Source organism: Maylandia zebra, linkage group LG15, assembly GCF_041146795.1.
Source record: "Maylandia zebra isolate NMK-2024a linkage group LG15, Mzebra_GT3a, whole genome shotgun sequence".
Classification (NCBI taxonomy): domain Eukaryota; kingdom Metazoa; phylum Chordata; class Actinopteri; order Cichliformes; family Cichlidae; genus Maylandia; species Maylandia zebra.
The window spans coordinates 13,360,430-13,429,233 of record NC_135181.1 but is presented as its reverse complement, the minus strand read 5'-3'; the positions used below and the strand labels follow the sequence as shown (position 1 = coordinate 13,429,233).

The following is a 68,804-nucleotide window of genomic DNA, read 5'->3' as shown; positions in this document are numbered from 1 at the left end:
CATTGTTGAGGTCTAGATGAGTGTCAGAGGTGCCTCAGAAAATAGAATCACTCTTGGAGGTTTAACAGAAACTTACTTACAACAACCCCCTGACCCTTCAGATGTCTGACCGTGGCTGAACCCCTCTTTACAACAGTATATAAATGTATCAATTAACATAGCATTTGTATGTGGCTTATGTTAACGGATTGGTAGCGCACTAATTGCAAGTAAACCACAAAGAAACTATGAAAATTAAAATTAAAATTAAAAAACAAAAAATAAAAGAGGAAGAAACAAAAAAGTGGATTTGATCTGGTTTGAATAATAAGTTTATGGGAACGGGGAAATTCCTGAAGGCTGATTTTGTTTACCTTGAGCATTAGGTGGCTGAGGTTTATCAAGTAAGGTGGTGGTGATAATATCAGTTTTCAAAACCTTGGGACTTTCTGGCACCTTGTTCATTCATCTATCTGTCTAGAATTCAGTCTAGGTAAAACAGTTACGTGGATTATGTGGACGCACATTTGTCTCAGCCGTTCTGTCTCTGTCCTTATCTCTCACTGGCTTGGATTTGCACAAACAATCTGAACACAAACTCTGGATTCGTCTGCATATGCCTTCAGAGAGGCCGCTATCATCACTGCTCATAAAGGAAGAAAAAGTTTCATGAAAATGTTTCCCAAATGTGATTTATTCTCAAAATGTGGGCATAAATAGGCTCTCTGTCACTGAAGAAAAAGGAAAGTTACGAGGTAGTGGCTCACGCATGCCTTCAGTCCTTAGGGCCTTGTAGGGTTCAGGGTCTTTGACACACAGAATTCCTACACTATTTATGGCACCTCATTGGTGTAAATGGGCCAGAAATATATGGCCATTTTTAGACATAGGGCCCATTTTTCAGAGGCTAACATGTAATTAGACAATTCACGGCAAAAGGGGCAATTTCTCTCATTATTCCATGACAAATTAGGCAGATAAAAGAAATGGAGGTGATTCCACATATTGAACTTGCATTTCATGGCTATTCATTGGAAGATTCAGTAGCGGCCAAATCAGCAATCTTCTACATTCTTAAAAAGAAGTGGTCAGCTCAGCAACACCAGAAGGACTGAAATACCTCAGACGTGGATGATGACAGAATTATTTCCATGGTTAAGGAAAACTGCTTCACAACAAATCAAGACTGCTTTATAGGAGCTAAACATATCATAGTTTACGATCTAGAAGGCTTCATGAATGGAAAGAGGTCTGCAAAGAGGATAAAACAGCCGTTGATGATGTGAACGATGAATTGTGTACAGAGTTATACTCTGCTCACATTCAGCTAAATGCTGCAAAACAGAACACAACTCTTCACATTGCAAATGGATAACAATCCAAAGCATACCGCAAAAGCAGGAGTTTCTCAAGACAAAGAAATGATATATTCTTCAGTGACCAAGTGGGTCACCTGATCTCAACACAACAGAGCATGCTTTTCAGTTACTGACTACAAAACTGAATGATGAACAACTCACAAGCAAGCAACTGAAGAAGGATACAGTAAATGCCCCGATTAACTCGTATGCATGCAAACATGCGCAGTACCAAAAAGAGAAACAGAGGTACATCCAGAGCCCAACCCTGAATGAATGTTCATTTTACTCTGTGCTCGCTTGATGTGTGGGATAGAAACAGAATAAATACTAAATATATGCTTTGTTTGTATTTGTCTTCACAGACTATTTAATGTATCGGCTGGTTAATTAGGTTTTTGTAGATGAAAATGATCATACAAAAAAAATCAAGAAGGGAAAAGAACTAGATTTGAACTTTTTTCTCTCTTTTAATTTTAATTTTGACTTGTCAGTCAACTGTCAGTCAGCTCTGTAAAGGAGTTTCAGCTAAATATCTTAAAAAGAAAGAAGTATTTTTTTTTCTTTTTAGAATATTACATTCTGAAAAAGATTTGGTCTAAAAGTGAAAGGAAAAACAGCTTAACAGAGCTCCACCCAGATCCATCAGATCGGGATCAGTTTCCTTGAGACGTTCTCGTTTTCTGGTAAATGGGTGGGATTCCCGATCCCGTCCCCCCAGGGAAGTACAAGTGCATGAATAGCTAATGTTCCAATCAGGCCTCCCCCGCTTTCATATGATGCCAGAGAATTTTTTTCTCCCCCTTAGAGAAACAATGTGAAGTCTGCTGGACACTGCTCAGAAACCTGATTGTTACAAAATGTTCCCTGGAATGGGAAGCTTCAAATATTTCCCTCCTTCTTTGCCTAAAACAAAAGGCCCAGATGATGAAAATGTGTGATTTCTGCTACTTTTGTCAAATGTTGAAACTGAAAAGTAATGTGCTTTGAGATGATGCCATTGATGAAAATGAGATTTGGTTTAAAGACTATAGCTGTGCTAGTTGGAGGCATTACCATAAATAGAAATGATAAAACTGGCTCTTACTGCGTGACCTGATCAGTGAACCAGGCCAGAAAAAAATCAGAGCAAACAGTAATGATTCTCATCAAAGACTTTGCAGGGAAATTGCAGGGATTTCATGCAAGGTTGAAGGCATCAAGTTGACCTTCTCATGACTTGTGTCCATTTTGAATGGCTAATGTGTCCAGACTGTCCATCAAGTGAAGCATCTGGGCCTTTTTCATGACAAGTGAGACGTCTGACATCGATCTGCTCACCACCTCAGAGCATTCCATTGTTGGGTCTCTGCTGCACCTGATATGAGATGCCTGCCAGCACTGCACTCTCTTAACAGAGCTTTAATTGTTTTGTATTTCTTCCACATTCTCGGGCGTGCAGTTTCCCCTCAGTATACACTCATACACATGTGCTTCCACACATGCCCACACATTGCAGGAACACTCACCAGACATTATTTTCTCTTTCCAGTGAAGTAAAACATTTGGCTAGCAGTAAAAACAAATAGAAGCATGTGGGAATTTGGCTTTTTAAAGAACCCCTGGCCCTAAAGTGAAACCACAGTTCATCCCAGCAGCAAGGAGGGCAGGATGAGAGATATTTACATGAAATTAAAGCCCTAAGATGGTCTAATTTTTACAAGATTATTTGGTGATAAACAAAAGTGGGGGAGGGTTCATGGAAAGTTTAGACACCATCTAAATTCTTTCTTTTTCTCCCGCTGATATATATATTATGATATTATATAAAACAGATATAGATGTTTGAGTTACTCCTGATTAGGCAATGTGGAATATTTGTTTCTCCCACAAAGAAGGATTAAAATTTCCATTCACATTTCCCATAACAACGCCACTCTTTGATAAATGTTGTTGTATGAGCTGCCATGTTTTTCTTTCTGGATATTTTCTGCTGTCTTTGCCAGGACCTCATTTACTCTTTTTCAGGCTGGGAAACGGGTTTTAGACACTGGGGAAATCTGGTGTGCCTCTGCCTCTCACAGCTAATTAGTGTGTGAACTAATTGCGTGGCTAACTTTAGCAAACCGATAGCCTAGTTCCATCTGTCCGCTATGTATAAAGTAGGGAGGGAGATGTAGAAGAGCGTATTGGTGACATTCTAGCTCTTTTTAGAAATTTTTGACAAGAACTCTCACCTGGGAAGCCTGTAACCGGATCCAGTCTGGCGCAAATGATCTTTAGACAGAGTGGCATAAACATTTATGTTGTAATAAATAATTTTATGCTGAGAAATCATTCAGTAAAGCTTTATAAATCAGTGATATGCTGGACTGAGGAAAATCTGATGTGATCTGTCATCTCTGTTTAACTGTGGCTGAACTAAATACTGTATAATAAAATGGACCACCTATGTAATGTGGTCTGAAGCCTCAGTTTTAACATGGTGATCATCCTTATGATTCTTGGCTCCATAATTTGAGAAAAACAATAGCATTATATAATTTACCCCAAAATTAATCTGGGTACATGACTTAGACGAGACCATCCATTCATTTTCCCCCACAGAGTAGCTGTAGCCTAACCTAGATGTCATGGGGCAAGCCCGGTACACATGTCACAGAGATAAAACAGCGAGACAGACAAGCATTGAACGCCTACATCCAATTTAGAATGAACAGTTACCTAACCTGTAAATAATTTTTTAAGTGTAGGAGGAAACCAGAGAACACAGAGCAAACAGGCACAGGGAGAACATGCAAATCTCACATAGAAATGCTCTAGGCTGGATTTGAACTAACCCAGCACCTGGTTAGCATCTCCCTGACTAGTGGCAACTTTTGTTCAGACAAGACATTTATCCTGGAACAATGATATCACTTCAGGATGAAAACTTTATTGTACCACTTACAAGATTTTAACTTCATGCTTCCTGCTACATGATGACTGTTTTTTATGGAGGACCACAAGAGCCAAAAATAATGAATTGTAGAATAAATTCTCCATTTGTAAATTCATTTTTGAATTCCAATTTAATAAACTGATTTTTAAAATGCTTTTTAAAAACTTCATTTCAAAAAACATTTTTGAATTCCAATGTAATAAACTTCATTTCAAAACCCTTTTTCCAATTGCACTTTAATAAACTGCATTTCAAAATCCATTTCCCTTTCCTGTTCGCTCAGGATTAATTTTTGGATTAGCTGTTGGATCAACAACTTCATTTTAAAAATACTGTGGCTATTCAAATTAGCCACACCGTGGGATGTAAGGAGCTCTCTGATTGGTTGGACAGACACAGGCTGTCTGCCTGGATTTTTCTAGCTCATAGCTTCGCCATGCTAAGCGTGTGTACTTGTACAAAGGCCGTTCAGCCTCGGGATTTACACTCGGCTCAACACGGATATGTGAAGAATGAAGGGACCCTGCAGCAAAATGAAGAGCGCAACCTCTGACTGAGTGCCTGTTTATGCAGTCTGACCACCTGTTGAAGGTAACGTGCTAACATGGCTAACGCTAGCATCACCGCACTTAGCCCCATTATTTTAAGGTCATCTTAGCTTATGAAATTTTTACGTGGCAGCTGTACGAGCTAGCTACGTGATTTTGTAAGCTGCTGTGCTCTTCACAAATAAAGCTGGAAGCAGCTCAGACTATTAGAACCAGCACTGAGGCCTGTTACGTTTATACAGTGTTAGAGCAATGGCTGCAGCCTACAGCCTTTAAACTAGCGATTAAAATGCTGACAGTAAACTCGTCAGTCCAGATGTTACCACATTACTTTATGATACTTAGAGTTAAAACAACTGAGACAGGCGGATTAAAATAACAGCTGTCAGTTCTCTCATTCCTTATATCAAGACTGGAGATCACACTACTGATTTCAGTTCATTTAATATGTGAGTGCACAGATTCATTCTCAACTGGACATAAATGATGATCAAAGGTTGTATATATGATAAATTCATCAAATCCCAGCCTCTAACACAGTGCGCTGAATCTTAGCTTTGAATGTCCAGTATATTCTAATCAGTGCAATTTAAGCATTCACTTAACCTACAGTATCTAAACCTGTGTGGCAAATGTGTGGTAAAGACACAGATAATGAAATTTAATTATTAATACAATATACATCATGAAAAACGAAAGCCGAAATTGATTCAGTTTAGTACTTTTTTCTGTATGCTCTGTGATTTTAAAGGCCTTAAATTCAGTGATATATACTGTAAATGATTTTCTCAGAGATCTTAAAGTAGTTAAATCACTGCTGATAGTCTGGTTGTTTATATTTCCTCTTGTTTTTGTCTGTAGGGCTGTTTGATGATGATTTGGACTCCTCTGGGAGATGAGGACACACCCACATCTGTTCCATACTGCAGCCATTGATGGTGTGACAGATGCACACACTGGAAAACCAGCGCCTGGACTTCATGCAGGAGAGACGGCCTCAGAGATGGACCAATCAGAGAGCTCCTTACATCCCACAGTGTGGCAAATTTGAATAGCTGCAGTATTTTTAAAATGAAGTTGTTAATCCAACAGCTAATCCAAAGGTTAATCCCTGAGCGAACATGAATCAAAAATGGATTTTGAAATGCAATTTATTAAATTGGAATTCAAAAATGAATTTACAAATGGAGAATTTATTCTACAATTCAATATTTAAGCACAGAATTCTTTATTTCGATGCGCGTGGCTCTTGTGGTCCTCCATAGTTTTTAGCTTAGCTTCATCAGCTCCAAAAAGATATTATGTCATGGTAGGGCTGCTCAATTAATCGAATTTTAATCACGATTACGATCTGGGCTTTCAACGATCATTAAAAATGACTGAGCCGATTATTAGCCCCTCCCTCATTTATCCGCGACACCTTAAAGGCCGGTCCGTGAAAATATTGTCGGGCATAAACCAGTCCGTGGCGCAAAAAAGGTTGGAGACCGCTGATTAAGAGGACCTGAGGGAAGCTCGGAAAGCTAAGCAGAAGTTATTTGGAGAGGAGAGTGACTGCTGTTGGTTGAAAAGAGAGGTTAAAAAAAAAAAAAAACTTCAGTGGTGTTGCACACTATTTTATATTATTTTTTAAAGTCATTGTTAACCCTTTAAAGCCGTCAGAGCAGCACGCTCCGTTTTGCGTAACTATTTTTAAATCCCTGTAGAACCTGAACCGTGTAAGCTAGCGCAATAATTTGTTTTACATATGAAACCAGAGGAGTTGTACTTACATCTGATGCCATCAGCTTGTCCTCGGTCACGGTTTCCTTCCACATAAAGCTTTGCAAAAACTGCATAAAAAGCGCTTGCAGGAACAAAAACACAATATTCCAGAAACAGGCTTTGCCGATCCGATCAGCTGTTCGTAACACTTCCCACAGTGAAACAGACGTCAGCGCGAACGATCACATGTCCGCCATTCCCTGGCCGAAACCGGAAGTGACATCATTTTCGCGGAAAATGTAGTTTTTTTACTTGTAGGCCTTAAAAGCCTATACTGGTCATGTTTGACTCTTCGGAATAGTTCCTGGGATGCTTAGAACTCGAATTGCGCTGCTGGAAATAGTTTATTTTGATGCACCTGCTGTTTTCTTTGCAAATTTGCATCATAGGATTGTTTTTTCGTTTTTCCTGCAGTATATAAAAATTGCTGTATCTCCAAAATAAAACTTTGAAGACACTCAAAATAAATTTCCTGTTGTTGTAAACTATTTTTTGCAACTTTTTTGTATTTAAAGTTTTGAGGGATAAACCTCTTAAATTTCTCCAAGTAGAAATATATGTAAAAAACAAACAAAAACGATTTTCAATTTTTTTTTGTAGTTTATTGCACTTTTTTGCAATTAATGTAGTTACTATGGACTTAATGCATACATATTATTAAAATATGGGCTATAACAGTTGTATAGCAACTTGAAATGCTCCCACAAATGGCACTACAACATGTAAAAAAATAATATAAGCTCTGGCGGACTTGGTTCTATAGTAGGTCTTAAAGGGTTAAATAAATATCGTCAAATAATCGAGATCTCAATTTCAGTGAAAATAATCGTGATTATCATTTTTGCCATAATCGAGCAGCCCTATGTCATGGTTTGCTAAGAGGACTCGTGTACAGGACACACTGAAAGCAGGTTAACAATGTTTAACTAACAAAGTCAATATCAATTGAAAACAGCTGAAATAAACCAAAAAACTTTCTTTGAAGCAAAACTCAGAGAACTGTTAGTCAAAAGCAGGTAAGTAGCTGAGGTTTCTTTGATAATTTCACTGTAAGCTATATAAAGTTTCTATGAACTTGGCTTTAATATCATCGATTTCCTCGGATACAGTACTGTACAAATGCTTTGAGCCAACCTGACTTTCTTTGTATTTTTTCTCCAAAAGGCACACCTCATTGTAGGCTTTTTTGAGGTCCTTGTACTTGGCTTCTTTCATCAAAATTAGTTTTTGTTTACTAAGCCCTGTAACACCAGCATGAATTATTCAAACATAAAAAAGGCACTCAATTCCATACTTACCCTTATTCACAACAACTTGGCATAGAACTGACTGAAATTGTGTCTCTAGGGACTTTGTCTGTCTGTCTGTCTTTGCCCATCAGAGACCCATCATTTGTCATTTCTTTTCTTGTCATTTCTGCAGGGAAGGGGTGGTGCAGCAGGTTTGAGGGGCAATGCCAGTAAGGCTGGGACACGAGCTGCAGCCTCATCCAACCTCTTTTTTTTTTTTTTTTCCAGGTGCCCAGCCACCCTTCAGTTTCATCATATCATCCCAAACAATAGCTGTAAAGTTGGATGTAGGATGAAGACAGCAGAGAGAGCAAAAGAAACAGGTAAGAGCGGACAGGTAGTCCGAGTTAGAGCAGGGCGATATGACCAAAAATATTTATCACAATATACATTTGAAGATTTGCGATAATGAGCTTCTATCCCCAAGCCATCCGTGCCCTAAACACACACACCCGCCCTCTCACATCATCTATAATTGACTGAGACAGGACTCTCTTCCAGACACTCTAAACCAAGGCACAATGTACATTTCAATTCCTTTAATTTTAAATATGTTTATATTGTCTATCCTGTAAAATAGTCAGATGTCTATTCATATTAATGTACAGAATTCACCTGCTTGTTGCTACTACTGCACATTCACCCAGTGTATATACTATATGTATATATATATATATATATATATATATATATATATATATATATATATATGTTCTTCCTCTACACCCCCCCCCCCCCCCCCCCCCCCCAATTTTTGCACATGTCGAGGAGCGTGTCAGGCTACATTTCACTGTGTGTTATACTTGTATAACTATGCATGTGACAAATAAAGAACCTTGAACCCTTGAACGATATAACTGATGATATAATTGACGCGAGACAAAATACTTTACAACTCCACGACTTTATTAGTGCAAAAGAAACCCAATCAATGTATGTTCACTTAAACAAGCAGCTGTTTTTTATGTGCATTAAAGCTATATAAAAATGTAACAGTGCAAATAAAATCGTTTCGAGGTCAGTAAACACAACCAGAATTCATACATAAGGCACACGGGATTATAAGGGGCACTGTCGATTTTTAGAAAAATCAAAGGATTGATTTTAAGTGTGCCGTATTTTCCAAAGAACACGGTAATAACGACGGCCTGCTAGCATGCTCTACCAAAAATGTGCTTTGTTGTGTATCTGATGGACGAAAGCTAAACCAGTTCCACACCACTGAGGTTGCAGCATTTTTACAAACCAATTCTGGTTCATCCGTTTCATTCAGCGATCCACCTTCGCCCTTCTCATTCTCCGTCGCCAGCACGCTTTTTCCACCATGTGCGTATGAAAACAAAGGTACCGCGCATGCGCGTTTTACCCATATTCTATCGCGATTAGGGATGGGTATCGTTTAGGTTTTATCTGATACCGGTGCCAAATCGGTACTTTTGAAACGGTGCCGGTGCTCAAACGGTGCTCAAACCGGTGCTTAAAGAATGGAGAACACAAAATTGGTCCAAAAACCTCTCATATTCAGCTGGTTTTTTGTAAAAAGATAACAATGTTAGCCTTTTCTGCAGCTATGGGGCATATATGGTATCACTCTTAGCTGGAAGCAGTGCTTAAACAATGGAAAAAATACAAACCTTGTCCAAAAACCTCTCATGTTTAGCTGTTTCCCTCTTTTTCTTTGGTCATTTTAGCCTTTTTGGCCAGGGTGAAGGGAGTATCTGCCATCAACCAAGAAGACAGCCGCATGTAGCTATGATGATGTTTGCTAGTTCACCTTACATGCATTAATGTAATAACGTGGTTAGCCTACTCAACGTAAATTACACACAAACAACATTAAGCTACTCACGCAGAGAAGAACGGCTGCTGCTGCCATCAAATACGGCGCATTTCTCGGCTTTTAAAAAAAAAACGCTACGCGTCGCCAGGTGTTTCATCGGATTCGAGGTGTTACTTCCTTTGACAGTATCACAGTATCAGCTTAAAGCACTTGTTGCAGGCTGCTGAGTTTGCATATTTTGCTATGAAGTACAGCCAGACTTTTGACCGCTTCGCCTTGGACATTTTTAATCTGTAGCTCTGCATAAAAGAACGTATGTACCTGGCCCCGCCTACTATCCTCGGAAACGTAAAATGATTGGCTAGAAGTGTATCACAGCTCAGGAAAAAAAAGCACCGAAATAAAGCACCGAAATGTGCGCTGCTTTTCGGTCTGGTTACTACCGTTTATGTCAGAACACCGGTACCCATCCCTAATCGCGATATTTCATTTTCTTGTTGTTGCCCAACATCATACCAGTATTACTGTGAACGGTATGATATGCCCTAGCCCTAGCCAGAGTTAACAAAAACTTTTAAAGCCAGTGTAGCTTCTGTTTTGAACACATTTATTGATGATGATTTTACATAAATAAGCAGTGTATTATACTGTAATCAGATGTGGATTCTCACTAACCGCTTTACTAGTAATTGTCACAAATACTGTTTATTTGCCGTATTTACAGATAGTGAAATAAAATGGAAAATAATTCTTTCATAATTGTATACTCAGCTTGGTCAAGATAATAACTCCAGAACAAGAGGCATAGGATTTTGAATTAATACCAATGGTGCATCTACTGATATTCAGTTTGAATATCAGTGACCTTGACCTCAAGGTCAAAGGTCAAGTTTTCTGAAAATCTTGTGAATGTTACAACTTGGTGACAGGAAGGAAGTCACCTAGTTTGCTCAAATTTGTACCATAGGTGTTCAGAAGGGTTAAAGAAATCTGAGCTGGCAGCAATCACTTCAGAGTGTCGGGTCAGGACACTTGCAAATGTTCAGATGTGAGAGGAACAAACAGGCAGAGTCCAGGAATAAAGTTGTCATTCTTTGTATTTTCAATTGAGAATGTGCCCGCAGCTGGGCGAGATAGAGTGTGTGTGTGTGTATGTGTGGTTTCTGCAGACAAAGCATAATAATACAATCAATTAGGAATCAGATTACATAATAAACATAAAGATACAACTGAGGTGTACTCAAGTACAGTATATAGCTAAATAAGCTGACATTATACTTCAGCCTGGTTACATAAACTTAAAGTCAGACATTATGCATTAACACACCGCATACAACTATGCACTGAAGGCAACTGTACATTGGTTTATCATCTGTTACACGGAGCACAGAATCAACAACACGATAACAACGAATCTCTCTCCTAGAAGCTAATTAGTAAACAAATCTGTTATGCTAGCGAACTACCACTTGTACATAATGTCACATAAACAGAAGCAGAAACTGCTGGTAAGTCATCAAATACACTCATGGCTGAACACCAACACAACTGAGTGAAGTAAAACATTAACTTACGGTCTTATGAACGCACACACTGTCCGTTGTTTGGCTGCCGTTTGTCTCTGAACTAAAGTTGCGGACATGCACCCCGATGGTGCATTCAGGGGGCATAGGAAATCCCATACACAACCCTAACCCTTTTGTACAATAGGTGCAATTACTAGTAGGCTGAAGGGTTGCGCTAGGGGCCATCTGTAGAGATGTAGGGTCAACAACCTGTCTGTGAACGTGGACAAAACAAAAGAGATGATTGTTGACTTCAGGAGAGCACAGAGAGCTCACTTCCCACTTAACATCACTGGATCCTCTTTGGAGGTCGTCAAGAGCACCAAATTCCTTGATGTCCACCTGGCGGAGAACCTTTTCTGGTCCCTTAACCCAAGCTCCATAACTAAGGAGGCCCAACAGCATCTCTACTTCTTGCGGAAGCTGAGGAAAGCCCATCTCTCACCATCCATTCTCACCACCTTCTACAGAGGGATTATCGAGAGCGTCCTGAGCAGCTGCATCACTATCTAGTATGGTAACTGCACCGTATCAGATCGCAGTACCCTACAACTAATAGTGAGAGCAGCTGAGAAGATCATTGGAGCCCCTCTCCCCTCCATCATGGACACTTTTAGCACCCGCTCCATCCGCAAAGCCACCAGCATTATGGAGGACCTCACACACTCTTCACCCTGCTGCCTTCTCGAAAGAGGTACCAGCAAGCCGTCAGACTCCTGAACACTCAGTGACTGGACTGACACACACACACACACACCTTCACACATCGCTACCAAGCACTTATCTGCAGTATCTCACACACACACACACACACACACACACACACACACACACACACACACACATATAGGGCTGGGCTATATCATACCGTTCACGGTAATACCGGTGTAATTTTGGGCAACGATAGGAAAATGAAATATCGTGATAGAATATGGGTAAAACGCGCATGCGCAGTGCCTATGTTTACATACGCACATGGCGGCGACACAGAATGAGAAGAGCGAAAGTGGAGCATTACGGCTATATTAGGCAGGCGCCTCGCGGAGTGATACGTACTGTGCTTCAACATAATATTACTGTATTGTGTGTGTATAACCTCTTTTTAAGTTTAGTGGATATTATACATTGTTATGCTCAGGATATGTCGGCCAATTTCCACTGGAAATGCCTTTTGGTTAAACTGTCAGCAAGGAATTTGCATTGTTACATTTTTATATAACTTTAATGCACATAAAAACAGCTGCTTGTTTAAGTGAAAATACATTGATGGTTTTTTTGCACTAAAATAGTTGTGGAGTTGTAAAGTATTTTGTCTAGTGTCAGTTATATCGTCAGTTATATCGTTATCGCAAATTTTCAAATGTATATCGTGATAAATATTTTTGGTCATATCGCCCTGCTCCCCACACACACACACACACACACACACACACACACACACACACACACACACACACACACACACACCAAGTTACTTTTGCACAATACTCAGCATTTTGCACATATCCATTGCACTGTCTTGTCTTGTTTATTTTTGCAATTTTTTGCACATTGCACTGTACATTTCAAGCATGTACAGTGGGGTTGCTTGGAGACGAGTACCACACAGTTCCAATGAGCATACATTCCAAAATATGCAAACTAGCCCCATACATTATGATGACATATGTTCAGGGTATGAACATTCTATGCTGAAAGCTTATAAATATACAACTATTGAACTTGTTTTCAGTTGAACTTTTGCATAGCACAGAAGATTTTCACTGCGATCAAATTAGGTTCAAAGATGTTCAAACGCTTTTTTCTCAGAAAGGTAAGTTTGACGAGACTTGTAGCACATTTCTCTGTATATTTTCTTACAGTAAATAAGCATTTTGAAGCTTTTAATGGAGCTTCATAGATGATTTTTGTAAAAACTGAATTTTGAACCAAATGAAGTATTTTGTATTTCATACCATAAACTTTAAAACTCAAATTGAGGCATGAATAAATTGTTTTTAATTTATTTAAACATATTCATATCGGTCCACTTCATGAGTCGATAGCTCACTAAATTGATAAATAATCTAAAATAATACCAAATTTTCTAACTGGACACTTTTCATGTAGAGCCTCCCTTGGAATGTTTGTTTTATGCCATTACTGATGTTGGTTTTCTTCTTTCTAAACAGAGATCAAAAAACCAAAACGTGGCAGAGAAGGAAATTCCTTCTACGTCTCAACAGAGGTAAAGAAATGTGACTCTTTAATCCAATGTTGCCGGAGATATTTATAGCAGTGGTTTAGTGTGAGCTGTTTTATTTCCCTTTTATTGTTGTTTTTCTTCCGCCTTGTGTGTTTATATCGTTTTTACTACTTCTAGTTTTGTCTATTATTTATATCGATTCAGAGATTAGTTGAAAATATAGAGTGTAAATGTACAAAATACATGATTTTGTTCATTTTGGTATTTCATAACAGTTATTATTTTTTATTTGCAATATCCAGGATGCGCTCCTTGTTAAAAATTTCCACTTTGAAAAATAACATTTACACTTTTGTCCTCGATCAGCGTCCCGGATGCTTCTGTTGCTGCCACAACACCTAACCATGAAAATGGTATAAAGAAGAAGAAGAAAATAAAATGGAGACACTTCTTCTGCTGTTTCTCGGTTTGCTTTTACAGAAGACATATGAAATGCATATTTTCCTTAAAATGTATTTGTTAATTTTAAGTGACTTTTCTTTTTTAATAACATTATGTTTGTTCGTTCTCTACAGGAAACTGACAGCGATACAGAGGCAGAGACCCCCACTGTAAAGCCACAGAAAAAGTCCCGCTGGTCTATTTTCAAATTCTGGAAGGTATGTTTTATGGAAAGAGTCACTATCATCAAGCATTTATTCATCACAATGAAATGGGAGCAATTAAGAGCAATGAAGCACACAGCTATGTCCTGTCTTTTGGTTTCTTTCTACAGAGAAGAAACCAGGTTGCTCCAGAAACAACAGGGGAACCTGATAAAAAGAGTGACAAGTAAGGGAAACTTTAATCTTCTCACTTTAAAGAAAAAATCTTTTGGGATCCTTCTGGTTGCAGATTTGATACTTAATCTTCTATATATTTGTATATTTTTGCAGATTAAAGAACCTGCAGCAGGACTGTACACCTGCCAAGGCAGCACCACCAAAAGAAGACTGCCTAGAAACAAAAGGTCGAGAACTGGTTGCTCCAGAAACAACAGGGGAACCTGATAAAAAGAGTGACAAGTAAGGGAAACTTTAATCTTCTCACTTTAAAGAAAAATTCTTTTGGGATCCTTCTGGTTGCAGATTTGATACTTAATCTTCTATATATTTGTATATTTTTGCAGATTAAAGAACATGCAGCAGGACTGTACTCCTGCCGAGGCAGCACCACCAAAAGAAGACTGCCTAGAAACAAAAGGTCGAGAACTGGTTGCTTCAGAAACAACAGGGGAACCTGATAAAAAGAGTGACAAGTAAGGGAAACTTTAATCTTCTCACTTTAAAGAAAAATTCTTTTGGGATCCTTCTGGTTGCAGATTTGATACTTAATCTTCTATATATTTGTATATTTTTGCAGATTAAAGAACATGCAGCAGGACTGTACTCCTGCCGAGGCAGCACCACCAAAAGAAGACTGCCTAGAAACAAAAGGTCGAGAACTGGTTGCTCCAGAAACAACAGGGGAACCTGATAAAAAGAGTGACAAGTAAGGGAAACTTTAATCTTCTCACTTTAAAGAAAAATTCTTTTGGGATCCTTCTGGTTGCAGATTTGATACTTAATCTTCTATATATTTGTATATTTTTGCAGATTAAAGAACCTGCAGCAGGACTGTACACTTGCTGAGGCAGCACCACCAAAAGAAGACTGCCTAGAAACAAAAGGCCAAGAACTGGACATCAAGCCTCCACTGAACAGTTCAGAGGACCTAGTACAGGTCATAACTACAGACAATCCCAGGTAAGTGCTTTTAATATTTTGGCCGATTGCTGATCACAATAAGAATTAGATGTTTGAATGCTTTTCTCCAGAGAGACAATGTTTGTTTGTTGTCCTGTTGTGCTTGCTATGCATCCCTGACTCCTTTCTTCTTTCTGCATGCAGCAGCACCCATAAGGAATGTGGTGAAAGTTCCAACCAGGTTAGAAACACCACTGAACATAGTGAGCCATCAGACCTGAGTTGGGACACTTTGCTTATGGAGTTTCTGGCACAAGAGGATGGATTGGAGCAGGTGTTTGACATGTAAGAGAAAAACGTCCTCCAAAATGTTTAAACTTCAAAGCTCATGCATACATGCACATACACTGCTTAGCTTCTTGACATCTTTCCTAATTGTGTGTTTGTGTTTTTACCTTTTTGCAATAGTTTAGGGAAAAATTTGAAGGATAGAAAAAAAAAGAAAAATAAAGTTCAGACTGTGGACCGCTTCGGGTGAGTACACGTGGTGCACGAGGACCAAAGCTCTCTTTGTCAAAGTGGAAATGAGTTATTTTACACTGATAGTGTAAACTTTGTGTATGTGTGGCAGGTTTCCAAACATTGTAAACAGCTGCTACATGAACTCCTGCCTGCAGAGCCTCTTCAACAATGAGGAGTTCATTAGAGATGTCAGCCGTCAGGAGACTTTGTGGAGAGCAGTCCCAGAAGCTCGGCTCTTAAGGTGCGCTACGTCAACCTTCTACTTTCTTCAGAAACCTGAAGAACAAAGATATCTAACACCAGAAATGTCTGTTTACCCTTTCCTTTTTACAGAAGGCTCATGAACATCAGGAACTGTCATGAATCAAGAGATTATGACCTTAAAAAACGCCGCCTAATGTCTTTTAAGAAGGCATTCAGCCAACAGGTTCCTGAATACGAAGGCAGTGCACAGAAAGTGCGTCAGCTATTTGGACATTTTGTTTTTTGCTTTACCTTCTAATGTTTATGTTCTAAATCTCCTCTGTGTTTTTCTTTCAGGACGCTCATGAATTCCTAACCTTTTTCCTCAATGAGGTGAAAAGCCTCTCACCTCACCTGAAGAGGGAAGCAGCTCTCCTGGGCCGAAGTTATACCTGCCCAGTAGAAGACCATCATGTTTTCAAAATGGAAAACATGAGGACATGCAAGAGGTAAGCCAGTCTTTCAGAAACACAGGGCTGATTGCAACATTTTCATATACCTCTTTTCCACCTACTTGATCGTTACTTTAACTACGTTACTCCTTAAATGTGTAGCTGCGGTCACCAGTCATCACAACAGGAGGAATTTACAAGCTTGTCCCTTGACCTGGTTCCAGAGGGGTCTGTTGAGGACATGTTAGGGACATACTTGAAGGTAAGATCACAAATTCCAGTAGAGATGTAGTATCACTGATCTTGTGTGTGTGCATAGGTTGTGATTTTTTTTTTCTACCATAAAGCCTGTTTTCTCTTTGCCGTTGTTTAGGAACAAAAAATCGAATTTACTTGTGACTGTGGAGGGACGACCTCGGAATTGAAGCAGTCTTTTGATACACTGCCAAGGTGAGTAAGGTCACATCAGAATTGATCGACTGACCTGATTTCCAAACTGTGGCGCACTAAACATCAGAGTTTTTAAGACAACACTTGAGCAGTCATTTTCTCCCATCTTCGGTTTGTGTTTGACACTCATTCTTCTTATTTTGTACCTTGGGTTTTTTTTTCTTTTCTGCCAGAGTTCTCATCTTTCACCTGAAGAGGTTTGGCTTTACAAAAACCCACAAGCTTCAGAAGGTGAATGACCCCGTCAGGCTGCAGAGGGACTTGGTGGTGTCATCCAAACAGGTAAAAACAGACTGCAGAACATCTCAGAGAATCAGCTTAATTATCGCACTGATGTGAGACTTTATGAAACTGATCTTTGGATTTGTTCCTTCTCAGGGTGATGGCCGTTATGAACTCATAAGCATCATTAGTCACTATGGAGGCACAGAATCAGGTAAAACAACTGACTTGTTACAAACAGAAAATGCTACTTTTGAGTGAAGGACTCACACACAAAAGCTTTTGATGTTTTAAGAAGCACTAAGTCCAAACCACTGTTTGCTTGAATCAGTTGACTTTTAGAAGTTGGATTCATTTGTCTTAATGTGATCTTAGGACACTACATCTGTCATTCTGTGCATCCTGAGGAGAGCCCACAGTCTACATCAGATCATTGGCTCACCTATAATGATGCACGGGTGCTCCACACAACTGGATCGGCAGTTTTTGAGGAACAGCAGCAGTCTGCCTACATCCTGTTTTACAAGAGAAACGTAAGAAGACACAGCAGCTGAGAGAATTTTGAAATGTCCTATTACCTTGTTAATCATTTTTCTCTTCATTCTAAAACAGGGTGTGGAAGCAAGTTAGAGCCATCATCGTGCTGAGAAGGAACAACCGTCGTCTCAGACCGCTGGTAAGTATTGCCCTTAGGAGGAAGGGTCCTCCCAGAGAGCCTGGTTCCTCCCAAGATTTCTTCCTCCAGGAGGGAGTTTTTTCTTGCCACCGTCGCCCCACATTCACCGGTCATTCACTAGTAGTGCACCACTACTAGAGATAGTCAGGACCAGTGTTTGGCTTGCTCTCTGGGAACAACAAATAAATTAATAATAAAATAAAATAAAGATATTATTGTCATGGGCTGAAAGCAGGGACTCAAGCGCAGAGCAGGTTGATGTCTCAAAACACAATTTATTTACACACCCGTGCAATAATATATACAGTGACGGGAAATTCAGGGTTCCAGGGGATTAGGGGAAGGCTCTCTCTCTCTCACGCTCGCTCACGTCCTCACACACGTTCGTACCGCGGGGAGGTCACAGGTCCGGGAAGATAAGCTGGAACAGGGAAAGGGAGATATCACTCACAAATCACGAAGGCATAAAGGTGTAAGACCACGGGAGCTGGAAAGGTAGACTAACGTCAGTAGCGCAATCATCCCGCGATGAGAGGATCTGTGACCCAGCCTCAAATAGAAGACGGATAATCAGCTGATCGCCAACAGCTGTGAGAGCCAAGGGCGGGAGCCAGCTGTGAGCTCCGCCCAGGCAGAGAGATAGGGGGAGAAAGAGAAAAAAAACACAAGTGTAGCCTTGTGAGGCCGGCTGGGCAGGCACGGGGACCATGACAATTATTTACTTATTTATTTATTTTTTATTAAAATTAACGTAACAACAAAAACAAAAATAACTAATAAAAACTAATTAACTAAGTATTCAACTGTGTTTTGTGAAATTTGTAATGAGTCTCAGTTAAGTTGATGTCACAGAAGTTTCTGAATCAACCATTTAGATTGTTCAACAAACAGATTTACTCAGGTAAAGATGGTAAGCTGGAGCACTGGTACCCTTCTAGTTCAGTTTAAGTTTTTAGACAAATATTCCCTCATTCAGTTGCAGTTTCTGCTTACATTATACATTATTTAGCTGCAAATGTTTAGCTGCAAGTAGCAAAGTCCAAAAGTGACAACATTTCCACTGCACTCTCTCCAGAAATGGCATATAGAACTTTTGATCAAATTAGACATTTATCCTTGAAAAATCCATGAAAATCTTTAATTGTACCTTTTATAACATTGTGGTGGGGCGTGGTCTGCGGTGCCGTGCAGGGAGGGCGGACGCACCTGCACGGCATCCTTAATCACGCCCGCCTAGTTAAAAACACGGGGACTCAGGGGTTTGGGGATTGTTGTGGTGAGATGTAAATAAAGATGGCTCCGAATGATACTCCGTGGTCCCGCCGTGCCTTATTCTCGCCACATTGGTGCCGAAACCCAGGAGGCAGCACGGCGGGTCCGTATCGGAGCCAGGGAATGGAGGAGCTGGCCCAGATGGTGGCCGAAATGGTGGCCGCCCAGCGGGAGCAGGCGGCGGCGGAGGGAGTAGTAGTGACGACGGAGGAGTCGCGCGATGGGCTGCTCCAGCGGGGAGCGACGGCAGTGACGGATGGACCGCGCAAGGAGCTGGAGGTCCCCGTGCCAGGGGAGCCTGCTCGAGTGGAACTGGCGAGCGAGGCGTGTGCCACGCTTGAGATCGCCGTGCTCACCAGATCGGCCTCACCACCACCAGAGGCCAGTACACGCCACACCTCTGCCCAGCCACCTGTGAGCTGGGGCTCACGACTGTGCCGGCCGCGCCGGGTGCACACGCCACGCGTCCGACTTCCGAACCAGCTTGGCCTGCACCGCTGGATTCGCGGGCGGCCACCTGAACTCGCACCTCCCCGTCGCTTGGCCGGGGCCTGGGGGCGCCAGCTGTCCGGGCTGATTCCCTCTCCCACTGGCGGTGGGGGAGTAGGTTCGGCCGGATGGCTCCCCAGCCTCAATCAGGCGATGGGGGTATGTGGTGGGGCGTGGTCTGCGGTGCCGTGCAGGGAGGGCGGACGCACCTGCACGGCATCCTTAATCACGCCCGCCTAGTTAAAAACACGGGGACTCGGGGGTTTGGGGATTGTTGTGGTGAGATGTAAATAAAGATGGCTCCGAATGATACTCCGTGGTCCCGCCGTGCCTTATTCTCGCCACAAACATTTTAACAAGTTACTGTCTCCTGCTGCATGTTTCTTGTTTTGGCTTAACTTCATCAGCTCAAAAAACACACCGTGCTGTGGTTTACTGAAAGAACTCATGTACAGGACACACTGAAAGCAGGTTTACAACGTTTAATTAACAAAGTCAAGATCAGTTAACAACAGCTGAACGAAAGATTTACTTTTTCTCGTCGATAAAATGGTCAGATGAGGTCCATGCCAATGTGCTCAAATGGTACCTCCATTAAGGGCAGTAAGGGCATAAAGGCACTTTTGGAATGGCCAGCTGGTTCACCAGCTGACACCACTGGACGCACAACATCAGCGCACATCCAAACAGATTCTTGGCCAGTAAAATCGGTCAATTTTTGGGTCCAGAGTCTTATCTTATTCCAGGTGACCAGCCATCGAGTTGTAACGAGCCACCTAAAAAAATCATTTCTCAGTGGCTCTTCTGCGACCAACAAGTAGATGTGTTCTTCCATTTTACAAGTGTCACGACACGCTCAACATGGTCTGTCGTTACAAAATGTGGAAATGTCAGGGCGCACTATTTGACTATCAGCTCTCATCATTTGATCAAAGGGCGAATTGCATAGTGCCATTATCTTCTGTGTAGCGAATTGCTGGAACCGGCAAGCTGAACGCGGCCCAAACGCCACGTGTCCCTATTGGCTGTGTGTGCAGCCCAGCATACTGCCCTATTGAGCTACCAAACCCCAACCAATCAGTTTTGAGATTTAAGGGGTATGCTAGCCGCCAGCTAACCGCAGCCGTTACTCTATGCATTTCCCCCCGATCTTTCATTTCCACCAGTACTATGGGGTATTTGTGAATATCCATGACTGAGCCGGACAGGTCGCCAGCTGGTCTTTGGCCAGGGTGATGGCAGTTTCGAGGTTCACCGGCTAGTGATAGCAGACTCACTTCACTGTCCTGGCCGGTAGCCCCCCCCCACAAATTTCTCTAGCACTACCATTTTCAGCAATCCAGCCTTTCTAAGTGTGGGGCCAGGCTGCAGCCACCTGGTTTAGGCAGAGGACTGGTCCTCCAGCCCCATTTGCCCCATGAAAGTTGCTGTGATGGTCTTCTGGAGAGACTGATGGCAGCCACTTGCAACAACCGGAGGGCACGTTCCTTCCCTGGCCACCAACACACATAATGTCACATAAACAGAAGCAGAAACTGCTGGTAAGTCATCAAATACACTCATGGCTGAACACCAACACAACTGAGTGAAGTAAAACATTAACTTACGGTCTTATGAACGCACACACTGTCCGTTGTTTGGCTGCCGTTTGTCTCTGAACTAAAGTTGCGGACATGCACCCCGATGGTGCATTCAGGGGGCATAGGAAATCCCATACACAACCCTAACCCTTTTGTACAATAGGTGCAATTACTAGTAGGCTGAAGGGTTGCGCTAGGGGCCATCTGTAGAGATGTAGGGTCAACAACCTGTCTGTGAACGTGGACAAAACAAAAGAGATGATTGTTGACTTCAGGAGAGCACAGAGAGCTCACTTCCCACTTAACATCACTGGATCCTCTTTGGAGGTCGTCAAGAGCACCAAATTCCTTGATGTCCACCTGGCGGAGAACCTTTTCTGGTCCCTTAACCCAAGCTCCATAACTAAGGAGGCCCAACAGCATCTCTACTTCTTGCGGAAGCTGAGGAAAGCCCATCTCTCACCATCCATTCTCACCACCTTCTACAGAGGGATTATCGAGAGCGTCCTGAGCAGCTGCATCACTATCTAGTATGGTAACTGCACCGTATCAGATCGCAGTACCCTACAACTAATAGTGAGAGCAGCTGAGAAGATCATTGGAGCCCCTCTCCCCTCCATCATGGACACTTTTAGCACCCGCTCCATCCGCAAAGCCACCAGCATTATGGAGGACCTCACACACTCTTCACCCTGCTGCCTTCTCGAAAGAGGTACCAGCAAGCCGTCAGACTCCTGAACACTCAGTGACTGGACTGATACACACACACACACACCTTCACACATCGCTACCAAGCACTTATCTGCAGTATCTCACACACACACACACACACACACACACACATATAGGGCTGGGCTATATCATACCGTTCACGGTAATACCGGTGTAATTTTGGGCAACGATAGGAAAATGAAATATCGTGATAGAATATGGGTAAAACGCGCATGCGCAGTGCCTATGTTTACATACGCACATGGCGGCGACACAGAATGAGAAGAGCGAAAGTGGAGCATTACGGCTATATTAGGCAGGCGCCTCGCGGAGTGATACGTACTGTGCTTCAACATAATATTACTGTATTGTGTGTGTATAACCTCTTTTTAAGTTTAGTGGATATTATACATTGTTATGCTCAGGATATGTCGGCCAATTTCCACTGGAAATGCCTTTTGGTTAAACTGTCAGCAAGGAATTTGCATTGTTACATTTTTATATAACTTTAATGCACATAAAAACAGCTGCTTGTTTAAGTGAAAATACATTGATGGTTTTTTTGCACTAATAAAGTCGTGGAGTTGTAAAGTATTTTGTCTAGTGTCAGTTATATCGTCAGTTATATCGTTATCGCAAATTTTCAAATGTATATCGTGATAAATATTTTTGGTCATATCGCCCTGCTCCACACACACACACACACACACACACACACACACACACACACCAAGTTACTTTTGCACAATACTCAGCATTTTGCACATATCCATTGCACTGTCTTGTCTTGTTTATTTTTGCAATTTTTTGCACATTGCACTGTACATTTCAAGCATGTACAGTGGGGTTGCTTGGAGACGAGTACCACACAGTTCCAATGAGCATACATTCCAAAATATGCAAACTAGCCCCATACATTATGATGACACATGTTCAGGGTATGAACATTCTATGCTGAAAGCTTATAAATATACAACTATTGAACTTGTTTTCAGTTGAACTTTTGCATAGCACAGAAGATTTTCACTGCGATCAAATTAGGTTCAAAGATGTTCAAACGCTTTTTTCTCAGAAAGGTAAGTTTGACGAGACTTGTAGCACATTTCTCTGTATATTTTCTTACAGTAAATAAGCATTTTGAAGCTTTTAATGGAGCTTCATAGATGATTTTTGTAAAAACTGAATTTTGAACCAAATGAAGTATTTTGTATTTCATACCATAAACTTTAAAACTCAAATTGAGGCATGAATAAATTGTTTTTAATTTATTTAAACATATTCATATCGGTCCACTTCATGAGTCGATAGCTCACTAAATTGATAAATAATCTAAAATAATACCAAATTTTCTAACTGGACACTTTTCATGTAGAGCCTCCCTTGGAATGTTTGTTTTATGCCATTACTGATGTTGGTTTTCTTCTTTCTAAACAGAGATCAAAAAACCAAAACGTGGCAGAGAAGGAAATTCCTTCTACGTCTCAACAGAGGTAAAGAAATGTGACTCTTTAATCCAATGTTGCCGGAGATATTTATAGCAGTGGTTTAGTGTGAGCTGTTTTATTTCCCTTTTATTGTTGTTTTTCTTCCGCCTTGTGTGTTTATATCGTTTTTACTACTTCTAGTTTTGTCTATTATTTATATCGATTCAGAGATTAGTTGAAAATATAGAGTGTAAATGTACAAAATACATGATTTTGTTCATTTTGGTATTTCATAACAGTTATTATTTTTTATTTGCAATATCCAGGATGCGCTCCTTGTTAAAAATTTCCACTTTGAAAAATAACATTTACACTTTTGTCCTCGATCAGCGTCCCGGATGCTTCTGTTGCTGCCACAACACCTAACCATGAAAATGGTATAAAGAAGAAGAAGAAAATAAAATGGAGACACTTCTTCTGCTGTTTCTCGGTTTGCTTTTACAGAAGACATATGAAATGCATATTTTCCTTAAAATGTATTTGTTAATTTTAAGTGACTTTTCTTTTTTAATAACATTATGTTTGTTCGTTCTCTACAGGAAACTGACAGCGATACAGAGGCAGAGACCCCCACTGTAAAGCCACAGAAAAAGTCCCGCTGGTCTATTTTCAAATTCTGGAAGGTATGTTTTATGGAAAGAGTCACTATCATCAAGCATTTATTCATCACAATGAAATGGGAGCAATTAAGAGCAATGAAGCACACAGCTATGTCCTGTCTTTTGGTTTCTTTCTACAGAGAAGAAACCAGGTTGCTCCAGAAACAACAGGGGAACCTGATAAAAAGAGTGACAAGTAAGGGAAACTTTAATCTTCTCACTTTAAAGAAAAATTCTTTTGGGATCCTTCTGGTTGCAGATTTGATACTTAATCTTCTATATATTTGTATATTTTTGCAGATTAAAGAACATGCAGCAGGACTGTACACCTGCCGAGGCAGCACCACCAAAAGAAGACTGCCTAGAAACAAAAGGTCGAGAACTGGTTGCTTCAGAAACAACAGGGGAACCTGATAAAAAGAGTGACAAGTAAGGGAAACTTTAATCTTCTCACTTTAAAGAAAAAATCTTTTGGGATCCTTCTGGTTGCAGATTTGATACTTAATCTTCTATATATTTGTATATTTTTGCAGATTAAAGAACCTGCAGCAGGACTGTACACCTGCCGAGGCAGCACCACCAAAAGAAGACTGCCTAGAAACAAAAGGTCGAGAACTGGTTGCTCCAGAAACAACAGGGGAACCTGATAAAAAGAGTGACAAGTAAGGGAAACTTTAATCTTCTCACTTTAAAGAAAAATTCTTTTGGGATCCTTCTGGTTGCAGATTTGATACTTAATCTTCTATATATTTGTATATTTTTGCAGATTAAAGAACATGCAGCAGGACTGTACACCTGCCGAGGCAGCACCACCAAAAGAAGACTGCCTAGAAACAAAAGGTCGAGAACTGGTTGCTTCAGAAACAACAGGGGAACCTGATAAAAAGAGTGACAAGTAAGGGAAACTTTAATCTTCTCACTTTAAAGAAAAATTCTTTTGGGATCCTTCTGGTTGCAGATTTGATACTTAATCTTCTATATATTTGTATATTTTTGCAGATTAAAGAACATGCAGCAGGACTGTACACCTGCCGAGGCAGCACCACCAAAAGAAGACTGCCTAGAAACAAAAGGTCGAGAACTGGTTGCTTCAGAAACAACAGGGGAACCTGATAAAAAGAGTGACAAGTAAGGGAAACTTTAATCTTCTCACTTTAAAGAAAAAATCTTTTGGGATCCTTCTGGTTGCAGATTTGATACTTAATCTTCTATATATTTGTATATTTTTGCAGATTAAAGAACCTGCAGCAGGACTGTACACCTGCCGAGGCAGCACCACCAAAAGAAGACTGCCTAGAAACAAAAGGTCGAGAACTGGTTGCTCCAGAAACAACAGGGGAACCTGATAAAAAGAGTGACAAGTAAGGGAAACTTTAATCTTCTCACTTTAAAGAAAAAATCTTTTGGGATCCTTCTGGTTGCAGATTTGATACTTAATCTTCTATATATTTGTATATTTTTGCAGATTAAAGAACATGCAGCAGGACTGTACACCTGCCGAGGCAGCACCACCAAAAGAAGACTGCCTAGAAACAAAAGGTCGAGAACTGGTTGCTCCAGAAACAACAGGGGAACCTGATAAAAAGAGTGACAAGTAAGGGAAACTTTAATCTTCTCACTTTAAAGAAAAATTCTTTTGGGATCCTTCTGGTTGCAGATTTGATACTTAATCTTCTATATATTTGTATATTTTTGCAGATTAAAGAACCTGCAGCAGGACTGTACACTTGCTGAGGCAGCACCACCAAAAGAAGACTGCCTAGAAACAAAAGGCCAAGAACTGGACATCAAGCCTCCACTGAACAGTTCAGAGGACCTAGTACAGGTCATAACTACAGACAATCCCAGGTAAGTGCTTTTAATATTTTGGCCGATTGCTGATCACAATAAGAATTAGATGTTTGAATGCTTTTCTCCAGAGAGACAATGTTTGTTTGTTGTCCTGTTGTGCTTGCTATGCATCCCTGACTCCTTTCTTCTTTCTGCATGCAGCAGCACCCATAAGGAATGTGGTGAAAGTTCCAACCAGGTTAGAAACACCACTGAACATAGTGAGCCATCAGACCTGAGTTGGGACACTTTGCTTATGGAGTTTCTGGCACAAGAGGATGGATTGGAGCAGGTGTTTGACATGTAAGAGAAAAACGTCCTCCAAAATGTTTAAACTTCAAAGCTCATGCATACATGCACATACACTGCTTAGCTTCTTGACATCTTTCCTAATTGTGTGTTTGTGTTTTTACCTTTTTGCAATAGTTTAGGGAAAAATTTGAAGGATAGAAAAAAAAAGAAAAATAAAGTTCAGACTGTGGACCGCTTCGGGTGAGTACACGTGGTGCACGAGGACCAAAGCTCTCTTTGTCAAAGTGGAAATGAGTTATTTTACACTGATAGTGTAAACTTTGTGTATGTGTGGCAGGTTTCCAAACATTGTAAACAGCTGCTACATGAACTCCTGCCTGCAGAGCCTCTTCAACAATGAGGAGTTCATTAGAGATGTCAGCCGTCAGGAGACTTTGTGGAGAGCAGTCCCAGAAGCTCGGCTCTTAAGGTGCGCTACGTCAACCTTCTACTTTCTTCAGAAACCTGAAGAACAAAGATATCTAACACCAGAAATGTCTGTTTACCCTTTCCTTTTTACAGAAGGCTCATGAACATCAGGAACTGTCATGAATCAAGAGATTATGACCTTAAAAAACGCCGCCTAATGTCTTTTAAGAAGGCATTCAGCCAACAGGTTCCTGAATACGAAGGCAGTGCACAGAAAGTGCGTCAGCTATTTGGACATTTTGTTTTTTGCTTTACCTTCTAATGTTTATGTTCTAAATCTCCTCTGTGTTTTTCTTTCAGGACGCTCATGAATTCCTAACCTTTTTCCTCAATGAGGTGAAAAGCCTCTCACCTCACCTGAAGAGGGAAGCAGCTCTCCTGGGCCGAAGTTATACCTGCCCAGTAGAAGACCATCATGTTTTCAAAATGGAAAACATGAGGACATGCAAGAGGTAAGCCAGTCTTTCAGAAACACAGGGCTGATTGCAACATTTTCATATACCTCTTTTCCACCTACTTGATCGTTACTTTAACTACGTTACTCCTTAAATGTGTAGCTGCGGTCACCAGTCATCACAACAGGAGGAATTTACAAGCTTGTCCCTTGACCTGGTTCCAGAGGGGTCTGTTGAGGACATGTTAGGGACATACTTGAAGGTAAGATCACAAATTCCAGTAGAGATGTAGTATCACTGATCTTGTGTGTGTGCATAGGTTGTGATTTTTTTTTTCTACCATAAAGCCTGTTTTCTCTTTGCCGTTGTTTAGGAACAAAAAATCGAATTTACCTGTGACTGTGGAGGGACGACCTCGGAAGTGAAGCAGTCTTTTGATACACTGCCAAGGTGAGTAAGGTCACATCAGAATTGATCGACTGACCTGATTTCCAAACTGTGGCGCACTAAACATCAGAGTTTTTAAGACAACACTTGAGCAGTCATTTTCTCCCATCTTCGGTTTGTGTTTGACACTCATTCTTCTTATTTTGTACCTTGGGTTTTTTTTTTCTTTTCTGCCAGAGTTCTCATCTTTCACCTGAAGAGGTTTGGCTTTACAAAAACCCACAAGCTTCAGAAGGTGAATGACCCCGTCAGGCTGCAGAGGGACTTGGTGGTGTCATCCAAACAGGTAAAAACAGACTGCAGAACATCTCAGAGAATCAGCTTAATTATCGCACTGATGTGAGACTTTATGAAACTGATCTTTGGATTTGTTCCTTCTCAGGGTGATGGCCGTTATGAACTCATAAGCATCATTAGTCACTATGGAGGCACAGAATCAGGTAAAACAACTGACTTGTTACAAACAGAAAATGCTACTTTTGAGTGAAGGACTCACACACAAAAGCTTTTGATGTTTTAAGAAGCACTAAGTCCAAACCACTGTTTGCTTGAATCAGTTGACTTTTAGAAGTTGGATTCATTTGTCTTAATGTGATCTTAGGACACTACATCTGTCATTCTGTGCATCCTGAGGAGAGCCCACAGTCTACATCAGATCATTGGCTCACCTATAATGATGCACGGGTGCTCCACACAACTGGATCGGCAGTTTTTGAGGAACAGCAGCAGTCTGCCTACATCCTGTTTTACAAGAGAAACGTAAGAAGACACAGCAGCTGAGAGAATTTTGAAATGTCCTATTACCTTGTTAATCATTTTTCTCTTCATTCTAAAACAGGGTGTGGAAGCAAGTTAGAGCCATCATCGTGCTGAGAAGGAACAACCGTCGTCTCAGACCGCTGGTAAGTATTGCCCTTAGGAGGAAGGGTCCTCCCAGAGAGCCTGGTTCCTCCCAAGATTTCTTCCTCCAGGAGGGAGTTTTTTCTTGCCACCGTCGCCCCACATTCACCGGTCATTCACTAGTAGTGCACCACTACTAGAGATAGTCAGGACCAGTGTTTGGCTTGCTCTCTGGGAACAACAAATAAATTAATAATAAAATAAAATAAAGATATTATTGTCACGGGCTGAAAGCAGGGACTCAAGCGCAGAGCAGGTTGATGTCTCAAAACACAATTTATTTACACACCCGTGCAATAATATATACAGTGACGGGAAATTCAGGGTTCCAGGGGATTAGGGGAAGGCTCTCTCTCTCTCACGCTCGCTCACGTCCTCACACACGTTCGTACCGCGGGGAGGTCACAGGTCCGGGAAGATAAGCTGGAACAGGGAAAGGGAGATATCACTCACAAATCACGAAGGCATAAAGGTGTAAGACCACGGGAGCTGGAAAGGTAGACTAACGTCAGTAGCGCAATCATCCCGCGATGAGAGGATCTGTGACCCAGCCTCAAATAGAAGACGGATAATCAGCTGATCGCCAACAGCTGTGAGAGCCAAGGGCGGGAGCCAGCTGTGAGCTCCGCCCAGGCAGAGAGATAGGGGGAGAAAGAGAAAAAAAACACAAGTGTAGCCTTGTGAGGCCGGCTGGGCAGGCACGGGGACCATGACAATTATTTACTTATTTATTTATTTTTTATTAAAATTAACGTAACAACAAAAACAAAAATAACTAATAAAAACTAATTAACTAAGTATTCAACTGTGTTTTGTGAAATTTGTAATGAGTCTCAGTTAAGTTGATGTCACAGAAGTTTCTGAATCAACCATTTAGATTGTTCAACAAACAGATTTACTCAGGTAAAGATGGTAAGCTGGAGCACTGGTACCCTTCTAGTTCAGTTTAAGTTTTTAGACAAATATTCCCTCATTCAGTTGCAGTTTCTGCTTACATTATACATTATTTAGCTGCAAATGTTTAGCTGCAAGTAGCAAAGTCCAAAAGTGACAACATTTCCACTGCACTCTCTCCAGAAATGGCATATAGAACTTTTGATCAAATTAGACATTTATCCTTGAAAAATCCATGAAAATCTTTAATTGTACCTTTTATAACATTGTGGTGGGGCGTGGTCTGCGGTGCCGTGCAGGGAGGGCGGACGCACCTGCACGGCATCCTTAATCACGCCCGCCTAGTTAAAAACACGGGGACTCAGGGGTTTGGGGATTGTTGTGGTGAGATGTAAATAAAGATGGCTCCGAATGATACTCCGTGGTCCCGCCGTGCCTTATTCTCGCCACATTGGTGCCGAAACCCAGGAGGCAGCACGGCGGGTCCGTATCGGAGCCAGGGAATGGAGGAGCTGGCCCAGATGGTGGCCGAAATGGTGGCCGCCCAGCGGGAGCAGGCGGCGGCGGAGGGAGTAGTAGTGACGGAGGAGTCGCGCGATGGGCTGCTCCAGCGGGGAGCGACGGCAGTGACGGATGGACCGCGCAAGGAGCTGGAGGTCCCCGTGCCAGGGGAGCCTGCTCGAGTGGAACTGGCGAGCGAGGCGTGTGCCACGCTTGAGATCGCCGTGCTCACCAGATCGGCCTCACCACCACCAGAGGCCAGTACACGCCACACCTCTGCCCAGCCACCTGTGAGCTGGGGCTCACGACTGTGCCGGCCGCGCCGGGTGCACACGCCACGCGTCCGACTTCCGAACCAGCTTGGCCTGCACCGCTGGATTCGCGGGCGGCCACCTGAACTCGCACCTCCCCGTCGCTTGGCCGGGCCCTGGGGGCGCCAGCTGTCCGGGCTGATTCCCTCTCCCACTGGCGGTGGGGGAGTAGGTTCGGCCGGATGGCTCCCCAGCCTCAATCAGGCGATGGGGGTATGTGGTGGGGCGTGGTCTGCGGTGCCGTGCAGGGAGGGCGGACGCACCTGCACGGCATCCTTAATCACGCCCGCCTAGTTAAAAACACGGGGACTCGGGGGTTTGGGGATTGTTGTGGTGAGATGTAAATAAAGATGGCTCCGAATGATACTCCTTGGTCCCGCCGTGCCTTATTCTCGCCACAAACATTTTAACAAGTTACTGTCTCCTGCTGCATGTTTCTTGTTTTGGCTTAACTTCATCAGCTCAAAAAACACACCGTGCTGTGGTTTACTGAAAGAACTCATGTACAGGACACACTGAAAGCAGGTTTACAACGTTTAATTAACAAAGTCAAGATCAGTTAACAACAGCTGAACGAAAGATTTACTTTTTCTCGTCGATAAAATGGTCAGATGAGGTCCATGCCAATGTGCTCAAATGGTACCTCCATTAAGGGCAGTAAGGGCATAAAGGCACTTTTGGAATGGCCAGCTGGTTCACCAGCTGACACCACTGGACGCACAACATCAGCGCACATCCAAACAGATTCTTGGCCAGTAAAATCGGTCAATTTTTGGGTCCAGAGTCTTATCTTATTCCAGGTGACCAGCCATCGAGTTGTAACGAGCCACCTAAAAAAATCATTTCTCAGTGGCTCTTCTGCGACCAACAAGTAGATGTGTTCTTCCATTTTACAAGTGTCACGACACGCTCAACATGGTCTGTCGTTACAAAATGTGGAAATGTCAGGGCGCACTATTTGACTATCAGCTCTCATCATTTGATCAAAGGGCGAATTGCATAGTGCCATTATCTTCTGTGTAGCGAATTGCTGGAACCGGCAAGCTGAACGCGGCCCAAACGCCACGTGTCCCTATTGGCTGTGTGTGCAGCCCAGCATACTGCCCTATTGAGCTACCAAACCCCAACCAATCAGTTTTGAGATTTAAGGGGTATGCTAGCCGCCAGCTAACCGCAGCCGTTACTCTATGCATTTCCCCCCGATCTTTCATTTCCACCAGTACTATGGGGTATTTGTGAATATCCATGACTGAGCCGGACAGGTCGCCAGCTGGTCTTTGGCCAGGGTGATGGCAGTTTCGAGGTTCACCGGCTAGTGATAGCAGACTCACTTCACTGTCCTGGCCGGTAGCCCCCCCCCACAAATTTCTCTAGCACTACCATTTTCAGCAATCCAGCCTTTCTAAGTGTGGGGCCAGGCTGCAGCCACCTGGTTTAGGCAGAGGACTGGTCCTCCAGCCCCATTTGCCCCATGAAAGTTGCTGTGATGGTCTTCTGGAGAGACTGATGGCAGCCACTTGCAACAACCGGAGGGCACGTTCCTTCCCTGGCCACCAACACACATAATGTCACATAAACAGAAGCAGAAACTGCTGGTAAGTCATCAAATACACTCATGGCTGAACACCAACACAACTGAGTGAAGTAAAACATTAACTTACGGTCTTATGAACGCACACACTGTCCGTTGTTTGGCTGCCGTTTGTCTCTGAACTAAAGTTGCGGACATGCACCCCGATGGTGCATTCAGGGGGCATAGGAAATCCCATACACAACCCTAACCCTTTTGTACAATAGGTGCAATTACTAGTAGGCTGAAGGGTTGCGCTAGGGGCCATCTGTAGAGATGTAGGGTCAACAACCTGTCTGTGAACGTGGACAAAACAAAAGAGATGATTGTTGACTTCAGGAGAGCACAGAGAGCTCACTTCCCACTTAACATCACTGGATCCTCTTTGGAGGTCGTCAAGAGCACCAAATTCCTTGATGTCCACCTGGCGGAGAACCTTTTCTGGTCCCTTAACCCAAGCTCCATAACTAAGGAGGCCCAACAGCATCTCTACTTCTTGCGGAAGCTGAGGAAAGCCCATCTCTCACCATCCATTCTCACCACCTTCTACAGAGGGATTATCGAGAGCGTCCTGAGCAGCTGCATCACTATCTAGTATGGTAACTGCACCGTATCAGATCGCAGTACCCTACAACTAATAGTGAGAGCAGCTGAGAAGATCATTGGAGCCCCTCTCCCCTCCATCATGGACACTTTTAGCACCCGCTCCATCCGCAAAGCCACCAGCATTATGGAGGACCTCACACACTCTTCACCCTGCTGCCTTCTCGAAAGAGGTACCAGCAAGCCGTCAGACTCCTGAACACTCAGTGACTGGACTGATACACACACACACACACCTTCACACATCGCTACCAAGCACTTATCTGCAGTATCTCACACACACACACACACACACACACACACATATAGGGCTGGGCTATATCATACCGTTCACGGTAATACCGGTGTAATTTTGGGCAACGATAGGAAAATGAAATATCGTGATAGAATATGGGTAAAACGCGCATGCGCAGTGCCTATGTTTACATACGCACATGGCGGCGACACAGAATGAGAAGAGCGAAAGTGGAGCATTACGGCTATATTAGGCAGGCGCCTCGCGGAGTGATACGTACTGTGCTTCAACATAATATTACTGTATTGTGTGTGTATAACCTCTTTTTAAGTTTAGTGGATATTATACATTGTTATGCTCAGGATATGTCGGCCAATTTCCACTGGAAATGCCTTTTGGTTAAACTGTCAGCAAGGAATTTGCATTGTTACATTTTTATATAACTTTAATGCACATAAAAACAGCTGCTTGTTTAAGTGAAAATACATTGATGGTTTTTTTGCACTAATAAAGTCGTGGAGTTGTAAAGTATTTTGTCTAGTGTCAGTTATATCGTCAGTTATATCGTTATCGCAAATTTTCAAATGTATATCGTGATAAATATTTTTGGTCATATCACCCTGCTCCACACACACACACACACACACACACACACACACACACACACACACACACACACACACACACACCAAGTTACTTTTGCACAATACTCAGCATTTTGCACATATCCATTGCACTGTCTTGTCTTGTTTATTTTTGCAATTTTTTGCACATTGCACTGTACATTTCAAGCATGTACAGTGGGGTTGCTTGGAGACGAGTACCACACAGTTCCAATGAGCATACATTCCAAAATATGCAAACTAGCCCCATACATTATGATGACATATGTTCAGGGTATGAACATTCTATGCTGAAAGCTTATAAATATACAACTATTGAACTTGTTTTCAGTTGAACTTTTGCATAGCACAGAAGATTTTCACTGCGATCAAATTAGGTTCAAAGATGTTCAAACGCTTTTTTCTCAGAAAGGTAAGTTTGACGAGACTTGTAGCACATTTCTCTGTATATTTTCTTACAGTAAATAAGCATTTTGAAGCTTTTAATGGAGCTTCATAGATGATTTTTGTAAAAACTGAATTTTGAACCAAATGAAGTATTTTGTATTTCATACCATAAACTTTAAAACTCAAATTGAGGCATGAATAAATTGTTTTTAATTTATTTAAACATATTCATATCGGTCCACTTCATGAGTCGATAGCTCACTAAATTGATAAATAATCTAAAATAATACCAAATTTTCTAACTGGACACTTTTCATGTAGAGCCTCCCTTGGAATGTTTGTTTTATGCCATTACTGATGTTGGTTTTCTTCTTTCTAAACAGAGATCAAAAAACCAAAACGTGGCAGAGAAGGAAATTCCTTCTACGTCTCAACAGAGGTAAAGAAATGTGACTCTTTAATCCAATGTTGCCGGAGATATTTATAGCAGTGGTTTAGTGTGAGCTGTTTTATTTCCCTTTTATTGTTGTTTTTCTTCCGCCTTGTGTGTTTATATCGTTTTTACTACTTCTAGTTTTGTCTATTATTTATATCGATTCAGAGATTAGTTGAAAATATAGAGTGTAAATGTACAAAATACATGATTTTGTTCATTTTGGTATTTCATAACAGTTATTATTTTTTATTTGCAATATCCAGGATGCGCTCCTTGTTAAAAATTTCCACTTTGAAAAATAACATTTACACTTTTGTCCTCGATCAGCGTCCCGGATGCTTCTGTTGCTGCCACAACACCTAACCATGAAAATGGTATAAAGAAGAAGAAGAAAATAAAATGGAGACACTTCTTCTGCTGTTTCTCGGTTTGCTTTTACAGAAGACATATGAAATGCATATTTTCCTTAAAATGTATTTGTTAATTTTAAGTGACTTTTCTTTTTTAATAACATTATGTTTGTTCGTTCTCTACAGGAAACTGACAGCGATACAGAGGCAGAGACCCCCACTGTAAAGCCACAGAAAAAGTCCCGCTGGTCTATTTTCAAATTCTGGAAGGTATGTTTTATGGAAAGAGTCACTATCATCAAGCATTTATTCATCACAATGAAATGGGAGCAATTAAGAGCAATGAAGCACACAGCTATGTCCTGTCTTTTGGTTTCTTTCTACAGAGAAGAAACCAGGTTGCTCCAGAAACAACAGGGGAACCTGATAAAAAGAGTGACAAGTAAGGGAAACTTTAATCTTCTCACTTTAAAGAAAAAATCTTTTGGGATCCTTCTGGTTGCAGATTTGATACTTAATCTTCTATATATTTGTATATTTTTGCAGATTAAAGAACCTGCAGCAGGACTGTACACCTGCCAAGGCAGCACCACCAAAAGAAGACTGCCTAGAAACAAAAGGTCGAGAACTGGTTGCTCCAGAAACAACAGGGGAACCTGATAAAAAGAGTGACAAGTAAGGGAAACTTTAATCTTCTCACTTTAAAGAAAAATTCTTTTGGGATCCTTCTGGTTGCAGATTTGATACTTAATCTTCTATATATTTGTATATTTTTGCAGATTAAAGAACATGCAGCAGGACTGTACTCCTGCCGAGGCAGCACCACCAAAAGAAGACTGCCTAGAAACAAAAGGTCGAGAACTGGTTGCTTCAGAAACAACAGGGGAACCTGATAAAAAGAGTGACAAGTAAGGGAAACTTTAATCTTCTCACTTTAAAGAAAAATTCTTTTGGGATCCTTCTGGTTGCAGATTTGATACTTAATCTTCTATATATTTGTATATTTTTGCAGATTAAAGAACATGCAGCAGGACTGTACTCCTGCCGAGGCAGCACCACCAAAAGAAGACTGCCTAGAAACAAAAGGTCGAGAACTGGTTGCTTCAGAAACAACAGGGGAACCTGATAAAAAGAGTGACAAGTAAGGGAAACTTTAATCTTCTCACTTTAAAGAAAAATTCTTTTGGGATCCTTCTGGTTGCAGATTTGATACTTAATCTTCTATATATTTGTATATTTTTGCAGATTAAAGAACATGCAGCAGGACTGTACTCCTGCCGAGGCAGCACCACCAAAAGAAGACTGCCTAGAAACAAAAGGTCGAGAACTGGTTGCTCCAGAAACAACAGGGGAACCTGATAAAAAGAGTGACAAGTAAGGGAAACTTTAATCTTCTCACTTTAAAGAAAAATTCTTTTGGGATCCTTCTGGTTGCAGATTTGATACTTAATCTTCTATATATTTGTATATTTTTGCAGATTAAAGAACCTGCAGCAGGACTGTACACTTGCTGAGGCAGCACCACCAAAAGAAGACTGCCTAGAAACAAAAGGCCAAGAACTGGACATCAAGCCTCCACTGAACAGTTCAGAGGACCTAGTACAGGTCATAACTACAGACAATCCCAGGTAAGTGCTTTTAATATTTTGGCCGATTGCTGATCACAATAAGAATTAGATGTTTGAATGCTTTTCTCCAGAGAGACAATGTTTGTTTGTTGTCCTGTTGTGCTTGCTATGCATCCCTGACTCCTTTCTTCTTTCTGCATGCAGCAGCACCCATAAGGAATGTGGTGAAAGTTCCAACCAGGTTAGAAACACCACTGAACATAGTGAGCCATCAGACCTGAGTTGGGACACTTTGCTTATGGAGTTTCTGGCACAAGAGGATGGATTGGAGCAGGTGTTTGACATGTAAGAGAAAAACGTCCTCCAAAATGTTTAAACTTCAAAGCTCATGCATACATGCACATACACTGCTTAGCTTCTTGACATCTTTCCTAATTGTGTGTTTGTGTTTTTACCTTTTTGCAATAGTTTAGGGAAAAATTTGAAGGATAGAAAAAAAAAGAAAAATAAAGTTCAGACTGTGGACCGCTTCGGGTGAGTACACGTGGTGCACGAGGACCAAAGCTCTCTTTGTCAAAGTGGAAATGAGTTATTTTACACTGATAGTGTAAACTTTGTGTATGTGTGGCAGGTTTCCAAACATTGTAAACAGCTGCTACATGAACTCCTGCCTGCAGAGCCTCTTCAACAATGAGGAGTTCATTAGAGATGTCAGCCGTCAGGAGACTTTGTGGAGAGCAGTCCCAGAAGCTCGGCTCTTAAGGTGCGCTACGTCAACCTTCTACTTTCTTCAGAAACCTGAAGAACAAAGATATCTAACACCAGAAATGTCTGTTTACCCTTTCCTTTTTACAGAAGGCTCATGAACATCAGGAACTGTCATGAATCAAGAGATTATGACCTTAAAAAACGCCGCCTAATGTCTTTTAAGAAGGCATTCAGCCAACAGGTTCCTGAATACGAAGGCAGTGCACAGAAAGTGCGTCAGCTATTTGGACATTTTGTTTTTTGCTTTACCTTCTAATGTTTATGTTCTAAATCTCCTCTGTGTTTTTCTTTCAGGACGCTCATGAATTCCTAACCTTTTTCCTCAATGAGGTGAAAAGCCTCTCACCTCACCTGAAGAGGGAAGCAGCTCTCCTGGGCCGAAGTTATACCTGCCCAGTAGAAGACCATCATGTTTTCAAAATGGAAAACATGAGGACATGCAAGAGGTAAGCCAGTCTTTCAGAAACACAGGGCTGATTGCAACATTTTCATATACCTCTTTTCCACCTACTTGATCGTTACTTTAACTACGTTACTCCTTAAATGTGTAGCTGCGGTCACCAGTCATCACAACAGGAGGAATTTACAAGCTTGTCCCTTGACCTGGTTCCAGAGGGGTCTGTTGAGGACATGTTAGGGACATACTTGAAGGTAAGATCACAAATTCCAGTAGAGATGTAGTATCACTGATCTTGTGTGTGTGCATAGGTTGTGATTTTTTTTTTCTACCATAAAGCCTGTTTTCTCTTTGCCGTTGTTTAGGAACAAAAAATCGAATTTACTTGTGACTGTGGAGGGACGACCTCGGAATTGAAGCAGTCTTTTGATACACTGCCAAGGTGAGTAAGGTCACATCAGAATTGATCGACTGACCTGATTTCCAAACTGTGGCGCACTAAACATCAGAGTTTTTAAGACAACACTTGAGCAGTCATTTTCTCCCATCTTCGGTTTGTGTTTGACACTCATTCTTCTTATTTTGTACCTTGGGTTTTTTTTTCTTTTCTGCCAGAGTTCTCATCTTTCACCTGAAGAGGTTTGGCTTTACAAAAACCCACAAGCTTCAGAAGGTGAATGACCCCGTCAGGCTGCAGAGGGACTTGGTGGTGTCATCCAAACAGGTAAAAACAGACTGCAGAACATCTCAGAGAATCAGCTTAATTATCGCACTGATGTGAGACTTTATGAAACTGATCTTTGGATTTGTTCCTTCTCAGGGTGATGGCCGTTATGAACTCATAAGCATCATTAGTCACTATGGAGGCACAGAATCAGGTAAAACAACTGACTTGTTACAAACAGAAAATGCTACTTTTGAGTGAAGGACTCACACACAAAAGCTTTTGATGTTTTAAGAAGCACTAAGTCCAAACCACTGTTTGCTTGAATCAGTTGACTTTTAGAAGTTGGATTCATTTGTCTTAATGTGATCTTAGGACACTACATCTGTCATTCTGTGCATCCTGAGGAGAGCCCACAGTCTAGATCAGATCATTGGCTCACCTATAATGATGCACGGGTGCTCCACACAACTGGATCGGCAGTTTTTGAGGAACAGCAGCAGTCTGCCTACATCCTGTTTTACAAGAGAAACGTAAGAAGACACAGCAGCTGAGAGAATTTTGAAATGTCCTATTACCTTGTTAATCATTTTTCTCTTCATTCTAAAACAGGGTGTGGAAGCAAGTTAGAGCCATCATCGTGCTGAGAAGGAACAACCGTCGTCTCAGACCGCTGGTAAGTATTGCCCTTAGGAGGAAGGGTCCTCCCAGAGAGCCTGGTTCCTCCCAAGATTTCTTCCTCCAGGAGGGAGTTTTTTCTTGCCACCGTCGCCCCACATTCACCGGTCATTCACTAGTAGTGCACCACTACTAGAGATAGTCAGGACCAGTGTTTGGCTTGCTCTCTGGGAACAACAAATAAATTAATAATAAAATAAAATAAAGATATTATTGTCACGGGCTGAAAGCAGGGACTCAAGCGCAGAGCAGGTTGATGTCTCAAAACACAATTTATTTACACACCCGTGCAATAATATATACAGTGACGGGAAATTCAGGGTTCCAGGGGATTAGGGGAAGGCTCTCTCTCTCTCACGCTCGCTCACGTCCTCACACACGTTCGTACCGCGGGGAGGTCACAGGTCCGGGAAGATAAGCTGGAACAGGGAAAGGGAGATATCACTCACAAATCACGAAGGCATAAAGGTGTAAGACCACGGGAGCTGGAAAGGTAGACTAACGTCAGTAGCGCAATCATCCCGCGATGAGAGGATCTGTGACCCAGCCTCAAATAGAAGCCGGATAATCAGCTGATCGCCAACAGCTGTGAGAGCCAAGGGCGGGAGCCAGCTGTGAGCTCCGCCCAGGCAGAGAGATAGGGGGAGAAAGAGAAAAAAAACACAAGTGTAGCCTTGTGAGGCCGGCTGGGCAGGCACGGGGACCATGACAATTATTTACTTATTTATTTATTTTTTATTAAAATTAACGTAACAACAAAAACAAAAATAACTAATAAAAACTAATTAACTAAGTATTCAACTGTGTTTTGTGAAATTTGTAATGAGTCTCAGTTAAGTTGATGTCACAGAAGTTTCTGAATCAACCATTTAGATTGTTCAACAAACAGATTTACTCAGGTAAAGATGGTAAGCTGGAGCACTGGTACCCTTCTAGTTCAGTTTAAGTTTTTAGACAAATATTCCCTCATTCAGTTGCAGTTTCTGCTTACATTATACATTATTTAGCTGCAAATGTTTAGCTGCAAGTAGCAAAGTCCAAAAGTGACAACATTTCCACTGCACTCTCTCCAGAAATGGCATATAGAACTTTTGATCAAATTAGACATTTATCCTTGAAAAATCCATGAAAATCTTTAATTGTACCTTTTATAACATTGTGGTGGGGCGTGGTCTGCGGTGCCGTGCAGGGAGGGCGGACGCACCTGCACGGCATCCTTAATCACGCCCGCCTAGTTAAAAACACGGGGACTCAGGGGTTTGGGGATTGTTGTGGTGAGATGTAAATAAAGATGGCTCCGAATGATACTCCGTGGTCCCGCCGTGCCTTATTCTCGCCACATTGGTGCCGAAACCCAGGAGGCAGCACGGCGGGTCCGTATCGGAGCCAGGGAATGGAGGAGCTGGCCCAGATGGTGGCCGAAATGGTGGCCGCCCAGCGGGAGCAGGCGGCGGCGGAGGGAGTAGTAGTGACGACGGAGGAGTCGCGCGATGGGCTGCTCCAGCGGGGAGCGACGGCAGTGACGGATGGACCGCGCAAGGAGCTGGAGGTCCCCGTGCCAGGGGAGCCTGCTCGAGTGGAACTGGCGAGCGAGGCGTGTGCCACGCTTGAGATCGCCGTGCTCACCAGATCGGCCTCACCACCACCAGAGGCCAGTACACGCCACACCTCTGCCCAGCCACCTGTGAGCTGGGGCTCACGACTGTGCCGGCCGCGCCGGGTGCACACGCCACGCGTCCGACTTCCGAACCAGCTTGGCCTGCACCGCTGGATTCGCGGGCGGCCACCTGAACTCGCACCTCCCCGTCGCTTGGCCGGGGCCTGGGGGCGCCAGCTGTCCGGGCTGATTCCCTCTCCCACTGGCGGTGGGGGAGTAGGTTCGGCCGGATGGCTCCCCAGCCTCAATCAGGCGATGGGGGTATGTGGTGGGGCGTGGTCTGCGGTGCCGTGCAGGGAGGGCGGACGCACCTGCACGGCATCCTTAATCACGCCCGCCTAGTTAAAAACACGGGGACTCGGGGGTTTGGGGATTGTTGTGGTGAGATGTAAATAAAGATGGCTCCGAATGATACTCCGTGGTCCCGCCGTGCCTTATTCTCGCCACAAACATTTTAACAAGTTACTGTCTCCTGCTGCATGTTTCTTGTTTTGGCTTAACTTCATCAGCTCAAAAAACACACCGTGCTGTGGTTTACTGAAAGAACTCATGTACAGGACACACTGAAAGCAGGTTTACAACGTTTAATTAACAAAGTCAAGATCAGTTAACAACAGCTGAACGAAAGATTTACTTTTTCTCGTCGATAAAATGGTCAGATGAGGTCCATGCCAATGTGCTCAAATGGTACCTCCATTAAGGGCAGTAAGGGCATAAAGGCACTTTTGGAATGGCCAGCTGGTTCACCAGCTGACACCACTGGACGCACAACATCAGCGCACATCCAAACAGATTCTTGGCCAGTAAAATCGGTCAATTTTTGGGTCCAGAGTCTTATCTTATTCCAGGTGACCAGCCATCGAGTTGTAACGAGCCACCTAAAAAAATCATTTCTCAGTGGCTCTTCTGCGACCAACAAGTAGATGTGTTCTTCCATTTTACAAGTGTCACGACACGCTCAACATGGTCTGTCGTTACAAAATGTGGAAATGTCAGGGCGCACTATTTGACTATCAGCTCTCATCATTTGATCAAAGGGCGAATTGCATAGTGCCATTATCTTCTGTGTAGCGAATTGCTGGAACCGGCAAGCTGAACGCGGCCCAAACGCCACGTGTCCCTATTGGCTGTGTGTGCAGCCCAGCATACTGCCCTATTGAGCTACCAAACCCCAACCAATCAGTTTTGAGATTTAAGGGGTATGCTAGCCGCCAGCTAACCGCAGCCGTTACTCTATGCATTTCCCCCCGATCTTTCATTTCCACCAGTACTATGGGGTATTTGTGAATATCCATGACTGAGCCGGACAGGTCGCCAGCTGGTCTTTGGCCAGGGTGATGGCAGTTTCGAGGTTCACCGGCTAGTGATAGCAGACTCACTTCACTGTCCTGGCCGGTAGCCCCCCCCCACAAATTTCTCTAGCACTACCATTTTCAGCAATCCAGCCTTTCTAAGTGTGGGGCCAGGCTGCAGCCACCTGGTTTAGGCAGAGGACTGGTCCTCCAGCCCCATTTGCCCCATGAAAGTTGCTGTGATGGTCTTCTGGAGAGACTGATGGCAGCCACTTGCAACAACCGGAGGGCACGTTCCTTCCCTGGCCACCAACACACATAATGTCACATAAACAGAAGCAGAAACTGCTGGTAAGTCATCAAATACACTCATGGCTGAACACCAACACAACTGAGTGAAGTAAAACATTAACTTACGGTCTTATGAACGCACACACTGTCCGTTGTTTGGCTGCCGTTTGTCTCTGAACTAAAGTTGCGGACATGCACCCCGATGGTGCATTCAGGGGGCATAGGAAATCCCATACACAACCCTAACCCTTTTGTACAATAGGTGCAATTACTAGTAGGCTGAAGGGTTGCGCTAGGGGCCATCTGTAGAGATGTAGGGTCAACAACCTGTCTGTGAACGTGGACAAAACAAAAGAGATGATTGTTGACTTCAGGAGAGCACAGAGAGCTCACTTCCCACTTAACATCACTGGATCCTCTTTGGAGGTCGTCAAGAGCACCAAATTCCTTGATGTCCACCTGGCGGAGAACCTTTTCTGGTCCCTTAACCCAAGCTCCATAACTAAGGAGGCCCAACAGCATCTCTACTTCTTGCGGAAGCTGAGGAAAGCCCATCTCTCACCATCCATTCTCACCACCTTCTACAGAGGGATTATCGAGAGCGTCCTGAGCAGCTGCATCACTATCTAGTATGGTAACTGCACCGTATCAGATCGCAGTACCCTACAACTAATAGTGAGAGCAGCTGAGAAGATCATTGGAGCCCCTCTCCCCTCCATCATGGACACTTTTAGCACCCGCTCCATCCGCAAAGCCACCAGCATTATGGAGGACCTCACACACTCTTCACCCTGCTGCCTTCTCGAAAGAGGTACCAGCAAGCCGTCAGACTCCTGAACACTCAGTGACTGGACTGATACACACACACACACACCTTCACACATCGCTACCAAGCACTTATCTGCAGTATCTCACACACACACACACACACATATAGGGCTGGGCTATATCATACCGTTCACGGTAATACCGGTGTAATTTTGGGCAACGATAGGAAAATGAAATATCGTGATAGAATATGGGTAAAACGCGCATGCGCAGTGCCTATGTTTACATACGCACATGGCGGCGACACAGAATGAGAAGAGCGAAAGTGGAGCATTACGGCTATATTAGGCAGGCGCCTCGCGGAGTGATACGTACTGTGCTTCAACATAATATTACTGTATTGTGTGTGTATAACCTCTTTTTAAGTTTAGTGGATATTATACATTGTTATGCTCAGGATATGTCGGCCAATTTCCACTGGAAATGCCTTTTGGTTAAACTGTCAGCAAGGAATTTGCATTGTTACATTTTTATATAACTTTAATGCACATAAAAACAGCTGCTTGTTTAAGTGAAAATACATTGATGGTTTTTTTGCACTAATAAAGTCGTGGAGTTGTAAAGTATTTTGTCTAGTGTCAGTTATATCGTCAGTTATATCGTTATCGCAAATTTTCAAATGTATATCGTGATAAATATTTTTGGTCATATCGCCCTGCTCCACACACACACACACACACACACACACACACACACACCAAGTTACTTTTGCACAATACTCAGCATTTTGCACATATCCATTGCACTGTCTTGTCTTGTTTATTTTTGCAATTTTTTGCACATTGCACTGTACATTTCAAGCATGTACAGTGGGGTTGCTTGGAGACGAGTACCACACAGTTCCAATGAGCATACATTCCAAAATATGCAAACTAGCCCCATACATTATGATGACATATGTTCAGGGTATGAACATTCTATGCTGAAAGCTTATAAATATACAACTATTGAACTTGTTTTCAGTTGAACTTTTGCATAGCACAGAAGATTTTCACTGCGATCAAATTAGGTTCAAAGATGTTCAAACGCTTTTTTCTCAGAAAGGTAAGTTTGACGAGACTTGTAGCACATTTCTCTGTATATTTTCTTACAGTAAATAAGCATTTTGAAGCTTTTAATGGAGCTTCATAGATGATTTTTGTAAAAACTGAATTTTGAACCAAATGAAGTATTTTGTATTTCATACCATAAACTTTAAAACTCAAATTGAGGCATGAATAAATTGTTTTTAATTTATTTAAACATATTCATATCGGTCCACTTCATGAGTCGATAGCTCACTAAATTGATAAATAATCTAAAATAATACCAAATTTTCTAACTGGACACTTTTCATGTAGAGCCTCCCTTGGAATGTTTGTTTTATGCCATTACTGATGTTGGTTTTCTTCTTTCTAAACAGAGATCAAAAAACCAAAACGTGGCAGAGAAGGAAATTCCTTCTACGTCTCAACAGAGGTAAAGAAATGTGACTCTTTAATCCAATGTTGCCGGAGATATTTATAGCAGTGGTTTAGTGTGAGCTGTTTTATTTCCCTTTTATTGTTGTTTTTCTTCCGCCTTGTGTGTTTATATCGTTTTTACTACTTCTAGTTTTGTCTATTATTTATATCGATTCAGAGATTAGTTGAAAATATAGAGTGTAAATGTACAAAATACATGATTTTGTTCATTTTGGTATTTCATAACAGTTATTATTTTTTATTTGCAATATCCAGGATGCGCTCCTTGTTAAAAATTTCCACTTTGAAAAATAACATTTACACTTTTGTCCTCGATCAGCGTCCCGGATGCTTCTGTTGCTGCCACAACACCTAACCATGAAAATGGTATAAAGAAGAAGAAGAAAATAAAATGGAGACACTTCTTCTGCTGTTTCTCGGTTTGCTTTTACAGAAGACATATGAAATGCATATTTTCCTTAAAATGTATTTGTTAATTTTAAGTGACTTTTCTTTTTTAATAACATTATGTTTGTTCGTTCTCTACAGGAAACTGACAGCGATACAGAGGCAGAGACCCCCACTGTAAAGCCACAGAAAAAGTCCCGCTGGTCTATTTTCAAATTCTGGAAGGTATGTTTTATGGAAAGAGTCACTATCATCAAGCATTTATTCATCACAATGAAATGGGAGCAATTAAGAGCAATGAAGCACACAGCTATGTCCTGTCTTTTGGTTTCTTTCTACAGAGAAGAAACCAGGTTGCTCCAGAAACAACAGGGGAACCTGATAAAAAGAGTGACAAGTAAGGGAAACTTTAATCCTCTCACTTTAAAGAAAAAATCTTTTGGGATCCTTCTGGTTGCAGATTTGATACTTAATCTTCTATATATTTGTATATTTTTGCAGATTAAAGAACATGCAGCAGGACTGTACACCTGCCGAGGCAGCACCACCAAAAGAAGACTGCCTAGAAACAAAAGGTCGAGAACTGGTTGCTTCAGAAACAACAGGGGAACCTGATAAAAAGAGTGACAAGTAAGGGAAACTTTAATCTTCTCACTTTAAAGAAAAAATCTTTTGGGATCCTTCTGGTTGCAGATTTGATACTTAATCTTCTATATATTTGTATATTTTTGCAGATTAAAGAACCTGCAGCAGGACTGTACACCTGCCGAGGCAGCACCACCAAAAGAAGACTGCCTAGAAACAAAAGGTCGAGAACTGGTTGCTCCAGAAACAACAGGGGAACCTGATAAAAAGAGTGACAAGTAAGGGAAACTTTAATCTTCTCACTTTAAAGAAAAATTCTTTTGGGATCCTTCTGGTTGCAGATTTGATACTTAATCTTCTATATATTTGTATATTTTTGCAGATTAAAGAACATGCAGCAGGACTGTACACCTGCCGAGGCAGCACCACCAAAAGAAGACTGCCTAGAAACAAAAGGTCGAGAACTGGTTGCTCCAGAAACAACAGGGGAACCTGATAAAAAGAGTGACAAGTAAGGGAAACTTTAATCTTCTCACTTTAAAGAAAAATTCTTTTGGGATCCTTCTGGTTGCAGATTTGATACTTAATCTTCTATATATTTGTATATTTTTGCAGATTAAAGAACATGCAGCAGGACTGTACACCTGCCGAGGCAGCACCACCAAAAGAAGACTGCCTAGAAACAAAAGGTCGAGAACTGGTTGCTCCAGAAACAACAGGGGAACCTGATAAAAAGAGTGACAAGTAAGGGAAACTTTAATCTTCTCACTTTAAAGAAAAAATCTTTTGGGATCCTTCTGGTTGCAGATTTGATACTTAATCTTCTATATATTTGTATATTTTTGCAGATTAAAGAACCTGCAGCAGGACTGTACTCCTGCCGAGGCAGCACCACCAAAAGAAGACTGCCTAGAAACAAAAGGCCAAGAACTGGACATCAAGCCTCCACTGAACAGTTCAGAGGACCTAGTACAGGTCATAACTACAGACAATCCCAGGTAAGTGCTTTTAATATTTTGGCCGATTGCTGATCACAATAAGAATTAGATGTTTGAATGCTTTTCTCCAGAGAGACAATGTTTGTTTGTTGTCCTGTTGTGCTTGCTATGCATCCCTGACTCCTTTCTTCTTTCTGCATGCAGCAGCACCCATAAGGAATGTGGTGAAAGTTCCAACCAGGTTAGAAACACCACTGAACATAGTGAGCCATCAGACCTGAGTTGGGACACTTTGCTTATGGAGTTTCTGGCACAAGAGGATGGATTGGAGCAGGTGTTTGACATGTAAGAGAAAAACGTCCTCCAAAATGTTTAAACTTCAAAGCTCATGCATACATGCACATACACTGCTTAGCTTCTTGACATCTTTCCTAATTGTGTGTTTGTGTTTTTACCTTTTTGCAATAGTTTAGGGAAAAATTTAAAGGATAGAAAAAAAATGGAAAAGAAAGTTCAGACTGTGGACCGCTTCGGGTGAGTACACGTGGTGCACGAGGACCAAAGCTCTCTTTGTCAAAGTGGAAATGAGTTATTTTACACTGATAGTGTAAACTTTGTGTATGTGTGGCAGGTTTCCAAACATTGTAAACAGCTGCTACATGAACTCCTGCCTGCAGAGCCTCCTCAACAATGAGGAGTTCATTAGAGATGTCAGCCGTCAGAAGACTTTGTGGAGAGCAGTCCCAGAAGCTCGGCTCTTAAGGTGCGCTACGTCAACCTTCTACTTTCTTCAGAAACCTGAAGAACAAAGATATCTAACACCAGAAATGTCTGTTTACCCTTTCCTTTTTACAGAAGGCTCATGAACATCAGGAACTGTCATGAATCAAGAGATTATGACCTTAAAAAACGCCGCCTAATGTCTTTTAAGAAGGCATTCAGCCAACAGGTTCCTGAATACGAAGGCAGTGCACAGAAAGTGCGTCAGCTATTTGGACATTTTGTTTTTTGCTTTACCTTCTAATGTTTATGTTCTAAATCTCCTCTGTGTTTTTCTTTCAGGACGCTCATGAATTCCTAACCTTTTTCCTCAATGAGGTGAAAAGCCTCTCACCTCACCTGAAGAGGGAAGCAGCTCTCCTGGGCCGAAGTTATACCTGCCCAGTAGAAGACCATCATGTTTTCAAAATGGAAAACATGAGGACATGCAAGAGGTAAGCCAGTCTTTCAGAAACACAGGGCTGATTGCAACATTTTCATATACCTCTTTTCCACCTACTTGATCGTTACTTTAACTACGTTACTCCTTAAATGTGTAGCTGCGGTCACCAGTCATCACAACAGGAGGAATTTACAAGCTTGTCCCTTGACCTGGTTCCAGAGGGGTCTGTTGAGGACATGTTAGGGACATACTTGAAGGTAAGATCACAAATTCCAGTAGAGATGTAGTATCACTGATCTTGTGTGTGTGCATAGGTTGTGATTTTTTTTTTCTACCATAAAGCCTGTTTTCTCTTTGCCGTTGTTTAGGAACAAAAAATCGAATTTACCTGTGACTGTGGAGGGACGACCTCGGAAGTGAAGCAGTCTTTTGATACACTGCCAAGGTGAGTAAGGTCACATCAGAATTGATCGACTGACCTGATTTCCAAACTGTGGCGCACTAAACATCAGAGTTTTTAAGACAACACTTGAGCAGTCATTTTCTCCCATCTTCGGTTTGTGTTTGACACTCATTCTTCTTATTTTGTACCTTGGGTTTTTTTTTCTTTTCTGCCAGAGTTCTCATCTTTCACCTGAAGAGGTTTGGCTTTACAAAAACCCACAAGCTTCAGAAGGTGAATGACCCCGTCAGGCTGCAGAGGGACTTGGTGGTGTCATCCAAACAGGTAAAAACAGACTGCAGAACATCTCAGAGAATCAGCTTAATTATCGCACTGATGTGAGACTTTATGAAACTGATCTTTGGATTTGTTCCTTCTCAGGGTGATGGCCGTTATGAACTCATAAGCATCATTAGTCACTATGGAGGCATAGAATCAGGTAAAACAACTGACTTGTTACAAACAGAAAATGCTACTTTTGAGTGAAGGACTCACACACAAAAGCTTTTGATCTTTTAAGAAGCACTAAGTCCAAACCACTGTTTGCTTGAATCAGTTGACTTTTAGAAGTTGGATTCATTTGTCTTAATGTGATCTTAGGACACTACATCTGTCATTCTGTGCATCCTGAGGAGAGCCCACAGTCTACATCAGATCATTGGCTCACCTATAATGATGCACGGGTGCTCCACACAACTGGATCGGCAGTTTTTGAGGAACAGCAGCAGTCTGCCTACATCCTGTTTTACAAGAGAAACGTAAGAAGACACAGCAGCTGAGAGAATTTTGAAATGTCCTATTACCTTGTTAATCATTTTTCTCTTCATTCTAAAACAGGGTGTGGAAGCAAGTTAGAGCCATCATCGTGCTGAGAAGGAACAACCGTCGTCTCAGACCGCTGGTAAGTATTGCCCTTAGGAGGAAGGGTCCTCCCAGAGAGCCTGGTTCCTCCCAAGATTTCTTCCTCCAGGAGGGAGTTTTTTCTTGCCACCGTCGCCCCACATTCACCGGTCATTCACTAGTAGTGCACCACTACTAGAGATAGTCAGGACCAGTGTTTGGCTTGCTCTCTGGGAACAACAAATAAATTAATAATAAAATAAAATAAAGATATTATTGTCACGGGCTGAAAGCAGGGACTCAAGCGCAGAGCAGGTTGATGTCTCAAAACACAATTTATTTACACACCCGTGCAATAATATATACAGTGACGGGAAATTCAGGGTTCCAGGGGATTAGGGGAAGGCTCTCTCTCACGCTCGCTCACGTCCTCACACACGTTCGTACCGCGGGGAGGTCACAGGTCCGGGAAGATAAGCTGGAACAGGGAAAGGGAGATATCACTCACAAATCACGAAGGCATAAAGGTGTAAGACCACGGGAGCTGGAAAGGTAGACTAACGTCAGTAGCGCAATCATCCCGCGATGAGAGGATCTGTGACCCAGCCTCAAATAGAAGACGGATAATCAGCTGATCGCCAACAGCTGTGAGAGCCAAGGGCGGGAGCCAGCTGTGAGCTCCGCCCAGGCAGAGAGATAGGGGGAGAAAGAGAAAAAAAACACAAGTGTAGCCTTGTGAGGCCGGCTGGGCAGGCACGGGGACCATGACAATTATTTACTTATTTATTTATTTTTTATTAAAATTAACGTAACAACAAAAACAAAAATAACTAATAAAAACTAATTAACTAAGTATTCAACTGTGTTTTGTGAAATTTGTAATGAGTCTCAGTTAAGTTGATGTCACAGAAGTTTCTGAATCAACCATTTAGATTGTTCAACAAACAGATTTACTCAGGTAAAGATGGTAAGCTGGAGCACTGGTACCCTTCTAGTTCAGTTTAAGTTTTTAGACAAATATTCCCTCATTCAGTTGCAGTTTCTGCTTACATTATACATTATTTAGCTGCAAATGTTTAGCTGCAAGTAGCAAAGTCCAAAAGTGACAACATTTCCACTGCACTCTCTCCAGAAATGGCATATAGAACTTTTGATCAAATTAGACATTTATCCTTGAAAAATCCATGAAAATCTTTAATTGTACCTTTTATAACATTGTGGTGGGGCGTGGTCTGCGGTGCCGTGCAGGGAGGGCGGACGCACCTGCACGGCATCCTTAATCACGCCCGCCTAGTTAAAAACACGGGGACTCAGGGGTTTGGGGATTGTTGTGGTGAGATGTAAATAAAGATGGCTCCGAATGATACTCCGTGGTCCCGCCGTGCCTTATTCTCGCCACATTGGTGCCGAAACCCAGGAGGCAGCACGGCGGGTCCGTATCGGAGCCAGGGAATGGAGGAGCTGGCCCAGATGGTGGCCGAAATGGCGGCCGCCCAGCGGGAGCAGGCGGCGGCGGAGGGAGTAGTAGTGACGGAGGAGTCGCGCGATGGGCTGCTCCAGCGGGGAGCGACGGCAGTGACGGATGGACCGCGCAAGGAGCTGGAGGTCCCCGTGCCAGGGGAGCCTGCTTGAGTGGAACTGGCGAGCGAGGCGTGTGCCACGCTTGAGATCGCCGTGCTCACCAGATCGGCCTCACCACCACCAGAGGCCAGTACACGCCACACCTCTGCCCAGCCACCTGTGAGCTGGGGCTCACGACTGTGCCGGCCGCGCCGGGTGCACACGCCACGCGTCCGACTTCCGAACCAGCTTGGCCTGCACCGCTGGATTCGCGGGCGGCCACCTGAACTCGCACCTCCCCGTCGCTTGGCCGGGGCCTGGGGGCGCCAGCTGTCCGGGCTGATTCCCTCTCCCACTGGCGGTGGGGGAGTAGGTTCGGCCGGATGGCTCCCCAGCCTCAATCAGGCGATGGGGGTATGTGGTGGGGCGTGGTCTGCGGTGCCGTGCAGGGAGGGCGGACGCACCTGCACGGCATCCTTAATCACGCCCGCCTAGTTAAAAACACGGGGACTCGAGGGTTTGGGGATTGTTGTGGTGAGATGTAAATAAAGATGGCTCCGAATGATACTCCGTGGTCCCGCCGTGCCTTATTCTCGCCACAAACATTTTAACAAGTTACTGTCTCCTGCTGCATGTTTCTTGTTTTGGCTTAACTTCATCAGCTCAAAAAACACACCGTGCTGTGGTTTACTGAAAGAACTCATGTACAGGACACACTGAAAGCAGGTTTACAACGTTTAATTAACAAAGTCAAGATCAGTTAACAACAGCTGAACGAAAGATTTACTTTTTCTCGTCGATAAAATGGTCAGATGAGGTCCATGCCAATGTGCTCAAATGGTACCTCCATTAAGGGCAGTAAGGGCATAAAGGCACTTTTGGAATGGCCAGCTGGTTCACCAGCTGACACCACTGGACGCACAACATCAGCGCACATCCAAACAGATTCTTGGCCAGTAAAATCGGTCAATTTTTGGGTCCAGAGTCTTATCTTATTCCAGGTGACCAGCCATCGAGTTGTAACGAGCCACCTAAAAAAATCATTTCTCAGTGGCTCTTCTGCGACCAACAAGTAGATGTGTTCTTCCATTTTACAAGTGTCACGACACGCTCAACATGGTCTGTCGTTACAAAATGTGGAAATGTCAGGGCGCACTATTTGACTATCAGCTCTCATCATTTGATCAAAGGGCGAATTGCATAGTGCCATTATCTTCTGTGTAGCGAATTGCTGGAACCGGCAAGCTGAACGCGGCCCAAACGCCACGTGTCCCTATTGGCTGTGTGTGCAGCCCTGCATACTGCCCTATTGAGCTACCAAACCCCAACCAATCAGTTTTGAGATTTAAGGGGTATGCTAGCCGCCAGCTAACCGCAGCCGTTACTCTATGCATTTCCCCCCGATCTTTCATTTCCACCAGTACTATGGGGTATTTGTGAATATCCATGACTGAGCCGGACAGGTCGCCAGCTGGTCTTTGGCCAGGGTGATGGCAGTTTTGAGGTTCACCGGCTAGTGATAGCAGACTCACTTCACTGTCCTGGCCGGTAGCCCCCCCCCACAAATTTCTCTAGCACTACCATTTTCAGCAATCCAGCCTTTCTAAGTGTGGGGCCAGGCTGCAGCCACCTGGTTTAGGCAGAGGACTGGTCCTCCAGCCCCATTTGCCCCATGAAAGTTGCTGTGATGGTCTTCTGGAGAGACTGATGGCAGCCACTTGCAACAACCGGAGGGCACGTTCCTTCCCTGGCCACCAACACACCTCCGCCAAGCGTTGGAAAACTTCCAGGAAAAGCTTGCTGTTGATTTAAGTCAAAATATATTTGCTGATGTTGAGTGTGTGGATATTCAGAAGGACACCCATTCCATAATACATCATTTCCATAAGTGTAAAATCACCAATTATGTTGTCATTAATGTCCAAAAACAACTTGGAGTTTATCACAGATGCGCTTCTTACTACAGTCAGTATATTTAGCATGAAATGGAGTTGAGGAAAATGGTAGAATACTTAATATCAATGTTTTGAAGACTATGACATTAGGGACATTAGGGGATGTATTGGTTGGCACCATCACCTCACAGTGTGAAGGTCCTGGATTTAAAAAAATCCAGGCATGGTCTGTTCTGAGTGCAGTTTAGATGTTCTCACTGTGTACTCTGTCTTTGTCCTGGAGTCCAAAGACATGAATGTTAAATTAACCCATGATTTTAAAATGTCAATAGGTATGAATGGTTATCTTTTGTTCTGTGTTAGTCCTGCAGTAGACTTGTGATATGTTCAGGGTGTGCTCCACCTTCTGCCTGATGACAGCTGGGATATGATTAATTCCCTCCACAATCCTGAATTGCATAATTGAATGGATTTATTGCATTCAGATGATAGCACATATCTTAAAGATGTTTCAGAAAGTTGTACAAATAAAAGTATGTCAGCATGGCTAAACACCAGTAGACGTAAGTAAGGAAATTGTGGGGAAGGGGAATTTTTTTTTTTAACTTATCAGTATTTCAGTTCTTGAATTCGTTACAGTTTGTGGCTTTTTCATTTAGCTGTGCGGGCATGTTATAGCATTTGCAACTCACAAGTTTGTATAAAGAAGGCAAATCCAAAAAGCACTTCCGTCTGCCAGTAAATCTTAGATGGAAAAGTTTCAGATTGTGATAATAATGGTCCTTGTTTGAGGCTTTAAACACTGCTCCCTTTCTGGCAGACAAAAGCAAAGTTTGTCTGAGGTGAACCAGAAGCTCTTGAGATTTGATGACCTAGACTTCCCCTAATCTCTTTCTCAAGGTTAAGGCTGATGAAGAAAACAGGCTCCCTTTTCCAACGGCCTCCCCATCTTCCACCTTTTTTTTTTCAACAACCAAGAGGATTGTGACAGCCAGAGTGTCTGCAATGAAGTTAAATGGGCGGATAGAGTTGCTCTCCTCTGCCCGATATGTGATATGTAAGGCAACTAAAATGCAAGAGACAGTGGAGAGAAAGAAAGATGGAGCAAGATTAGGAGGAATGTATGTTTGTACGTATTCGTAGTAGATCGGGTTTCTGGGAAATTGAGTAGAAAGTTATATGGGGTTGTCACACTGAAAGAGTTCAGTACAGGTAGACTGAGTCTCAGTTTCTGATTAAAGTGAACTTGTCAAGTTCATGTAGAGGAAAAAAAAAGAGGCACTTGGCTAAAATGTCCACATCTGCTGCTAAATGAGCAGCTTTTTAAAAAGAGCTATGGCTGATATCAGAGATCAAAGGTTTTTGTCCTGCAGACCGATCACAATGAAAAACTTAACTCAAATCTTCTGTTTGTTTCAAAGCAAAGTGGAACCTTATTTAAAGATCGGCTATGCTGACAGCTCGATAACTTTGGAAACCTCACCTTTATACTTGGCCAGCCCATTTGTGTTATTAACATCCAGATTTATGTGGTGTTTTATTGTTTAAAACATGCTGTACTGACTTCTGGCTGTTGACAACATTTACTGATTCATGAATGGATTAAAGAGAGATATTCAAAATCCCCTCCGAAGAACACCGAAAGGAACTCCGAGGATTAAATTTGCAATTGTTAGTAGCGGTTTTTGTTTGACCCCAGACAACGAGCAAGGGAAGCCAATGTTAACTAAACAAATATAAGGGATATAAGAGATCAGCCAGCAGGCCACAGCCAGGATCCACCATCAGCCAGCAGGCCACAGCCAGGATCCACCATCAGCCAGCAGGCCACAGCCAGGCTCCACCATCAGCCAGCAGGCCACAGCCAGGCTCCACCATCAGCCAGCAGGCCACAGCCAGGATCCACCATCAGCCAGCAGGCCACAGCCAGGCTCCACCATCAGCCAGCAGGCCTAGCCAGGCGCCATCATCAGAAATTCCGCTTCCGGGTCCCTCGTGGTGGCCGCCTCGTGCTCTCGCTTCAGTATGCCACCCAAGAAAGGCCCAACACCAGAGGAGGTTGAGGACATTAAAACCTCCCTCGGAGCGCTGTGCGGAGACGTGGCCGCAGTCAGGGCGCAGCAGGAGCTGCTTCTGGGGCTTCTGGAGGAGGTAAAACAGCTACGCCTCCAAAATGCCGAGAAGGACAGACGGATCATGGATCTCGAGCGGCAGGTGGATGAGCTGGAGCAGTACGACGTGGTCATCAGCGGTATTAAAATCAAGCCGCGCTCATACGCGCGCGCGGTGGCCGGGAACGTCGGGGAGCCCAGCGACGAGGAGACCCGCTCGGTGGAGCAACAGGTGGCGTCCTTCCTCCAAAGCAAGGGGATAGAGATGGACCTGGAGCACATAGAAGCATGTCACTCACTGCCCAGGAGGAGTGACAGACCGCCGGCCATCATTATGAAATTTGTCAATCGGAAGAACAAGGTCGCACTGCTGAAACAAGGACGCAAACTGAAAGGCACGGACGTTTTCATTAATGAGCATCTGACACGAAAAAACGCAGATATCGCGAGGAAGGCAAGGCAACTGAAGAAGAACGGTAAAATACAACATACATGGGTAACAAACTGTAAGATTTTCATTAAGCTAAACGGGACACCAGAAGAGGCAAAAGTACTGATAGTGAGGAACATGGAGGATCTGGACAAGTATAACTGACACCAATGTATCAATTACACCAGGAAATGACATGGACACGTTGAAATCAATTCTTCAACAGAAAGTAATTGATCTAGATTGTGAATATAAGGAGCATAATATAATAGATCCAGAAATAGATTCTGAAAGTAACTTTCTCTCTACTTTTGTTAAAAATTGTAATTATTTCACTCAGGAACAATATGAAAAAGAAATTAACCTAGACGGGAAGCTCTCATTAATTCACTTTAACAGCAGAAGTATGTACTCTAATTTTGATTTCATTAAGGACTATTTACAACAATTTTCTCGCCCCTTTAGTGTTATAGCCATCACTGAAACTTGGTTCAATGTCGATAAAGGAATAGATTTTTGTTTGAATGGATATGATTTAAAATACATGAATAGATTAAATAAGGCGGGCGGCGGGGTTGCTATATATGTTCATAACTCTATAAACTATAATGTTGTAACAACTATGTCTATGGCTATTGATGGAATTTTGGAATGTTTGACTATTGAGATTATGAATGACAAAAAGAGAAATGTTATAATAAGTTGCATATATCGGACACCCAGTTCAAGTATTGACACTTTTAATGAATGGATAGAAAAAACGTTTGCTTCGGTGAACCAAAAATTACTATTTATCTGTGGTGATTTTAATATTGATTTGCTAAATCCAACAAGGTTAAAAGCCATTGATGACTTTACTGACACGATGTACAGCTTATCACTATATCCAACAATAACAAAGCCAAGCAGAATAACTTCACATAGCGCCACTATTATTGACAACATTTTTACTAATGTCATGGATTTCCAAATTAATAGTGGCCTGCTTGTCTGTGATATAACTGACCACTTACCAGTTTTTACTTTGTGTGACTGTGATTTAAAAAAAATGGATGCCAAGATCATGATAGCAAAGCGAACAATAAATGAAGAAGCAATTCATGCCTTCAATTTCGATTTAGCACAACAAGATTGGAATTCGGTGTATGAAGAGTCAGATGTGGACAAGGCTTATGATAATTTCCTAGATATTTTTACTATGTGGTACAATAAACATTGTCCTGTAAACGAACACATGACAAAGGAAAAAAAAGATAAAAAGTCCTTGGCTCACAAAAGGAATTATTAATGCTTGCAAAAAGAAAAACAATCTGTATAAACAGTTCATCAAAGTAAAAACAAAAGAAGTGGAACAAAGATATAAAGCATATAGAAATAAATTGACTGATATTATAAGAACGAGCAAACAACTTTATTATAGAAGAAGATTATATGAAAATAAAAACAATATAAAAGGAACTTGGGATGTGTTAAACAACTTAATTAAACAAGGATCTTCTGGAACATCATATCCTGAATATTTTACTGATGCAAATGGTGAAAATCACAACATGAGTAATATTGTCGATGGGTTCAATAAATTCTTCATAAATGTTGGCCCTGAACTAGCAGCAGACATCCCGTGTCATAAAAATGAAAATATCAGTAATATAAAATCAAATCCCTTTTCACTGTTCCTCTCAGCTACAAATGAGCAAGAAGTAATAAATATCACATTAAAATGTAAAAGTAAGTCTTCAATGGATTATCATGACATAAATATGTCTGTAGTTAAACAGGTTATTCTGAATATTGCTAGTCCCTTAACATATATCTGTAATTTATCATTTCAGTCTGGTTGTTTTCCAAAAAAAATGAAAATTGCGAAAGTAATACCACTATATAAAAGTAATGACAAACACAGTTTTACCAATTATAGGCCTATTTCTCTACTGCCTCAATTCTCAAAAATTCTAGAAAAACTTTTTAATTCAAGATTAGAAAAATTCCTTGAAAAACATCAAATAATAAATGTTGGTCAGTATGGTTTCAGAACGCAAAGAACCACTTCAATGGCGATAATTGAGGCAGTAGAAGAAATTACTGATACACTGGATAAAAATAAATATGCAGTTGGTATTTTTGTTGATCTCAAAAAGGCCTTCGACACAATCAATCACTCAATATTATTGGATAAATTGGAAAGATATGGTATTCGAGGGAAAGCTGGTAACTGGTTAAAAAGTTACCTAACGGGTCGGGAACAATATGTTAGCATAGGGCATTACCATTCAGAGAAACCTGGTATTACATGTGGTGTTCCCCAAGGGTCAGTGTTGGGACCAAAACTTTTCAATGTATACATAAATTATATTTTTGATGTTTCTCAAGTACTTAAACTCATACTGTTCGCAGATGACACCAACATATTTTTCAGTAGCGATGATTATACTGATCTTGTAATGACCGTAAACAGGGAGCTAAAATTAATAAAAAAAATGGATGGACATAAATAAATTATCATTAAATATAAATAAAACTAAAGCAATGTTTTTTGGTAATTTAAAATATAATGTAGAATTACCAATTATCATTGAAGGTGTACCAATTGATAATGTGAGTGAAAACAAATTTTTGGGAGTCGTAATTGATAATAAAATTTCATGGAAACCCCACGTCAGACACATAAAAACCAAAATTTCCAGAAGCCTCGCAGTTTTGAACAAAGTGAAACAATTCCTTGATAAAGATGCACTTCGTACTCTGTACTGTACCCTGGTTCTTCCATATCTTACATATTGTGTGGAAGTGTGGGGAAACACATATAAAAATACAACTAATCCATTAGTCACAGTACAGGAACGAGCACTGCGTATTATTCACAAGGCTGGTTATCTAGATCATACTCACAAATTCTTTCTTCAGGCAAAGTTACTTAAATTCCAGGATCTGGTTAATTACAATACATCCATAATTTTGTATAAAGCTTTTACTAAACTTTTACCGGCAAATTTACAAACTAGATTTGAAATTCGAGAAAAGGTTTATAATGTGAGAGACTTTGGAGAATTCAAATTACCCAGAACTCAAACAACCCGTAAAGGTTTTTGTGTGTCTGTATGTGGTGTGAAAATCTGGAACAGTCTGAGTTTACAATTGAAACAATGCAAAAATATTCATAGATTTAAATTTCTCTACAAACAGTTGGTCTGGTCACAGTATACTCAATGATGCTTTTAGTGTGCTCTGTAATGTCTGTTCTCTTACCATTGCTGGTATGGATTCCAAAAAAAAAAAAAAAAAGTGTGCGTATGTATGTACATATATGTACATGTGTGTGTAGATATATATGTATGTATATGTATGTGTGTTTGTTACTTGTAGTTATTACTGCCTGTTACCTGTGGTAATGCAATTTATAATTTATATATTCTGTATTCGCCATTTGTTTGGAAGTTGTGTTTTGATCGTGTCCTGTGGATTTTTGAAATTTGGCCATCAATTTCTGGAGCAAAGACTACTCACATTGTTGGAACTTTTGGTACAACCCTGTCTGGATTACGACTTTGATACAGGATATTGGACTGGACTAACGGAGTTAACGAGGTAATTGCAGGCTAGCCAACGCGTTACCAGGCTAACAGCTGACTGAGGAATCAGCTGACTGAACCTGCTACCAGGGTAACCAGATAAAATGGGGCCGAAGAGGACACCGACAGCTGAGGAAGTCGAGGACATTAAAAAGTCCCTTGACTTCATAATGGAGGAAATTTCTACTATCAGGTTGCAGCAGAAAAATATCATTGAAATTGTGGAGGAGGTAAAGCTCCTCCGCATCCAAAATGCCGAAAAAGATAAAAAGATTGCATACCTGGAAAGTAAGGTCGCTGACCTGGAACAATACTCCAGGATAAACGACGTCATCATCACTGGGCTCCATATTAAACCCCGGTCATACGCTCAGGCGGTGACCGCTGACAGCAACGAGGAACCTGGAGAGCTTGACATTAGCTCCACGGAACAACAGGTGGCTGCTTTCCTGCGGTCCAAAGGGATTGCCCTGGACTGTAACTCTGTCGAAGCATGCCACCCTCTTCCCAGGAGGAACGGCAACATACCGGCTATTATATTAAGGTTTGTAAATCGAAAGCACAAGATTACGCTGCTGAAACAAGGAAGAAAATTAAAAGGATCTAATGTCTTTATCAATGAACATCTAACCAAACACAACGCTGAAATAGCCAAAAAAGCGCGACACCTTAAGAAGCTGGGAAAAATCCAAGGCACTTGGATGACGAACTGCAAAATATTCATTAAACTAAACAGATCACCAGAGGAAGCCAAAGTTCTGACCATTAAAAATATGGCGGATCTCGAAAAATATCAGTGAGCAACACGATCTGGACGGCAAACAAGGTAACAGACAACCACACACTCACTTATGACACACACTGGAAGGAAGAACTCAGATACATCTGGAAGAATCAGCTGCATCAGTCAGACAGTTGCAGAATATGATCAATTGGAACTGAAAACATTTAACTATATGGATCACAATACACACGACTTGGATTATGAAATAGATCCAGACAACAACTTTTTCTCATCTAACAATAACAATTGCTGCTACTATACAAATAAAGACTACAATCAGAGGATTAAAACTGAGAATAAATTATCAATTATCCACTTTAACTGTAGAAGTCTCTATGCTAATTTTAGTCATATCAAAGAATATCTTAACCAGTTTTCACATCCATTTAGTGTCATTGCCTTATCAGAAACTTGGATCAATATGGAAAAAGGAACAGACTTTGAACTGGAGGGTTATGAATTCACATTTATAACTAGGCGAAACAAAGGAGGAGGAGGAGTGGCCTTGTATGTGGACAAATCCTTGAAATTTAATGTGGTGGAAAAGATGACGATGGTGATTGATAATGTACTAGAATGTATTACAGTTGAAATTTGTAAAGAAAAAAGTAAAAATGTAATCATTAGCTGTATATACAGAGCTCCAGGTAGTAGTATTGAGACATTTAAAGACTGGATAGAAGAAACATTTATTGAAATAGCTCGCAAAAAAGTTTTCATTTGTGGAGACTTCAATATTGATTTGCTAAACCCAAATAAACATAAAACCACTGAGGAATTTATAAACACAATGCACTGTATGAATCTATTCCCTAAAATTACTAGACCTACCAGGATTACATCACATTGTGCAACTCTCATAGACAACATTTTTGCAAATGACATTGAAAATAAGACTGTAAGTGGACTCCTGATTAACGACATAAGTGACCATCTTCCAATTTTTACAATCTATGATAGGAATTACAAGATCAATAAAATGGACAGTAAAAAAGAGTACAGACGAGTAAGAACAGAAGAAAGAATGAATGCATTTAAAAAAGATTTATTGAAGGAAAACTGGGGTGAAGTATATCAGGAACAGGACGTTAATAGTGCTTATAATAAATTCCTTAGAATATTTACATTACTGTACAATACCAACTGTCCAATAAAGCAATATAGTAGGAAACAGAAATATATGGACTGTCCATGGATAACAAAAGGTCTGCAAAATGCATGTATAAAGAAAAATGCTCTATACAGAGAGTTCTTAAGAACGAGAACTAAAGATGCTGAAATCAGATACAAAAGATATAAAAATAGGTTAACTAATATACTTAGATTTAGTAAAAAGGAATACTATAAGAAGCAATTAGATATAAATAGAAATAATAATAAAAGATTATGGGAAATCCTGAACAGTGTTATAAAATGTGGGACTGGACAAAAGAACTATCCCAAGTATTTCATTTGTAATGACCATGAAGAATACAATATGGATGTTGTGGCAAATAGTCTCAATGAATTCTTTGTAACTGCTGGACCAAATTTAGCAAGAACAATCACTCATCCTGGGAAAGCACAGGAAAAACCAGATACACTGATTGACAGAAATCCATATACTATGTTTCTCACAGCCGTTGATGAAAATGAAGTTCTTGAAATTGTCAAAAAATGTAAAAATCACAAATCTTTGGATTGTAATGATATTGATATGATAGTGGTTAAAAGAGTCATTGAGGCTATTATAAAACCATTTACATACATCTGTAATTTATCATTTCAAACTGGTCGATTTCCAGACAGAATGAAAATAGCAAAAGTTATACCTCTATACAAATCTGGAAACAAACACCATTTCACAAACTACAGGCCTGTCTCTTTACTACCTCAATTCTCAAAAGTTCTTGAAAAACTGTTTAAAAACAGACTGGAAAAATTTATAGATAAACATAAACTACTCACTGAGAGTCAGTACGGATTCAGATCAAGCAGATCAACATCATCGGCACTATTAGATTCAATAGAATACATCACAAATTCCATAGACAAAAAGCAATATGTGGCTGGGTTATTCATAGACTTGACAAAGGCATTTGACACTATAGATCATGATATATTAATAAGAAAACTGGAACGTTATGGTGTCAGAGGGGTAGTTTTAGATTGGGTCCGGAGTTATTTAAGTGACAGAAAGCAGTTTGTGAAAATAAATGGTGGTTGCTCCTTATGTATGGACATTGCTTGTGGTGTACCCCAAGGGTCAGTTTTGGGTCCAAAATTCTTCAACTTGTACATTAACGACATCTGTAAAGTGTCCAAAGTATTAAAAATGGTTCTCTTTGCTGACGATACAAACATTTTTTGCTCTGGTGATGATCTGCAGAATTTATTGGAGGATATGACTAATGAAATAAGTAAAGTGAAGTTCTGGCTTGATAAAAACAAATTATCATTAAATTTGAATAAATCTAAACTTATGTTATTTGGAAATAGTAGTTTAAATACAAATGCAAAGATTCAAATAAATGGTGTTGATATTGAAAGAGTCAGTGAAAATAAATTTCTGGGGGTAATAATAGATGAAAAACTTAACTGGAGAGCTCACGTAAGATATATTCATTCCAAAGTATCACGAAGCATTGCAGTACTAAACAAGGCAAAACAGGTATTCGACAGAACATCACTTCATATTCTCTACTGTTCACTGGTTTCACCATACTTAAGCTATTGTGCAGAGGTCTGGGGCAATAACTATAAAACCACATTACATTCACTTTTTACTCTTCAAAAGAAAGCAATTCGAATCATCCACAATGCAGGTTATAGGGAACATACAAACTCACTATTTTTGCAGTCTGAAATATTGAAAATTGACGATATAGTGAAATTCCAAACAGCACAAATTCTATTCAAAGCAAAAAATAAAGAACTGCCAGGTAATATTCAGAGTATGTTTTTTTTGAAAGAAGGAAGTTATAATTTAAGGGGTTTTTGTAACTTCAAAACAATGAAGGTACGTACTACAAGAAAAGGCTTTTGTGTTTCTGTTCAAGGAGTGAAACTATGGAACAAACTGAATATGGAATTAAAGCAATGTCCAAACATAAAACTGTTCAAAAAGAGTTATAAAAATATGATCTTCTCGATCTATAAAGAAAAGGAAAATATTTAAATTAAGTGAATGTCTCTATTTAAAAACAAACAAACAAAAAATTCATGATGTGATATTATAGTATATAGTATATCAGAAATCTGTTCACTATTTTTATTACAAATTATATCAGTAAGGAAGCTGACTAAATATTCACTGATAATTTATGGGACAGGGGTGGGATTAAATAAGTGTATACTTCTTCCCACTCCCTTTCAACATGTAAATTAATCAGAATGTTTTTTTGTATGTAATTTGTATAGTATATTTTTTTTCTCTCATTTCTTTTCTAAATGTACTTGTATATTGTTCACATGTTGAAATAAATTACCAATCAATCAATCAATCAATCAATCAATCAATCAATCAATCAATTCAGTTATGAAGGCTCTAATTGTTGTTTGCGAGCTGCCGTTTAGATGCTTGTATGTGCCCGGGGCTGTTGATGGGTCTGTATGCAATGATGGGCGTAGCTGCGGGAAGTTTGTTTTTTTTGTTGATGAGTGAGTATAGGGGTGGGATTTAATAAGTTTTCTTCGTCCCACTCCTTTTTCAGGCAATTTTTGTTTTTTGTTTTGTGCATTTTATGTTCAATATAGGTATTTGTTGTGCCTGAAAATGAACAAATAAATGAAATGAATGAATGAAATGATAAGGGATGTGAGAGGTAAGCATAGAAAGGAAGGGGAAATAAAGAAGTCTTTGTAATTTGGTCTTCAGTCACATACAGTGCTTAAAACATTTTTTAAGCCACCACCCAATGTAAGGCTAATGCTACCGCTCATCTAATTTATAATACTGGTAATTAACAAAATGATGTTTTATGTTTCTGTAATTGTTAATCTACCTGCACTCCCACATTTAAAATGCATTTTTTTGGAGGGGGGTTGTTTTGCTTTTTACAAATTGTCACTATCTTTACCCATTAACCCCTGTGTGCAACTTTGGACAATTTGTGAGAAGGTAAATGTACATATACTGGCATTAGTATAGTGCAATAAATCTCACTAAGCACCTCAAGTGTTTTGTTGTTTTTTTTTACCGTGCATTGGGTTTTTTGTTTTTACATATATCCATATAGCACAGTGCATTATTTCTATACACTATAATCTGCGTCATACCCAGAGCCACTTTAAAATCACTCATTAACCTAACGTCAAATCAAATCAAATCACTTTTATTGTCACATCACATGTGCAGGTACATTGGTACAGCACATGTGAGTGAAATTCTTGTGTGCGAGCTTCACAAGCAACAGAGTTGTGCAAAATACAATAATGTAAACAAGCAAAATACAAGAATGGCTACATCTGAAACTAATAAATATATGTACAATATGTATATAACGTGTATGTGTTTGGACTATGGGAGAAAGCTGGAGTATGTGGAGAGAGCCCACGCAGGAATAATAAATAAAAATAAAGAAGAAGAAAAGAGAGGCGACAAAGAGTGATTCATTTTCTTCCCATGAATCAACAGCAGTCTGCAGAAAAGTTCTCTCTTGAATGTCAGACACTAATGGATTGCGGGGCTGCAGGTGTGTCTTTGCTCCTCTCATGCTGATGGTTTTTACGTAACAGCACAAGTCAGGAATCATTTCTGCAATCATTCTCCATTGTTGGTCACAGAACAAGTGTGGGCAACACATCTCCGGTTATATATGAGATGGAAACTTCTGGCTGGTACGGAAGGACAAACTGGTCACAGACATTTCATAAAAACATGTTCTGGAAATTATCTCATCAACATCCTGGTATCATAACTACAGCCTTTATAATGTGAGATGCGGTTTATGCTGGGACCTCAGCGCCACCCGCTTCTACATCCAGCCTTTCACGGTTGGTTTAACAGAAAGAAAAGAGTTTTGCTGTTTCATCGTTAATCGGTGAATTCAGCAGAATGGTAAAACTGTAAACTCAGAGTATTTCCTGGGATTTCGATGAGGTCAAAGATGGTGATGACAGACCTACTGCAGTTATTTAGATTAGATAGCAGCTTGTTCATTCTCTTTTTTCACTGTTGACATGGTTGGGTTCAGCCACTGATTAGCAGCTTTTGCACAGCTCAACCCACCTCAAATCCCAGAGAAATCCATTTAAATCAACTTAGTTTTTAATGACTTCTTTTATGCATTATTCATACTTTTTCGTCTGATCTGGCTTCCTGTTTACCTCCTGATGATGAACCTTTAAATGGTAAATGGTAAATGGCCTGTATTTATATAGTGCTTTTCTAGTCCCTAAGGACCCCAAAGCGCTTTACATATCCAGTCATCCACCCATTCACACACACATTCACACACTGGTGATGGTAAGCTACATTGTAGCCACAGCCACCCTGGGGCGCACTGACAGAGGCGAGGCTGCCGGACACTGGCGCCACCAGGCCCTCTGACCACCACCAGTAGGCAACAGGTGAAGTGTCTTGCCCAAGGACACAACGACCGAGACTGTCCAAGCTGGGGCTCGAACCGGCAACCTTCCGATTACAAGGCGAACTCCCAACTCTTGAGCCACGATCGCCCCCTTTAAGTCAAGGGAAAAATATAATCAGCTTAAATAAAAATACCTACTGTACAGATATATTCCTCTCATCTTTTATCTTTTCTACAGTTGTGGCCAAAAGTTTGGGTTTTATTTATTTGGCAATAAAAGTTTTTGAAATTATTTAGATTGTTTTTCATATGTCATAGAAACATACAAAAATCATCTAAATAAAAAGTGAACAGCCAAAGTGCATGGAAATTCTGTTTGTCTTACAGGTGGGACTTTGACTTGAACAAAAATCCAAAAACTGCTCTGGAGACAAGTCAAAATATAATAGGTGTATAATTAGTGATATGGTACTATGCAAAAGTCTTGACGCCCCTCATTTCTTTGTATTTTGCTTCCAAGGAGCTAGAATTATTAGTGAAACATGTTAGCTGAAAACTTAGTGGCATTGTGTGTATTCTGTCCTTAAAAGATTGAGGAAACTGTGCGGACAGATAAGCAAAATTAAAACAACAACCAAGTTTTTCTATAACGAATGAAAATTTTCTGACAGTCATGTCCTTAAGAAATAATGTGGAAAATCCAGCAAAGACATGACACAGGAGCTGAAAGATGCATCTGACCCATCAGTTGATACTATTCACTGAAGCCTCATCAGAAATAGTCTCAGTGTCAAGAAGCCATTCTTAAGAAAGGGCATCAAAGAGAAGATATAGTGGCCCCTAGAGACAAAGCACGTACAAACTCCAAAGCAAGTACAAACTCCAAAACACGTACAAACTCCGAAGCACGTACAAATTCCAAAACACAACGGAAGTGCTCCAGGACGCTAGGATCAGTGTTGAGCTCGATTTGCAAAATAAACAGCAAGTTTGTTGCAAACACTGGTGGAAAACACCTGCAAGGATAGAACAACCACACTCATATATAGTCAAATAATTAATTGTGTAGCCACTATAGGTAACAAAAGCTCAACACTGACCCTAGCGTCCTGAAGCACTTCCGTTGTGTTTTGGAGTTTGTACGTGCTTTGTCTCTGGGCGCCACTGTACAAAAACACTGCCAGTGCATGAAAAGCACACCTGGATAGAAAAGACACAATGGAACATCAGTAGTCATGGACTGGCCTCCCCAGATCCCAGACCTCATCATTAAATGAAGCAGTGTGGGATCATCTTGACAGAGAACAGAACAAGAGGCAGCCAATATTCAAAGAGCTTTTCAATGTCCTTCAAACCTTGAGAACTATTCCTGAAGACAAGAAATAACAAGAAAGCTTGCCTAAGAGATGTCATGCTCGCTCTGGCCAAATTTCCCATTTTCACAGCAACAGATAAATAAACCAGGGGTCGAGTTTTACACAGTAAACTATTTTTGTTTTTTATTACTTAGTGTAAAATGTAGATAGTTACATTTTCTTACATGAGGATATTTTATTTATAATTTAAGGAAGTTCCTCAGTTTTAAATTGAACTTCAAACTGGTAACAGACATGCAGAATCTAATTTTCAAAACTGCCATTCATTAATAAAAAAGTAACCAATCCATCTGATTCATCCTCACAGTTAATTACGTTATTGTTACTCTGGCACTCATTGTGATACTATTTTTCTTATTGCAATCACTTTCTTTCTAAAGCATCTCAGAGGTTGTTTTTTTTTAACATAATTAGCACTCCCACTCATGTGCTACTGTAAGTACAAAAGCCACCAGTATTTTCCCACTGCATCAGCATACATAATGCGGGTGCCACACGGACAGTGATCAGAGTTGGCATTACACACCCTCTGAGGCATTTCCTGTGGCGTTTCCTGCTTTCTTCATGGCTTCATGTGCTAATGTCCATTAATCCTGGCACACTCGACAGCTTTTTCTGTCCCAGCGTCTGATAACACAAAGGCGCTCTCTCTCTCACTTTCTGTCTCACAGTCGTTGCTCTGGACTGAAAGCAGCAGAGCGGGTCGCCCAGTATTTCTCAGCTGATGGTGGAGATAAGCTTTCCCTTGTGTGTGTCTCCCATGACTTGTGTGTACACATATGAGGGGAAAAAACACTGTATACAGTTCTGCCCTCGGGGAAAAAAGTGTCTGGGAATTGTGAAACTCATGCCAAAGTGTTTTACACTGAAAATATCCGTATTAGTCAAACAGGAAGGGCTAAGATTAAAACTATCGGCTTTGAGCGTTTGATCCTGAAATGCATTTTTCTGTAGTGTTGTGTCTGCAAGGCTTAATGAAAAGATATTCCAAACGTACATTGTTTGTATATGCTCTCTAATCCTAAATGGGATGATGACATCTCAGTCAGGTCTATAATGACGTTTGTTATGGCTGCCCTCATCTTGCCTTCATTTATTGCCTTTGTCTATATGAGCGCAAACTCACCTAGTCTATTTTTGGCATCTCATCTGTCACACTGCCCTTTGACACTACAAACACCAGACACCATTTATCTCCTATTGCGTGACTCAGATCAACAGCACTCTTGCCCATGTCTCCTCCACAGTCTGCCACAGATAAGCATTCAATTAACCATTTCACTGGACTATTATGCAATTCACTCACTAATACAGGGACCGGCACTCTGAAAATGATGTATACTCGCAATTCTGTTTCAAGGACAATCAGAATCAGAATACTTTAATAATCCCTAAGGAAATTATGTAAATTATTATGTGGGTTAAATAATACAATATATTGCAAACTTTACAAATTTAAGAAATGGCACTAATCTATACAAGGTGAGAATATTAGAGAGGTGATATATTTGACTTTAACCTGTGAACTTTGTCATCTGTTATTTTACTGTAGAATATGTGCAAAAGGGTGTAACTATTGCAGTGTTTACAGTGTATTAAATGCAGGAGTTGTACAGGGAGATGGCCTCACTGAGCGTGCTCCTGTGACTGGCCAGCACGTCATGGAGTGGGCGGAGGTATTATCCAACATTGTCCTTATCTTGGACAACATCCGCCTCTCATACACCACCCTAAGGGGTGGGCTCCATCCCCACAACATTACTGGCCTTGCGGATCAGTTTATTCAGTCTGTTGGCATCTGGGACCCTCAACCTGATGCTCCAGCATGCAACAGCATAGAGGCTAGCACTGGCCACAACAGACTCGCAAAAAATCCTGAGCATTGTCCAACAATGTTGAAAGACTTCAGCCACCTCAGAAAATAGAGTCGACTCTGGCCCTTCCTGTAGAGTGCAGTGGTGTTTTTAGCCCAGTTCAGTTTATTGTCTATGTGTACTGCAAGGTATTTATAGTCCTCTACAATGTCAACATTGACCTCTCTGGATTGAAACGGGGGTGAAGGTTTTCCTGGTCCTCCTAAAAAGTCCACAATCAGTTCCTTGGTCTTTTGCCACGTTGAGCTGCAGAAGGCTCTGCTCGTACCACAGGTACAAGGAGACCATGCAAACTCAATGCAGAAGGGCCTCGGGCAGCAGGTCCTGGGTTCAAATCCAGTGACTGGCCAAGGCCTTTGTGTATGGAGCTTGTTTGTTCACTCTGTGCCTGTGTGGGTTCTCTCTGTGTACTCCAGCTTCTTGACAAAAGCAACAGGCTTTTGTCAAGAAAGCTCTCCAGGGTGTACCCTGCATCCTGCCTTGTGACAAACTCCTCATATCAGATAGCATCATAGTATCACCAGTGAGTACAGGACAGCTCATCAGTGGCAACAAGACCAGAATTGGCCTGATGAAGACTCCAATTAGGACTTTTAACTGTATTTACATTTTACAGCTTTTCCTACTGATAAAGACACCCCACCCCACCCTAACACCACTGCAACAAAGTAATTAAGTTATAAATAAACAATTAAATGACAGAAAAGTTCCTTTTTCTGTTTGTTTGTTCAAATGGATCCACAGTGAGAAAAAATGACATTTTTCTGTGAATAAACAAAATCTTTCTGTTTTATAATTATATGGTATTCAGGCCAATGCGTTACCAGAACCTTTCTCTGTAATTTAACTTTTTAAGATTTAATGGTTACAGCTGCAATGTTAAAAAACATTTGCGTGAGGAATGATGTAAAATAGTGAAAGAAAAAATGTTTAAAAGACAACTGGTAAAAATAGATGGCCGGACAGCGAAAATAAAACAACATCTGTATGTATGCACATAATTAAAACGCATAAACAATGTTAAATGCAGGAAATCTTTATCAGGTCGTCAGGAAGTCGTTTTGAGTGTCCCAGAGTCATCTGAGATAAATTTCTGTTTTGAACAGCACATAATTTTCTCGTGTCACAGAATGTCACATAACACATCAGTCGCTTTGAAGCCTGTAATGTGAAACGAGATTAAACACATTTTTATCAGATGCTGTTTTAATATTTCGGTGCTTAAAAGTGGCGTTCACTCTGAAAATGATAAAATCATGCTGTCAAATCAAAAGCTGAGCAGCATCAGTGCGTGTATACTTTCAAAATGAAACCAAAGGAACAGATTTTATCTGTCACCATCAGCATAGTAGGAATTGTTCTCAATCTGCCCTATAGCTAGGTGCATGTCTGTTTCCACGGACTAAGGGATTTCCACGCTAAAAATGATCAGGCATGTCTCTACATGTACAGGGAAAAACAGCAATTAACAAGCTATATTTTCTTCCACTGAAAACTAGACACTGACATACTAGAAGGACAGCAATGTAAATAGACAGCTTTGGCATTGTTTGTCAGCTTTTACCTGAGGGAAAATCCTCCTCACTCTCAGGACTCCAGCAGTTTCAGTTGACAATGAAGTCATCTTATTCTGAGAAAGCTGATATCACAGAGAAAAGCTCAGTGGCTAAGCCTGTCCTCTGTGGAATAATCATTCAGGCCATGACCTCCCCAGTGACAAAGATAATACTCACCAGAGAGCATGACACCTATAAATCAAAATGAAAAAAGAATTATCAAAA

At 41.3% G+C, this 68,804-nt stretch overlaps 6 protein-coding genes across 11 annotated transcripts; all 6 read left to right on the top strand.

Moving 5' to 3' along the window:
* The first annotated feature begins 12,679 nt into the window (after nucleotides 1-12,679).
* Nucleotides 12,680-14,689, top strand: LOC143412758 (uncharacterized). The gene is made up of 7 exons (XM_076874542.1): nucleotides 12,680-13,016; nucleotides 13,375-13,430; nucleotides 13,755-13,854; nucleotides 13,964-14,047; nucleotides 14,164-14,219; nucleotides 14,324-14,452; nucleotides 14,557-14,689. The coding sequence occupies exons 1-7, from the start codon at nucleotides 12,990-12,992 to the stop codon at nucleotides 14,687-14,689; spliced, it is 585 nt and encodes a 194-aa protein (XP_076730657.1). The 5' UTR covers nucleotides 12,680-12,989.
* A 103-nt stretch (nucleotides 14,690-14,792) lies between these two features.
* Nucleotides 14,793-23,564, top strand: LOC112436003 (ubiquitin carboxyl-terminal hydrolase 37-like). Of its 3 annotated transcripts, XR_013093137.1 has the most exons (15): nucleotides 14,793-14,918; nucleotides 15,023-15,172; nucleotides 15,317-15,457; nucleotides 15,581-15,646; nucleotides 15,744-15,875; nucleotides 15,968-16,091; nucleotides 16,175-16,326; nucleotides 16,432-16,531; nucleotides 16,643-16,719; nucleotides 16,893-17,001; nucleotides 17,098-17,155; nucleotides 17,317-17,474; nucleotides 17,554-17,617; nucleotides 23,104-23,159; nucleotides 23,484-23,564. XR_013093137.1 is itself a non-coding variant. In XM_076873941.1 (13 exons), the coding sequence occupies exons 1-13, from the start codon at nucleotides 14,800-14,802 to the stop codon at nucleotides 17,569-17,571; spliced, it is 1,401 nt and encodes a 466-aa protein (XP_076730056.1). In that variant the 5' UTR covers nucleotides 14,793-14,799; the 3' UTR covers nucleotides 17,572-17,820. The 3 variants fall into 3 exon arrangements, 2 of the variants coding, with proteins under 2 accessions (XP_076730056.1, XP_024660885.2); XM_076873941.1 differs by lacking the exons at nucleotides 23,104-23,159; nucleotides 23,484-23,564 and having other exon boundaries at nucleotides 15,320-15,457; nucleotides 17,554-17,820; XM_024805117.2 differs by lacking the exons at nucleotides 23,104-23,159; nucleotides 23,484-23,564 and having other exon boundaries at nucleotides 17,554-17,820.
* Nucleotides 23,565-25,220: 1,656 nt separating this feature from the next.
* LOC143412620 (ubiquitin carboxyl-terminal hydrolase 37-like) lies at nucleotides 25,221-28,558 on the top strand. 2 transcript variants are annotated; one of them, XM_076873940.1, is made up of 13 exons: nucleotides 25,221-25,346; nucleotides 25,451-25,600; nucleotides 25,748-25,885; nucleotides 26,009-26,074; nucleotides 26,172-26,303; nucleotides 26,396-26,519; nucleotides 26,603-26,754; nucleotides 26,860-26,959; nucleotides 27,071-27,147; nucleotides 27,322-27,430; nucleotides 27,527-27,584; nucleotides 27,746-27,903; nucleotides 27,983-28,558. In XM_076873940.1, the coding sequence occupies exons 1-13, from the start codon at nucleotides 25,228-25,230 to the stop codon at nucleotides 27,998-28,000; spliced, it is 1,401 nt and encodes a 466-aa protein (XP_076730055.1). In that variant the 5' UTR covers nucleotides 25,221-25,227; the 3' UTR covers nucleotides 28,001-28,558. The 2 variants fall into 2 exon arrangements, with proteins under 2 accessions (XP_076730055.1, XP_076730054.1); XM_076873939.1 differs by having other exon boundaries at nucleotides 25,745-25,885.
* Nucleotides 28,559-32,952: 4,394 nt separating this feature from the next.
* LOC143412757 (uncharacterized) lies at nucleotides 32,953-35,099 on the top strand. Its single transcript, XM_076874541.1, has 8 exons — nucleotides 32,953-33,193; nucleotides 33,552-33,607; nucleotides 33,932-34,031; nucleotides 34,141-34,224; nucleotides 34,341-34,396; nucleotides 34,501-34,629; nucleotides 34,734-34,862; nucleotides 34,967-35,099. Exons 1-8 carry the CDS (start codon nucleotides 33,167-33,169, stop codon nucleotides 35,097-35,099), a joined length of 714 nt encoding a protein of 237 aa, XP_076730656.1. The 5' UTR covers nucleotides 32,953-33,166.
* Nucleotides 35,100-35,202: 103 nt separating this feature from the next.
* On the top strand, nucleotides 35,203-43,960 carry LOC101486850 (ubiquitin carboxyl-terminal hydrolase 37-like). Of its 3 annotated transcripts, XR_013093136.1 has the most exons (15): nucleotides 35,203-35,328; nucleotides 35,433-35,582; nucleotides 35,727-35,867; nucleotides 35,991-36,056; nucleotides 36,154-36,285; nucleotides 36,378-36,501; nucleotides 36,585-36,736; nucleotides 36,842-36,941; nucleotides 37,053-37,129; nucleotides 37,303-37,411; nucleotides 37,508-37,565; nucleotides 37,727-37,884; nucleotides 37,964-38,027; nucleotides 43,500-43,555; nucleotides 43,880-43,960. XR_013093136.1 is itself a non-coding variant. In XM_076873938.1 (13 exons), exons 1-13 carry the CDS (start codon nucleotides 35,210-35,212, stop codon nucleotides 37,979-37,981), a joined length of 1,401 nt encoding a protein of 466 aa, XP_076730053.1. In that variant the 5' UTR covers nucleotides 35,203-35,209; the 3' UTR covers nucleotides 37,982-38,616. The 3 variants fall into 3 exon arrangements, 2 of the variants coding, with proteins under 2 accessions (XP_076730053.1, XP_076730051.1); XM_076873938.1 differs by lacking the exons at nucleotides 43,500-43,555; nucleotides 43,880-43,960 and having other exon boundaries at nucleotides 35,730-35,867; nucleotides 37,964-38,616; XM_076873936.1 differs by lacking the exons at nucleotides 43,500-43,555; nucleotides 43,880-43,960 and having other exon boundaries at nucleotides 37,964-38,616.
* A 2,146-nt stretch (nucleotides 43,961-46,106) lies between these two features.
* Nucleotides 46,107-48,323, top strand: LOC143412771 (ubiquitin carboxyl-terminal hydrolase 37-like). The gene is made up of 9 exons (XM_076874559.1): nucleotides 46,107-46,233; nucleotides 46,326-46,449; nucleotides 46,533-46,684; nucleotides 46,790-46,889; nucleotides 47,001-47,077; nucleotides 47,251-47,359; nucleotides 47,456-47,513; nucleotides 47,675-47,832; nucleotides 47,912-48,323. The coding sequence occupies exons 1-9, from the start codon at nucleotides 46,130-46,132 to the stop codon at nucleotides 47,927-47,929; spliced, it is 900 nt and encodes a 299-aa protein (XP_076730674.1). The 5' UTR covers nucleotides 46,107-46,129; the 3' UTR covers nucleotides 47,930-48,323.
* Nucleotides 48,324-68,804: the final 20,481 nt, after the last annotated feature.

Bases quoted from the DNA above. Each gene is read 5' to 3' on its own strand.
- LOC143412758 (XM_076874542.1), top strand. From the start codon at position 12,990: ATGTTCAAACGCTTTTTTCTCAGAAAG. The intron at 13,855-13,963 runs GTTTGCTTTTAC...CGTTCTCTACAG, and splicing joins ACTTCTTCTGCTGTTTCTCG to GAAACTGACAGCGATACAGA. The intron at 14,220-14,323 runs GTAAGGGAAACT...ATATTTTTGCAG, and splicing joins CCTGATAAAAAGAGTGACAA to ATTAAAGAACCTGCAGCAGG.
- LOC112436003 (XM_024805117.2), top strand. From the start codon at position 14,800: ATGCAGCAGGACTGTACTCCTGCCGAGGCAGCACCACCAAAAGAAGAC. The intron at 15,458-15,580 runs GTAAGAGAAAAA...TTTTTGCAATAG, and splicing joins TTGGAGCAGGTGTTTGACAT to TTTAGGGAAAAATTTGAAGG. The intron at 17,002-17,097 runs GTAAAAACAGAC...GTTCCTTCTCAG, and splicing joins TGGTGGTGTCATCCAAACAG to GGTGATGGCCGTTATGAACT.
- LOC143412620 (XM_076873939.1), top strand. From the start codon at position 25,228: ATGCAGCAGGACTGTACACCTGCCGAGGCAGCACCACCAAAAGAAGAC. The intron at 25,347-25,450 runs GTAAGGGAAACT...ATATTTTTGCAG, and splicing joins CCTGATAAAAAGAGTGACAA to ATTAAAGAACCTGCAGCAGG. The intron at 25,601-25,744 runs GTAAGTGCTTTT...TTCTGCATGCAG, and splicing joins ATAACTACAGACAATCCCAG to CAGCACCCATAAGGAATGTG.
- LOC143412757 (XM_076874541.1), top strand. From the start codon at position 33,167: ATGTTCAAACGCTTTTTTCTCAGAAAG. The intron at 34,397-34,500 runs GTAAGGGAAACT...ATATTTTTGCAG, and splicing joins CCTGATAAAAAGAGTGACAA to ATTAAAGAACCTGCAGCAGG. The intron at 34,630-34,733 runs GTAAGGGAAACT...ATATTTTTGCAG, and splicing joins CCTGATAAAAAGAGTGACAA to ATTAAAGAACATGCAGCAGG.
- LOC101486850 (XM_076873936.1), top strand. From the start codon at position 35,210: ATGCAGCAGGACTGTACTCCTGCCGAGGCAGCACCACCAAAAGAAGAC. The intron at 36,737-36,841 runs GTAAGCCAGTCT...TTAAATGTGTAG, and splicing joins AACATGAGGACATGCAAGAG to CTGCGGTCACCAGTCATCAC. The intron at 37,412-37,507 runs GTAAAAACAGAC...GTTCCTTCTCAG, and splicing joins TGGTGGTGTCATCCAAACAG to GGTGATGGCCGTTATGAACT.
- LOC143412771 (XM_076874559.1), top strand. From the start codon at position 46,130: ATGAACTCCTGCCTGCAGAGCCTCCTCAACAATGAGGAGTTCATTAGA. The intron at 46,450-46,532 runs GTGCGTCAGCTA...TTTTTCTTTCAG, and splicing joins ACGAAGGCAGTGCACAGAAA to GACGCTCATGAATTCCTAAC. The intron at 47,078-47,250 runs GTGAGTAAGGTC...CTTTTCTGCCAG, and splicing joins TCTTTTGATACACTGCCAAG to AGTTCTCATCTTTCACCTGA.